General features: G+C 36.1%; 1 protein-coding gene across 4 annotated transcripts; it reads left to right on the top strand.

Annotated features, from left to right (window-relative positions):
* The first annotated feature begins 13,180 nt into the window (after window positions 1–13,180).
* On the top strand, window positions 13,181–53,091 carry GPR174 (G protein-coupled receptor 174). 4 transcript variants are annotated; one of them, XM_066357302.1, is made up of 6 exons: window positions 13,181–13,555; window positions 25,362–25,401; window positions 26,312–26,404; window positions 33,052–33,091; window positions 43,572–43,625; window positions 49,920–53,091. In XM_066357302.1, the coding sequence occupies exon 6, from the start codon at window positions 50,445–50,447 to the stop codon at window positions 51,444–51,446; it is 1,002 nt and encodes a 333-aa protein (XP_066213399.1). In that variant the 5' UTR covers window positions 13,181–13,555; window positions 25,362–25,401; window positions 26,312–26,404; window positions 33,052–33,091; window positions 43,572–43,625; window positions 49,920–50,444; the 3' UTR covers window positions 51,447–53,091. The 4 variants fall into 4 exon arrangements, with proteins under 4 accessions (XP_066213399.1, XP_066213398.1, XP_066213396.1 ...); XM_066357301.1 differs by lacking the exon at window positions 33,052–33,091 and having other exon boundaries at window positions 49,894–53,091; XM_066357299.1 differs by lacking the exon at window positions 33,052–33,091.
* The last annotated feature ends 18,998 nt before the right edge of the window (window positions 53,092–72,089 follow it).

A 72,089-nucleotide genomic window follows, 5' to 3' on the forward strand; every position in this document is an offset into this window, starting at 1 on the left:
TATTGCATTGGTGGTAGTAATTATCACTCACTGTTACTAACCCTGAGATGTCACCTGAAATTTCTCAGTATTTTCTGTATGTCATTCTACTTAGCCACCTTGCTCCTGTTCTTTAAGAAGCCAATTGCTTTGTCTTTTGACTATAAGAGCAAAGGAAGGTATTTTTCATATTTAAAAACCATTGTATTAGAACTGATCCTGTTGGATCTAAAATGATAAACATTTTCAAATCTCTGCACAGTTCCAAATTTGTCATTAGGGATATCATGCAACACAGAGAAATCCTGAGCCAAAAATAAGAGATACATATGGGGTGGTTGAGGCATGATGTGGTCAGATTATATCTGCCTAAAGCCAGTTGCTTCAACAACAATTAAAATAAAATAAATGTCTGAAAAGAACAGTGTGGGGATTGCAAGAGGGAAAGGGGGTGAGGAAAAGTGGAGAAGAGTGGAGAGGAATAGATAGTGATGGAGGGCGACTTGACTTGGAGTGGAAAACATTTAATGCAATATACAAATGATGTATTGGAGAATTGTGCACCTGAAGCCTATAATTTCATTAACCATTGTCATTCCAATAATTTCAATGAAAACTTCTTTTAAAAAGTATGTGAAGTGTCCAACACCATCACAATCCAAATCAGCTATGTGCCCTTGAGCAATTCTTTCATTTAAATCTCCTGTCCACTTTCTTCATTTATAAAAAGAGTATAATAATATCTACTCTGCTTATCTTGCAAGACTATTAGGAATACAGTTTATCACCACTTGTGGAAAGCATACCTAAGAATGAAGTCAAACCAGAGGAAATGAGAGATAAGGTATGACAAGAAACAGATTTCTGCTTCCACTGTCTGAGAACCTAGCAATTTCAGGTACTTGAGCTAACATGTGTTTGTTTGTTTGTTTGTTTGTTTTCTTAAATTTAGCTTGAACTAGGTTTCAGTCACTTGTCTGTGAAAGAGACTAGACTAAAACATCTGGGGTAGAGTGGGAGATGGTTTGGTTAATGTGATGATAGTCCCTGAGAGTCAAAATATCTATACTTATTTCCTTTACTGAAGGAATGTGGAAGACAAAGAAAAAGAAACAGTAATGAGACACATGGAGAGGTTCTAAAATGGAGCTTGGACCTCATCTATTGGATGTTTGATTAATTACTGGGAGAATGGCCTTCTGGGATGGGAGACCAGAAACTCAGCTACTGCATTCATAACTGCAAGTGGAGCAACTTAGACATGACTACATCACTTGAGTCTTGCTTGGGTAACAGAGAACTAGGTTGATGTTATCCTTGTTAACATTTCAGTTGATGCTTATGACAAGCTAAAGATGAGACCTTTAAATAAGTGATGGCTAGGAGATTTTTTAAGGCAGTGAAATTTCTGTATGATACTCTAATGGTGCATTCATAATTCTATACATTTGTCAAAACCCATAAGACTTTACAGCACAAAGCGTGAACCTTAACATATACAAATTTTAAAAAAATCATTAGGTCCTCTGGAGAAGTGTCTATTCATGTCTTTTGCCTTTTGTGACAACATGCGTGGACTTGGAGACTATTATGCTAAGTGAATTAAGCCAGACAGAGAAAGAAAAGTACCATATAACCCCACTCATTTGAGGAATCTAATGAACAATGTGAACTGAGGAGCAGAATAGAGGCAGAGGCAGGATCAAAGGGACCATAGGGAAAGCAGTCAGGGGAAAAGGAGGAGATATGGGATCAGAGAAGGGAAAGAAATTAGTCAAATTATATATATTTACACACACACAGCATTATAGATAGCAGCTCAGAAAAGCCTGGGAAAGGGGGGAAGACTTTGGGGGGAGGAGGCAAGTGTAGTATCTAGGGGAACACTAGGGTGGAGGGATGTATTCAGTCGGACACTTGAATCTATGTAAACACAATAAATTAAAATCAATAAAATTTTTTAAAAAAGAAAGAAAAAATCATTAGGAAGATTGAGGAATTTCTGGATGGAATGCAGTGGCAAATGAATGTTACTGTATTACAAATATATAGTAAAATTATTTCTCTCACTGAATAAAAATATAAAAGAACTTTAAGCAAAAAAAGTGGTGGCAAGCAAAAATGAAAAGGCAATTGTTGTTAAATGCTTTCAAGTTCCTTTGATCTAGCACAAATCAGAAAGCAGGTCAACATTAAAGAGTTTGTTCATTTGTTGCAAAGTATAATTTCCAAAGCAAAATAATTGGGAAAATGGACTCAAATCATATAGACACATTCTTGATTGGAGCTAGGTAGTGTGGCACATAAAACCTTCTCAGCCTAATTAAGAAAAAATATTGATAGCTCATGTGGGTGTGAATATTCTGCTCAGATGAATTTTTTTCAAATTGATTTTCTCTTCTTCAATAAAAAGGAATTTCCCTATTGATCATTCTGATTTTCTACAGTATATGAATAACCTATGGAGACTATACCTATAAAAGACTTCTCCATATTTACCAAAGAAGAAAAGTATCTTCATAATCTTTAGCCTCTACTTTTTAAAAGTCATATTTGGGGTACAGGGCAGGAAAATAAATATACCATGGTCTCCAAGCTGGTCCCATTTTTTGGCCCCCCTAGACTATCATCTTTTCCTAGACCAGCACAAACACAGAAAATGTTGCCTATGGATTTCTCATACTTCACTCTGGCTGAAATATGTTTCCTTACCACTTTTACCTTTAATTCATCTTTCATTATTTATTTCTCCTCAACTATTATACTGTTTGTGTTTCTTTCTATACCTAGAATGCAATTGTCTACTTCCATTTCATTTACTATTGTTAATTTAGTTCTACTTCACTATGCTCTCAAACCAGCAAGAGACATAAGCTCACAGGGGCCCACCCTTTAGTTTCTTCCAACTCCTAGCATAGTTCTCTATGGGAACACGCAAAAGTAGGCACAGACAATTCCTAAAGGAGGTATTTCTCTTTGTCTGGTATTACAGACATGACTTTAGTGTATTTTACCTTTTAGTATATTTACCTTCTTAATACTATTTGGCTTAAAGTGAATTTTCAAATATCACATAATTCATGGTGAAGTTAAATAGTTTAAGAGTGTCCTAAGAAGTCTCATCATGTCAATTTTGGTTTTAAATTATCCCCTGAGTGACTCTTATTGTCCAACCAGTCCTAGTCCCATTTGCATACAGTGGCATAAATAATTGACCAGTTTTTCCTCCCTTTGGAAGATATTCTACATTGGGTCAACTAATACACATTCTAGCTATTTCTAGTTTGGCTTCCTGTACTATTAAGTCTGGAAAACTGAAATATAATTAAAAATAATTATTATATGACAGCTGTTGTACATGCCTGTGACCCAGGGTTGATTGAGCAAATGAAATATTTGATACTTGGAAGGAGAATAAAGTAATATGTGAAACTGTAGGTGTATTGAGGAGTAGACCTTCTGAAAATCATATGCTAGAGGCATCTGATTCTTTTAAGAATCTGGGCAAAGTGCTACATCCAGTCCATAGTATCATAGATATAGAATGATGGGTGGTGACCATACTGGTGGTTCTGCTAGAATATGCTCATGGTGTGAATGAGCATTGCTCTTGGTTAAATTGTTCTTGCTGTGTGGTATCTAGGCCTGATTCTTTCCCTCTCTTGGGTATGGGTGGAGCACAGAGCACATTCCTAGCAGCTGCAGCTGATGCAATGCTGTGAAAATATTCCAGCTCTCAGAAGCCTTCTGGGCGTACCCAGGAAGGAAGCTTGCCCGCTATAAGGAAGTGACTTAGCGCCATCCATGCAGCTCCCTGATCTTTTCAGCCATTGGCTTTGAGGAACATGCTGTAGCACCCTATAGGCTGAACCTGTGTATATAAGTTAGCTTACTTCCTGAATAAATCGGATCTGCGTCACTGAACCTGGTCCCCAGTGTCAGGTCTTTGCATCTCCATCGTCCTCACCCCCAGCAGGACTTGTCCACAACTGGCACCCAACGTGGGGGAGGGACCTAACTGGCATCCAAGGGACGGGTGAGTGACCCTCTGCAATGAGAAACCTTCTCCCCCACTCTTGAGCCCCGCAGGCTCGGGCCCTGCCCACCCTATTGCAGAATAGGTGAGTTAAAGTTTGTGAAAAGGATCTCTGTATTTACTGGAAGAATCTCTGGTCTTAATCCCTGGATTGAGGATGCGCCTCTCTGGGACCCGGATATTTGGGCCTGAGCTGAGGTGCATGGGGGGGCAAACCTTCCTTCTTGGCCTCATTCCTGCCCTGCTAGTGATACATGCCTGCCTGACAAGTGCTCCTGCTGGGGACCCTCCACCAGTCCCTAAGATCCTACAGGATACTCCTCTTTCAGAAGAACCCCAATCTTTCTATTTGCCCTGCTCCACTGAGAAGGAAAGTAGTTTAGCCTCTGAGTTTGACAAAATCATGGCTGAGCGTGCAGAAACAAAACCAACAAAATTGCTAACTGCGCCATCAGCTCTGCCGCCTGAAAAAGCAGAAGTCACTACTTCCGCATTCCCTGCAGGGGCTCAATGCCCCACCCCAGCCTCTCAGATGCCATTTTCTCCAACACGTGTTCCTGCTGCAGACCCATGAGCCAGCCTATATGCCCCTATGTGTCAGCAAAGAGATATTTCCCATAAATCATGTCCTTCCAGCTCAAAGGTTAAAACCTTTTGTTCCAAATGGCAAATCACACACCACCTTGGCATTCCTTATAATCCCCAAGGACAAGCTGTTGTAGAATGGCAACACAGAAACATTAAGCTTCAAATTCAAAAAGAAAGGGTGTATATGCCCTGGGCCTCACCCAGAGAAATGCTCCTTAGTGCTGTATTCACTCTCAATTATTTAACTTTTGATTTTGAAGGAGTAACTCCTGCTTATAAACATTGGGGAGGCCTTCGTAGCCAACCAACGCTGTTGCCATCAGTACGCTGGAAGTACCCAGCCACAGCTCAGTGGCAGGGACCACACCCCCTTCTAATGCAAGGGAGAGGTTATGCTTGTGTTTTTCCAGAAAATAGCCCGCATACAATTTGGATCCTAGGAAGGAACGTACAGCCACTCCCGGTGTCCCAAGATGACCCCATCAATGATGCCTCCAATACCTGTGAACCCTCCAGTTTCGGAAGCTGAGAGACAAAATGCAACCATATGCAGTACACAGCCCATAGCAAACCATCCATTCCGTGTTTGGATGATGAGACCTTTGTGGGTAGGGGTCATGCATGGACCTACATCCATTTTCTACAATCAAAATGGAACTGTGTTTAATGGCACCTAGAATCACTCTGTAACACAATGGGAGGGAAGTGACATCCCGACCCCTAGGAGGAATCCCCTGTTTAAGAACCCCGTTCTATTTCCTAACTAGTCAAACATTACAGAAGCTTGCCTCATTGTTTAATCCAGCTAATCTATTAGCATATAGTATAATAAGTATTATAGGTGTTTTAGTTCTACTAGGGTTCCATTGCATAATGCCTAGCATTCAGAAGCTACAACAGCAAGCTATCATTCATCAAGTCCAATTGGCCTTAGTTAAAAGAGAAGGGGGAGATGTGGGTGGAGCGCAGAGCACATTCCTAGCAGCTGCGGCTGATGCAATGCTGTGAGAATACTTCAGCTCCCAGAAGCCTCCTGGGTGTACCCAGGAAGGAAGCTTGCCTGTTATAAGGAAGTGACTTAGCGCCAACCATGCAGCTCCCTGATCTTTTCATCCATTGGCTTTGAGGAACACACTGTAACACCCTATAGGCTGAACCCATGTATATAAGCTAGCTTACTTCCTGAATAAAGTGCATCTGCATCACTGAACCTGGTCCCCGGAGTTGGGTCGTAGCATCTCCGTTGTCCTCATCCCCAGCAGGACTTGTCCACACTTGGGGATCCAATTATTTATTTAATAATTTTTAATATTTTTTCTATTCAAATTAAGTAGAGTTAATTTTAGAGTGTGTATAACTAAAAACCTAAGCTGTGTAGCTTAAACTTCTTACCCCAACCACAATAACTAGATCCATTTTTAAATGCATTAGTTGAATGATTCAGGGCTCAGAAGACTTCCATGCACTCATTTGAAAGACCCTTTCTTTACTGATTCTACACTGTCCTTGGTGTTGATTACATCTGACTAGGCTTTCCCACAGATCTTAAATAGAGAAAAGGTAAAAAAAATTAATTTTATTTAGAAAGATAAGATAATGTAAAAAGAGACTGTATGGTGTAGTGTTTATAACACTGAACCAAAGTTGAGAGATTGTGTTATAGTTTTGACTTTTCTACATACTAGCTATGAAAGCATGCCCAAGTCCCTTACCTTCTCTGGGCCTTAGTTTCCTTCACTGAAAAAGTAAAATCAGTCATATTTTAACTTTTTGGGGAGCTGTGGTCCCTTAAGGAGGTTATGAAACCTTTTCCAAGTAAAATGCATCCCCAGACTCACACACACATACAATTAGTATAATTTCAGAGATTCTTTAAGCAGAAGAAACTGTGCTTCATAATTTTATCAAATATCATGGCAGAAACCCTGTTATTCAACATTTCCTCCCCTTTTTACCACTTCTACTTTTCTGCCATTACTGAAAATACCAGAATAAGCCTGCATCCAAAACTCTGAACACTTTTTCTCAGCTGCAGTGAAACACCAAGGAAAATAGAAAGAAGATAAGGGAGGACAAGAGAGAGAATCTCTCCTTAGATTCAAAATAATTTCTATGAGCTCATCCTGATTATATTATATTGTATAAGATTTGAAACTCTGACCTTCAATTTCATCACCTGTAAAATGAAGAAGTTGGACAGATCAGTAGTTTGTTGCCACTTGGGTAATCACTATCTGAAAACCCTCCCTTGCTGTACCCTTCCTGCCAGATTTCACTTCCTGATAGCAGACAGTCTGAAGCAGCAATGTTCTTTAGTCCAGTAGTTCTTAACAGCTTTTGGTCCCAGTCCCTTCAATAATCAAATTAAATGGTAGACTTACTCCTCCCAAAGTTCACACAGAAAATACCATAAATGTTTCAGAGATTCCAGGACCTTCTGAAGTCCATGCATAGCTCACCAGTCAAAAATAATGCAGAAGAAGATGCCTAAGAATCCTTTTACTTAAAAACTCTGTGAATCTCTTATGTGGTCAACATATTTAGCCCAAGGCAATATTGTGTATTGGATACTTCCCTATACTGTTCTCATTCCTCTTCAAGATTCTTTTCCTGTTGATTGTCTTGAAACTTCCAAGATCTCTACTGAAAGTAGATTTACCTGATAAACTTACATTAAGTAAAAAATTTGAGGCTGTATATATTACCCTTCTTTTTAATTTATTCATTTTAGAGAGGGGGAGAGAGAGAGAACAAGAAAGGGGATGCAAACAGATAGCATCAACTCCCATATGTGCCCTGACCAGACAAGACAAGGGTTTCAAACCAGAGACCTCAGCATTCCTGGTCGACACTTTGCTGCCACAGGTCAGGCTATATTACCCTTCTAAACAGAGTTTGATTTTGCAAAAAGGACACAGAAGGGGAAGAATAAAAATAAATGCACCTGAAGTAGTGACTTTTCTGACCTGGTGTCAGGTATGTGAGTGGACTTTTGCAGGATATTAACACTTACATTGAATACCATATTGCATGGGATAAGTGACTCTCTAGTTTGTGTTTGGAAAAGGGTATTTATTTTTCTGTAGGGCTTTGTCCACATTTGTATATCTGAATAAGCTGTATAAAGTGACTTTTGTAGGTTCCAGCTGAATTCCCTATCATCAAGAGTCTAATAAAGTATATACCTTCAGTACACTAAATGTTGACTGCTAATTCTGGCTTAAAATCAGTAACAATAAAACCGCTCTAGCTTGGATTCTGATTTGAGCATCTAGATCCAAATAGTATCCATTTTATCTCTTCCTTTGAATCCTATTTTTTTTATCTTTTTTTAAATTTAGAAATTAAATTTAATGGAGTGACATTGATCAATAAGAGCACATAGGTTTCAGGTGAGTTCTATTTTTTATTGGGAAAGCTAGTGCTCATTTACACTTACACTGTGACTTTTATATAATATTCTGTGGACATTTTCAAAATAAATTAGGTTCCCTTTGGGACTTAAACTTGTCCCAATACATAACAACACAAACATATATTATTTTTTACCGTATTCTGAATCATTTAATTATTTTATTTTCTAGATAAAGAATAAAAATTCAACAAATAAATTAAACTTCACTACATAGGTTTTGCAAATGAGCATGGTTTTGAGTAAATTGGCTTTTTGTATTTTACCACTGGTTTATTTGTCTAGGATAGAAAAACAACTTTCTAACAAATTTCCTCTATTTTCTTTCTGGTTTCAGTGAATTTCTGCAAAGTGAATTTGGTCATTCTACTTTCTTCCATGATCAAGTCGGAGGCTTACTTTCAAGGAAAGACAAAATATACATATTCCAGATAGAACAACATTTTGTCAAAGAAAAAAGGTGTGAAGCAAGTTATTTACCTTGGGACAGGTTGAAATTTCAGCACTGAGAAAGATTTTATAGTCTATGTGAGAGTTCCCTGAATATGGAATATCTCTTATGCCATAGTCTTATAATTCCAAAGCTGTGAGAAATTTTCTCTTGACCCTGTGTATATCTTGAATTTATATTTACAATTTCTTATTTTATTGTCTGCTATATATATAATGATTAATATAATTTGGTTGCAATATTATACTTTATGAATAGATAGCACTAGGGCCTCAGAATCGACAATGATATTCTCTTTCTTGGAAACTTAATTTTAAAACTTCAAATCATGCCCTGGATGGGTAGCTCAGTTGGTCAGAGTGTTATTCTGATATGGCAAGGTTTTGGGTTTGATTCCAGCCAGGGCACATACAAGCATCAACCAATGAATGAATAAATGAGTGGAACAACAAAACTGATGTCCTCTCTCTCTCTCTCTCTCTCTCTCTCTCTCTCTCTCTCTCTCAAATCAATCAATAAATAAAATTTTTAAAAAACTCCAAATTATTTCTCAGCATTTCTTGACAGTCAAAGCTGTATAACTTGGGAAAAGTTACTTAACCATTCTGAGCATTGTTTTTCAACTATAAAATGGGGACAAAAAGTACCTAAAACACAGGGCTGTTCTGATGAATAAGTAAGATAAAGAATATAAAACTGGTAGTACAATACCTAGCATATTACAAACTCACAGGCCATAAAATTCTTTCCCCTCCATGAAAAAGAAATTTACTTAAACAAAGGATGAATATAATTAGTGTACTAAGTAGTAAATCCCACAAAGAAAATAATGTAGATAACCTGTTTTTAAAAATGTTCATAATCTGTTAACTGCAACACTCTGATGTCTTATTGATTATTGAGTGTTTGTTAATTCTGTATAATTACATAATGAGGCATAAAGCATTTTTTATATTATAGAATGCTAAACAAATGCTAAACATGTTAAATAACCACCAATAAAAGTGAAAACTATAGAAAATGATTAGAAACAGTGAACTCATGACATTTATTTATTTATTTATAATTTTTTTCATGTTTACTTAAATTTCATATCTTCAAAGTTGTGAAAGTATTTATATCAGTCTATGATTTCAGATTCACACATACTTAATTATAAATTAAAATGAGTTTACTTATATTTTTTCCAAAAATGTAATTTTAAATGATTTTACTGAATACCAGAACAGCCTAAATTAGACAAAGTTGAATATTGGTATAACATAAGAAATAAAAGTTTTTTTCAGCATTGCCTTTAAAGGTCTTTTCATATTATTTAATTTTTTATGTATCTTATTTAGACAAATGAACTCTTTCTTTGACTGTTAGTAACTTGTGAATCTTGTGGGTTAAATTATAAGTCTGATGGTGTGAATATGTTTACAAAAACTATATTAATAATAACCTATATTGCACCATGTTATATTTTATGTACAACACAAAGAAGGAGCTAAATTGGAAAAGTAATTTTAGAATTGTGAGATAAACAGTAAGTGATAGTGAAACATTTATTAAAAATAAATGCTCTCCTCAAACCAATACTAGAAGCTCAAACCTTTCCTTTATTTCCATGTTAATATTTTTTTACGTTTTAGAATTATACTACTGAGAATTAATAAAGGAATTATCTTGGTCTGTATCCTTATTTTGAGTAGACTTGACTTTTTTTAAAGTCAATCTAAGTGAGACAAAAATGTGCATCCCGTTTATGTGTAAAAACAGACCCACAGAGCTTAGCTTTTGAGTCTGTTTGTATTTGACCTTTCTTCTGCAACTAACAAGATAAAGTCTTGCCACAGATGATATAGAAATCACCCATTTTATAGATGTCATGAGACTAGTCAGAAGGAAATGACTTTGGTGAACATATTGTCTTAAAGAAACCTGGGTTGAGATCCCAGCTTTATCATTAATTCACACTGACACATGATCCAGTTCCCTCTCTCTTACTTTCTTAATCTTTAAAATGAAAACTTAGACTAAATAATCATTCATATCCGCTTCAGCCCCGATATAACATTATTATTTAGTCTATTTGTAGTAGAATTTAACAGTGTTGCTATAGGGCTATTCCATTGATTTTAATCAGGCTAAAGTTTTTTACCTTAAAAAGAAAGGTAAGTGCAGTGTAGCTCAGGAAATTTCACCACTGGCTGTTTTATTTCAAAATGCATCATGATTCTGTTCTAAAGTTATTTGGTGGAAGCAGACAGAAAGAAAATGATAATACTAAAAGATGAACTTGTACAAACAGCAACCTTTATGAAATTTTAGAAATCTGTATCTTAAGTATTGAAACACTGTTATTCGTTTTTTTTTTTCTTTTTCATTGAATTTATTGGGGTGTTACCAATTAACAAAATTATGCACATTTTATTGCAGTGTTATTTACAATTGTCAAGATTTGGAAGCAGCCCAAGTGTCCGTCAGTAGATGAGCGGTTAAAAAAATTGTGATATATTTACACAGTAGAATACTACGTGGTGTAAAAAAGAAGGAAATCATACCTTTTGCAACACCATGGATTAACCTGGAGAGTATTGAACTAAATGAAATAAACCAGTCAGAGAGGAAGACAAGTACCATATGATTTTACTCATCTGTGAAATCTAAAGAACAAAATCAACTAACAAATCAAATAGAGACATTCTTGTAGATAGAAATTCTGCTATTAATAGATCCAGCCCAAACACTCTTCCTGGAAGATTTTCCTGACTTCCATCTGGAAATTCACTCTATCCCAGTCCTTCAAGATCTGACTTACTCTGTGAAATGTTGCAATACTAGATATAATATTATTAGGCATTTATTACAGATGTGTTGCCTTATATTTGAGACAACTGCATAATATCTTATCTGCTTATCTAGATTCTAAAAAGCTGTTGAGAGGTGACACTCTTTCTTTTACTATCAGCTCCTTCCCACAGTTTTTCCCGCATTCTCTCCTACCCAGCTGTATTTGATTCATTGGTCTGCCTTTACAGTTATTCAATAGATATTTTTATAATTGTAATTAAAAGATTAAATTTAATGGAGTGACATTGATCAATAAGGGTACATAGGTTTCAGGTAAACATTTCTATAGCATTTGAACTGTTGATTATGTTGTATACCATCACCCAAAGTCAAATCATTTTCTACAGCCTATATTTGTCCCTCTTTACTCTCCTCTCCCCATTCCCTGTCCCCACCCTCTCCACCCTAACCTCTGCTAACCACTTCACTTTATCTATGAATAGATGTTTGTTGAATGAAGCTAAGTTCGTGTGAGAGAAATGAATATAACAATAAACTCTAGACAAACGAAAAACAAGTAGGAAAGAAAACACTGTAAATAGTATCACCTGGATAATCTGCCAGAATCTGGAGTGTAGAATAAAAAGACAAAACATGGACAATATATTTTAGTTTATTATCAATATATGGACAATATATTTTAGTTTATTATCAATATATCTGACCTAATGCAAATTAAGCTTAATTTAATTTTCCCCCTTATATTTTACCCTTCTTGCTCAGGATTGTTCTCACCCTAAATAGCCTGGTACAAAATTATTAGAGATTTTGACAGTTCAGTTTTCCTATCCTGGAATCTATTCATTTTTCTTTTATAGGTTGCTTCCACCATCTACTGCCATCTTTCCAATACAAATAAATTCATTCACACCGAGTTTTTCAAGTAAGTATATTTCTAGGAGCATCCAAGTTTGAAAATTAAGTCTTCAGGAAGAAGGGAATGCTTATTTCCAAATGACTGATGTTTCAGGTATTACTGAAAGAAGTGTTTTGAGGGAGAGAGCCTCACAGATGCTCTCTCTAATGTACCACACAGGTGTGTCCTGGCATGAAGCTGTACCTGTGCTAACAGACTTCGTTCTCCCATGGCTTATTTGAACAATTCTCTTGCTCTGATCTAGAAATAGTACACAGGTCTTGAAAGTCTGGAGAATTTTTTTAGCGGTGGTGAGTTGTTAGATGCCTAATATAGTGTGGCAATGGGTTCAGGGGCTCTGAGGCTCCTTGTAACACCATCTTCGAGAAGCTGTAGCTATGAGTCTAGGTTACAGGAAACCAGCTTCTTTTCACTCAATCCTCCCTAACCACAGAGAGGAAATGGGAGCTCACTGCACTTCCTTGTCACAAGGACACTGAAGGGAAGGCAGAGTGGGTCAACAGGAAGTAGGTGGTGAGTTTATTATCTCCAAATTCCTCTTAAAAATGAGTGTATTTATTTCAATGTCAGGAATTTGGAGGTTTGTACATACAAGAATACTGTAGGCAGAAGTCTGTCCCATCTTGAATTCTTGTATTGGGAGCTACCTAATAGACATCCTTAAATGAGAAATGTCCACTTTGCTACCTAAACACAACAAATGAGGAGCCGTGAGAAAGGATCGCAGTGAAAACTGCAGTGGTCCACTGACTATGGAAGGAGCCAGAGGGCAACTAGCTTAGACAAAGGATTCCATAAATAAACAGGCTGCTTATTATCACAAACACAATGCTGAGTGCAACCGCAGGATTGAGAGACAATGCATCGTAGTCCTATAAATAGAAACAAAGTTATTTGCTAACTGTGAAGCTTTTCAGGCTCAATGTTCAGCCCATAATATAGCCCTGCACCGTGCATTACTAATGAGAGAGAAGCGAAGAGAAGAGAGACAGAAGCGAAGAGAAGAGAGACAGAAAGATCTGCCTCCTGGAAAACGGAAATGTTCAGTGTGCACAGAGCAGCTTTCATATTTCACTCTGACATCTCACTGCCATGTTTAACATGGTAGTGGTCAGATAATGCTGAGACTTTTATTTCTTTTGGTTTCTTTATTTTTCTTTTGGATTTCTTTTGTTTTATTTTACTATTTCCTTGCTCTGTATTTCTCTCCTTTAATTCCTTCTTCTTTTCTCTCTCCCTTCTTTTCTTTCTGTTTTTTTTTCTGGTAATGAAGGGGAATTGCTGGAATTGATGCACAGGTCAGTAGTGTCCTTGTTGCAGTGGCTTTCGCTGGAATTCTTTGGAGACCTATGGAGAAAACAAAAAGAAACTGAAATGGTAGGTTCCAGAGCTTTAATGCACAATTACCATGTAGCTGTGCCTTTCACCTATGATATCTGGAATTGGCTTCTTCACACCAGGTTCTGGATAACCTGTCAGACCCAAGGGTGGTACGAAATTAATGAATCTGGACGTCTTCATAGGTCATTTCCTTAGTATTTGCACAAACAAAAATAATGATATGGTTGGCTGCCTGAGGTTGGAGAAGGGAAGTAACTTTGAATTTGAAGAAATTATATTGCGAGGTTTTTAAATAATGTTTTGTTCAATTGATAATAAATAAAATAACCTTGTGAACATTTATAATTCAACCAACTCTTTCAAGTAGAGTGACTTGGATGAATGTTTTTTATCTTTTCCTGTCTATAATACCTTAAAGACAATATTTTTTATTTACTTGGTGATTAAAATGGTTAAATTTATGTTGTGTTATTTTCGAAACGATCTCTGATTAAAAAGTAAGAGAGCTGTAATGTCTCAGAACCTTTACCAACATGAATGCATGTTCTTATCAGCTTGTATAAGTTACATATTTTTACTGTAAAAGTGAAATGTAATTAATGTTAGCAATACAGATTTTCAAAAAAAAAAAAAACAATCCAGAAAAAAAATTTAAATGAGAGAGGGGGGAAATAAGAAAAACAATAAGCACTGTAGCTCTGTTTCTCATAGATAAACTATGTCAGAATAAATAATCAGTACATTAAAATCAACAATAGATAAAATGATGTTGGGTTAAATTTAAATTTTTATATACTTATAATCAACAGCTTATTTTAACAAAATGCATATGAAATTATTTTTTGGTTTCCATGTTGTTTCTCTTTTGTGCTCAAGGAGAAAATATTAAGAAATATGCCTTCTAACTTTAAACCAAATGATAAGGCTATCAATGGCATGTAACTGATAAGAACTATATTTAGAGGTTATAAGGAAGTAAAGGATGGATTTCTATGATTTTCTTGCCCCTTTCTCTTCTGTCAACAGTATGCATATATACTTCATTTTATACTGCTCTAATCATTTGAGAGAAGAAAAGAAGCTCTAGTTTTATTCAATTAGCAGAACTACTATTTGTTAGAGAGTTTTGGGTCATTCACCAAGAAGTATTTCTCTGCAGCTACTTTAAATCTCAATTATGGTGGCAAGGGCATCAATCTTATAGATAGGATTCAAGTTTTTCAATCCAGGGAAATATTCCATGAGCCATGCTAGCAAATATTTGGATCACATAAAAGCCATCTTTCAAAAATTGTGTCAGAGGGGTGATTTTTTTTATGACATAAAATGATCTTTGTGCTCATGAACACAGGCATTGTTCTACCTTGCTAAATGTTTGCAGTATTATAGCTGTGAGACAGACAGGAATAATCTACTGTATTTATTCTTTTGGAGTAAGGGTAACTTGGTCTTGAATATTGTCAAGGTGAATAAACACAGAGTAGGACATTGATTCCTCTAAAAACTTCACTGAAATTCCCTAGAGTCCCTTAGGAATGAATTAACTCAATTATCATACTTTGTATTAGGTAATTAAAATGCTTCTCACCTTACTCTCATGTACACTTTTAGCACTACCCAGATGCCCTGGACCAGAAAGGGAATTTAACTCCTGACCAAGGAGCGACCATTAATGTTACCTCTCAAAAGTCTTTCTCTTGTGCCATAGGTCTCAAGAATCGGTCTCTAGACCCTTAATCAGAGAATAAAAAAATGGTCAGACACGGAATTCAAATCCTGTCACTCACAAGAGCAATGGCAAAAGGAATCTAAAACTCCTTTATGCTTTGGCAAGTGACATAGATTGACAGTTCTCATTTTACAGTTGGAAAAACTGAGTCTCAAAGAACTATAGTGACTGGGCCAGATAGCTCTGTGAATCTGTGGTAGACAAAAAGCTAAAAGTTAAGTTTCTTGATGCCTTATCCAGTGTTTCTTTCATTTTTCCTTATTGCATAACAGTACTTGAGGATTAAGAGAGATGTACATTATTTATTCATAGGGAAATGTTAAAACATATCATTTTGAAATCACTCAAGAACATCACAATACCAGAAGCACACTTCAGGCTGTTCTTAAGGACCGGGATAATGTAGCAAACTTTGAGTTGAGGGTTTTAACACTATTTTCTTGCAAAAAAATAGGAGAGAATTATCTTCACTGTGGCCACATAAAATATCTCTAAATGCAAATTGATATATACAAAGTGCTGTCATACAATAGTGATACAGACTTGGCCATATACTGGATGCTTAGGTGGTATATTGAGAGCCAGGGCAACAACTTGATCAAGCAATAAGACAAGAGAGAATATTATGGAAGTCCTGAGGTGTAGGAGACTTCAGTCTTGAGAAGGTAGTCAGGTTCACAGGGTATGTGCTTGCAAAAACAGGGATTTGGGGCTTAAGATAAAGTGTGAGGAAGCTCAATATTATAATAATCGGTGGTATGTGAATCCTGAGAAAAATGAAGCAGTTAGTGGCTTGACTATTGTCAATTTTTATATGACAGGGTAGTATCTGGAATTAGATAATTAAAATGGGTTCTCTTGGTATAGTCACTGGATGACAACTGGGAATGGCGAGTGGGCTTCAGAGACATAGCTTTGATTTGTAGCGATGGCTGCATTAGCATCCGTCAGAAATCAAGATGAAGACAAAGTTCTTCAGAAATAATTAAAAATGCAAGATATTAACCAAAATTGAGTATAAATAGCCTCTGTAGACTTAGATATGGGCCAGAAAAATCACTGACTTTAATTACCTAGTGAGGAAACTAAAATTTAAACTATTGGCCATAATCAGTATGTAGGCCACATAGAAGTGTAACTTGTGCCCAGAGCATAAACTAAAGCTGACCATTCAAGATCACTTGTATCTCAAACATAATTACTACCTCACTAAGTATCTAAAATACATGCAATTATTTGCCATCAAGTCTATAGCCCCTCAGCTCTTTCTTTACTTCTTGACAATGTATTTTTTTCTTCCAAAACAATTTTGCTCAATCTCATACTATATATGGCAGACAATGGCAAGACTGTCTCCACATTCTCAGCAACAAAATAAAGGCTTTAGTATTGTTTTAATTATAATTACTTAGCTAAAAATTTATTTGGCTTTACTTAGCAGATCAGAGTGCATACTTTATTAAGTTAAACATGTTATCAATATTTTTTATATGTTGATGACTTGTTTTTCTATAATAAAATAATTTTACAAGTTATTGATAGTAATGATACTTAATGTTTGGACTGGTTAATATTTTTAGGTGACATAAGGTAACCTATGAATTGGTCAGTTAAAACTAAAGATGTGCTATCTTGAGTGGCTACTGTATTTTAATTTTTAAATATTTTAATTTTTTACATTTGTTACTATTTTTATTATTTTTAGGTATACAGCATAGCGGTTAGACAACTGTATACATTGTACACTGCTCCCCCTGATATTTCCAAGAGCTACTCTGCTTCGAAGTGTCAGATTAAATGGTGTGCTGAAAAATAAATGACACATATAAGATAGACTGATTTTTTATCAGATATATTTTCTTAAAACCATTTAATTACAAAACTGCAAAAGGAAATGTTTTCTTATTTTTTGTGATTAATCTTGTCACATCAATAGATATAATAAAGCCACCCTAATTAGCAGCAAATAAAGTAGTAAGACAGTGGCTCTAAACTACGAAAATAATGTTTGTCCTAAATTAACTATAACAAGTTGAAGAGCTATTTCTCTGTTTTCTAGGGAAATTGAAATTGTTGAGAATAATCACGTTTGCTAATTTCACATATAGTATGCATATAAAAAAATCAAGGATATGTACTAGACATACTTGTAAAGAGTCTTGGGCACAACATTGGTGTTATCTTTAAACACAATGATATAACAAAGCTAGATGTGCTTTATAAAGTAATTCTATCAGAATTGTTCTAAGACATGAAATCATATTTATACATTTCACTCTCAAAGGTAAGTTAAATTATTATCCAAACAGTTAGTTCAGTTAATATAGATAGAGGAGGAGTATAATCCTGGTCCAATAAACAAACTTTTCTTCAGTAGACATAGTGTTGTTTTGTCACTGTTTTACCTAACTTGTCTGAATAGTTTAAATGTGTAGGTTTAGATTTTTTTTTTTTTTTGTCTTGGGTGATAAGGACCTACAAAGGTGATTTTTAAATCTATATTTTCCTGGCCTTTATTAAGTTTTATACCAAAAATTTCTCTTTTTTAATAGTCTAAAGATATAATTCTTTGCCTTTTCTCCCAACATTCTCATAATAATAACAGTATCCTACTTTTATCTCCTTGAGTCTGTTTTTGATTAAGATTTGTTTATTTTGTTTTATTTTAAAATATTTTAAAAACTCATTTCCCCTTCATCTCAATTTTTAATTATGAAAGTACTAGCAGACTTGTGAGCATTAAAACTTAAGTGTTACTGATTTTTAATGCTTCATAACACTAATTTGATATAATAAAGAAGAGTTTAGTCACTTGAACTAGCATAAGTCTCTCTGAAGAAGAATTGTTAGTAATAGAAATATTTGTTTTTTTATCAAGAGCAGGCCCAGTCCATATCAAAACATCTGGTATACTAATGTATTTCCCTCTGAAAGTCTGTAATCTCCAAAAGCTTATCAGAACTAAAAAAAAAGGGGGGGAGGACGTGATTAGTTTCTCATCAATGGATATAATAAAGCTACCTTGATGACGTTCTACCTAGCTGAAGCAGAGTTTGAATATGACGTATTGTGTAGTGGCCATTCTTGATAACCAATCTAGATTAATTAGGGAAAGATTTAGGAACTGAGTTATCCTGAGTAAAGGGTTATCCATTGCATTTTGGGTTACTCCACTTAGCTCTGGCCACTTCCAGAAAGGTCTTTCTGGTCATGGAGGATACAATAAACGTCCCTCAATTTTGGAACATGAAACTTTATTAAACAAAGCACTCTGAAGACATTTTTCAGTGTTCAAGGAGAACAGTGCTGTTTCTCAAAATTCACAGACTATGGTCTGGGTCGTATTTGACATAGAAGTACTTGTTAATAACCATTTTGGTTGTAAGTTAGAGGTACAAAAATTAAACACTGAAGAATAACATCTGTGTGCCTGATTATTTCTTAGGGAGAAAACAATCACTCAGGAAATTTAAAACTGTTTGACCTCTAGGAATCAGTAAGTTTGAAAATCCCTCTGGCATAGTCCAATAGGGAAAAATATATTAAAGTTGATTATTCTGGCCTGACCAAGTGGTGGCGCAGTAGATAGAGCATTGGACTGGGATGCGGAGGACCCAGGTTCAAGACTTCGAGGTCGCCAGCTTGAGTGCGAGCTCATCTGGTTTGAGCAAAGCTCACTAGCTTGGACCCAGGGTCGCTGGCTCGAGCAAGGGGTTGCTCCGTCTGCTATAGCCCCACGGTCAAGGCACATACGAAAAAGCAATCAATGAACAACTAAGGTGCCGCAATGAAAAACTGGTGACTGATGCTTCTCATTTCTCTCTGTTTCTGTCTGTCTGTCCTTATGTATCCCTCTCTCTGACTCTCTCTCTGTCTCTGAAAAAAAAAAAGAAACTTTTTAAAGTTGATTATTCTGGGTTGTAAGCTACTCCCTTCCTGGGACTTGGGCCAAATGTATAATCAGAGTAAAAACCTAGATTAAACCGATATCTGGAGAATACTGGCATGATGATTAATCACACTAACTACCCCCCAAATGTTGTGAGATCTTTAGTATTGCTTTAATATAATGGTTATAGATGCAGTCTTTTCACCTTCTTTTCCATGTAGTGTTACATGTGAGAAATTGTTGGAAATATTTTGAATATATTTAAAATGAAAACTGATGGTGAACCACCCTTATGCACTCTCTTCTAAAGGCTGTGTGATGATTTTGTTTTGGACATTTTAAGTCCTAATGTAACAATAGTTTCATACATTAACCTACTTGTTATATTGGGCCAAGAGTATGAAGTAATTCTAAGAAGTGAACATCAGTTTATTACCTTTCTTCTATAAAATTTCAGTTCATTTATTAAAAAGATGAAATAGCCTGACCAGGCAGTGGCAGAGTGGATAGAGTGTCGGACTGGAATGTGGAGGACCCAGGTTTGAAACCCTGTGGTCGCGGCTTGAGTGCAGGCTCATGCAGCTTGAGAACAGGGTTGCTGGCTTCAGTGTGGAATCAAAGGCTTGCCCCCATGCTTGCTGGCTTGAGCCCAAAGATAGCTGGCTTGAAGCCTAAGGTCACTGGCTTGAGCCCAAGGTCGCTATCTTGAGCAAGGGGTCTCTAGGTTTACTGTAGTCCCCCAGTCAAGACACATATGAAAAAGCAATCAATGAACAACTAAGGTGCCACAATGAAGAATTGATGATTCTCATCTCTCTCCCTTCCTGTCTGTCTGTCCCTATATGTCCCTTTCTCTGACTCTCTGTCAAAAAAAAAATGAAATAGATTTATTTTCATATTTAAAAATGTGTTTTCAAACTAAAGTTTTATTTCTCAAATCGTTTTGTAGTTAAGGGATTATTTTTAGGTTTTAAAATTATATTTTGGACTTTAGTTTTGATTTGCTCAGTTTCACTCCTAACTAAGCATGCTGACTTCATTTTCTGCATAGAGAATTCAGACCCATTGACTGTGTTCTATTCTCATAGCTCTGGGAGGCCAGTTTGGTTTTTGTAACACAGGGAAAATAATCAGGATTCTCTATTGTGATTCTGGGGGTAAATGTAGGTTGAGTGATTTCCAAATCCTCCTTAAAGCTCAAGGTGTGAACTTTAAGCCAGGGAAAAATTCTTCAACATAGACTGGGGGTTAACATGAGATTTGGGCTATCCCTGAGCTGTTGATTTTTTCCCTCAAAGAGCTAATGCCTTATTCTAAATTGAGTCTCTTCCTAGTAATGAATCCAGAGAAAACTTTTATTTTTTTTAGAATTTTTATTGAATTTATTGGGCTGGCATTAGTTAATAAAATTATGCAGATTTCAGGTGCACAATTTTTAAATATCTAATAAGTTAGAGAGAGTTTAGTATTCACTAGGTTATCAGAACTTATCTAATAGTGGTTCTAACTTTGATTTTGGATTTCTTAATATTCAAAGATAATGATTCTTATGTTTTGTGCACTGATGAAATACTAAGCATTTGACCAAATCTCTTATATTTTGACAAAACTCTATTTAATTTCCTCATTTTATAGATGATAGATGAGGAAACCAACATTAAGGAAATTAACAACTTACTGCCTTCATTGGCTTTCAAATCCAGTTCTCTGGTTGCTAACACTTTCTCCATTGTGCTATGCTGTCTCAATATGATCAAACTAGATTTCACTAATTTTTTCTTTTTCATTTGAGAATAAGTAGAGTTTATAACAAAGGGAGTCCAGATACACTAATTTAAATATAGGTTTGTTTTTATTAAAATAGATTTAGGCCGGGTAACCTAGGAAATGAAGGAGTGATAAAACACATAAAATACAAAATAAAATGGATAAAAACAGGGATCATAGAAAGCATAGATGAAACTTTTTAATTTTCTATAACCAGTATTAATAGTATGCTTATATTTTTCTAGTATAGTATGGGTAATATAGGAGTTATATAAGATATAGCCCTAGCTCTCATGGGGCTTATTTACTTGGGATGAATAAAGTAGAACATATTAAATTTGAGTATAAAATAGGGATTTAGAAGATGTATGTAACTTAATAACATATTTTGCCTTAAACAGAGAGTCATCATCCATCCCCATTTACATTAAGTTGATGTGATGCAAAAACAATATCATATTAGAGATTTTGCAAAAATAGTATGTTTGCTTATTCCTAACCTAATCTATGTTATGCTAATAGTAGATCAAATGCTCTGAATTCTATACATAAGGGTATATTAAAAACTAGGGCAGAATATGTGAATTTAGACGCAAGATAAAATCAACACAAAGGCCCTGGATGGATAGTTTAGTTGGTTAGAACATAGTCCCAATATGTAAAGGCTGTGGGTTTGATCCCTGGTCAAGACACATATAGGAACAGATTGATGTTTCTGTCTCTCACTCTCTCTTCTTCCCTTCCTCTCTCTCTCTCTCTAAAATCAATCAATACATTTTAAAAATAAAATAAAAGAACAAAAAGGATATGGCTCAGAAAAATATGTGTATATAGAGACTTTCCTAAGCAGATCTGGGAAGATAATTTTGATTTAGGTGAATATTTGTCAACTTGCCTCCTACTGCACTCTATATTAGCCATAACGCATCTGAGAGGAAATTATGAGAGCCTTCATATACAAAATTAATGTTACACACCAAACATAAGAATAGAGCTATATTTATATTTGTGAGTAATTTTTTCCCTCAGCACCAAGGAATTGGTGACAGAGGATGCTTGTTCTAGGTTCAGAATGCGATCTGTGGCTATATTACAGAGAGAATCAACTGAGATCTAATTCATATATTTAAGTTTAGGAGCTCAGTGTTATGACCATCTAACCTAAGCAAGCTACAGAAATCTGGGTTAAAAACTAAAACAAGTACAGGAACAAGGATTTAGGATACTTTATCTCCTGATAATGTTGGTTATTCCCTACATCCTCCTGCTCTCTGCAATCTCCTTATCTCATGTCTATGCTTCCTTGTCCAGGAGAAAATACAAAGGGATTTAGGACATCAATTTTGAAACTGCTTTTAATCATACTTTCCTCAGGTACCAGTCACAATCTTGAACTTCAATTTGTGCTTCTCTGGGACTGACTAGTGTTATAAACCTGAACAAGGCAGTAAGCCTCCTCATTTTCCAGTTTCTCTAGCAGTGAAAATCGTGTGACTAAGGTCATCTCTCTATCAAAGGTAGAGATCACCATGTTAATGCTAATAGTTACTTTGTATTTCTTTGGTCAGAGTTCCTCTCTACAACTTCCAAAATGCCTTGTGCAATTGGATTTAAATGACTGTGGGGAAATTAATTTGAACCTGACTTACACCTGTAAGATTTCTTACAGCACATGGGAGCATTATTATTGATCAAGCTAGCAGCTTAAATGTGTATAAGGAGCAGAATATTTATAAGGCTTGCAGCTGAATAAATAAGAAATAAAAGTATGAGTTTTATGAACTAATGAAATCACTACTTTTAAAAATATCACATGGGATGTCTCAGCCACATTAAGGTTTATATCTTAAATCTATGGCATCTTTTATTTATTTATTTATTTATTTATTTATTTATTTATTTATTTATTTATTTATTTATTTATTTTTCTGAAGTTGGAAACGGGGAGGCAGTCAGACAGACTCCCGCATGCACCCGACCAGGATCCACCCGGCACGCCCACCAGGGGGTGATGTTCTGCCCATCTGGGGCGTTGCTCTATTGCAACCAGGGCCATTCTAGCACCTGAGGCAGAGGCCACAGAACCATCCTCAGTGCGCTCGGGCCAACTTTGCTCCAATGGAGCCTTGGTTGTGGGAGGGGAAGAGAGAGACAGAGAGGAAGGAGAGGGGGAGGGATGGAGAAGCAGATGGGCACTTCTCCTGTGTACCCTGGCTGGGAATTGAACCCAGGACTCCTGCACGCCAGGCCAACGCTCTACCACTGAGCAAACTGGCCAGGGCTATGGAATCTTTTTATAGAATTAACCATTTTACTTAATTTAGCAATTTATTTCACTTGCTTCTCTCTTGCTTTGTATGTTGTGTCACTGCTGCTAATCTACAAGTTTTCAAGAAGAGAAGCACTGTCTCTTTTCTTTTCTAACTTCAGGGACATCCAGGAGAGTGACTTGATTTACAACAAAGTATTGCTTACCTCATCACTTGTTTCTTTTTACAATATTGATAATTTATAAAATTGTATTACCAGGAAAGGGACCTGAGAAGAAAAAGAACATTTGTCATATTTTGGTTATTTTCTCCATCTTGTATGCCAGCAAAAATAGATGTCCATGTGTCTCTGCTTCTGTGTATAAGAAAGGGTGGTTAGGGAGAAAGATTGGGAAGAGGCAAGAATAGGTGTATATTTTTTTCTGCACATAATAAACAACACTGACTTCCATGCCATTGCAGAAAGAAAACGAGTGACACAATTCCAAGGACTTGTACATTGATTATGATTTAGAAATTTGATAGCACTTATTTACATAAATAAAGCTTACATCCAAATGGTATGACTATAGGTGGGGAAGAAAAGCATCCACACACATATTCGACATTGTGTAGTTGGGAGGAAGTGTGATGTGAATAAAGGAACATATGGCATTTAAATTAAAACTAATTTGTAATCCTTTCTCTACCATTAAATTGCTACGGAAACCAGGGTGAATCTCTTACTTTCTCTAGTTTTTAGTTACCATGCTTGTAAATATTAAAGCATCAAAAATAATTAAGAGATTATTAATAACTATTTAAAAACTATCAATAAAGTATAATATTTGTTTAAAATGCTTAGTTTCATTAGCAATTGAAACATTATAAAAAGCTTCATTGAATCATTTATATGTCAACTTTGGGGTCATCATTGAAAACAGTGTTTTGCCTCAGGTAATCAATAAGTAAGCTCTACCTGAACTTGTCCTTGCATAAGCTGCTGAGCAGGCTTCAGTGTATAATGTGAGGAAACCAACCTGTTTAAAAGATCTCCCCTGGTCTTCTCTGATACTATTGTGATCCTTTTAGTTTGAGTCTGCAATGGTTCTCATGAAAATTTTTTAAATTTATTTTTATTTTTATTCATTTTAGAGAGGAGAGGGAGAGACAGAGGGAGAGAGAGAGAGGAGAGACAGAGAGAGAGAGAAGGGGGGAGGAGCTGGAAGCATCAACTCCCATATGTGCCTTGACCAGGCAAGCCCAGGGTTTCGAACCGGCGACCTCAGCATTTCCAGGTTGACGCTTTATCCACTGCACCACCACAAGTCAGGCAGCTCATGAATTTTTAAAATAAGTCTGCTGGGTAAATGCCTGAACACTCTCTTTGAAAGTCCTAGATAACATCTTCTACCTCTCTGTCAGTAATGCGTTAGTCTTAATGCGTTAGTCTAAGTCCACTTATTAAATCTTAGTATTTTAATATAAAAAAGAGACAAATTGGCCCTAAAAAATATTTTGATGGATACATGACAAGAACAAATCAGTACCAACCAGGAAAGGTTGCCTGACCCTGTGGGTCTTAGATTAGATATGAAGACTAGGCAGTTTGGGTTGTGGTGTAAGAACTCTTGTCAGATCTAAAGTGATAAAGCATTGGAAAAGAAATATACAGGATTTCTTTATAGCTTTTCCAATTTTTATTTAAAAATGGGCTTATCTACCAGTTCAAACTTTCTACTAGACATAGACTATTACAACTCAAAATAACCTGAAGGATAACTTAGTTCAACATCATTTTGCAGATGAAAGACTGAGGCCCAGAGATAGAAGGGGACATTCCTGAGGTAATGGCACTAATTAGTGATAAGGCTAAGACTAGAAGCTTATGTCTCTGACCAATGCTCTTTCTCCTGTATCCCACTTTCTATCAGTGGTCTACCAAGTAGCTTGTCTTGGGAACTGAAACAAAAAGCAAGTAAAACATAATGACTTTAGTGTATATAGCTTTCTAGAAGAAATTAATGAAGTGACCTTTAAACAAAAATCTATTTTTAGATATCCTATCTGACTCCTCTCCATAAAATATATTAAATAAAATTAATTATAGACTGTTAAATGAACTAGCTTGAAGCACATTCGTTTAGATGACAACTATTATGTTTATTGGCTGCCTTCTATTTACTTGTCCTCTCCTTATTTTTGTAGAATTTCCTGCCAATGCTTATGACAAAATCTGGCTTTTCAGGTAATTCTACTATGTTAACCTCTGAAAAATGTTCTCCTCAAGGTTTCTTTACTTCTCTTTTTCTACCAAATAAAAGGTATCTCTTGTTGTATTTTAGCCAGCCCAATATTTATGATGAAAAATAGTTTATGTAGTTGATTACAGTCAATTTGTTGATGTAAAAATCCTCTTTGTAGTATTACCATTTAATTAGATAATTGGAGACAAAGTACCTTAAAGGCAAGATGGCAAGCCTGGCAAGAGATCATGGTTTGAGTGGAGCCAAGAGATGTAGGGTGTAGTTTTGGATGCCCCTAAGTCACCTCACATAGAAAGTCATATATAAACATTGCAAGGGTACCCACAAGGCAGTATTGTGTAGAAATTAATTTACCTTTTAACACCAACTTTGTTGACAGCCTGGGGCTAACTGGGTCTCCCTCTATGTATATTCACTGTCCAATGAAACAATTATGGTCATAAGAACTCAGAAAGGTCCTCAACTGAGAAAAAGTGAATTTCTGCTCTCCAACTGTACTTTGACTACAAGCTATGGGATTTTTCTAAGACATCTCATCATACGTAAGATCTCTTTATGACCAGGAAGTGACTTTTGAACCCTACCACTGGCATTCTTACCTCTTCTCACCTTTTCCAATTGTGGTCAAGTCAAAAATGTCAGTTTGGCTCAAATAAACTCATAAGAATTCTTAAAAAAAATTAAAATAATAAAAACAAGAAAGTGTGAAATGGTAAAGAATTTCTCACTCTATGTTGCTACTACTAAAAGTTAAGGGTAACTCTCTTCATATTCTCTTTTTCCATGCTAATACATTTTGAGGGTCTCAGGTTCAACTAGATGTAATTTATCAGCCCTCTGTGAAAATCTCCTTCAAGTTGCAAGTGGTCACTTTCCTCTATGTCCTTTCAGGTATGAATAAATTAATCCATCCAGAATTCCCATGGCTTCCTCAGAAGGCCCTATTACTTTGATTAAGGAACTGTACCAGCACTGGAGAAAACAGTAAGTACTCAAATATGGTTGGTCCTGACTTCCATTTTGGTATTATCCCTGAAAAAGTGTTTTTTTCACTCTGTGGGTCCTGGGCACTTTCAATAACCCTCAATAGTTACCTGTCAAACATTTGTTTGTCCACTGGATAGATTACTGGGTAATGGACAGGTGTTCACATTTTAAGAATAGAATCCTAAAACATCAAAGTATGTGGTTTCTGGAGTATTTGGTAGAATGTGATATATTTTAATTTGCATCCTGTGAGTCTTATTGGAACTGGAGGGAAAAGTAAAAACCAGTCATACGAATCTTGTCTTTATTTACTATTTTGAAACTATGTCCATCACGACTGTGCATTAATTTTGATTTTTTAAAAAAATATTGCACTGAAATGTTTGTACCTTTATTACTGAGTTCTTTGAAAACTCCTTAAGTTTTGTGTCACTCACTTAACCCTAATTTTTTATTTCCATTTTTAAAATAAGTTTATGTACAAATTACACAAATGATTTCAATGTTAAACTTTTAAGAGAATGAATATATATATATATCAGCATATATTGATTATATCAATATATATCAGCATATATTGACTACTCTAATCATATAGTAGAGAATAATGTGAATAATGTGTGTGTTCAAAGAGGAGATGCTGAGGAAGAAGATGACAGTAGTTGTAGGTGAATCATATGAATCATATGAATAATCTGAATTTTAGTCATTAGTTAACTAAAAAGTCAATGAGTCTTAGGTTAAATGCAAATTTGATAGATGTAGATTTCAGAGAAGGGGAATTCTTATGTTTGCTTTCACTCTTTTGTATGGGTTCCTATTCTTTTTTTGTATGTGTGTGTGTGTGACAGGGACAGAGAGAGGGACTGATAGGGACAGACAGACAGGAAGGGAGAGAGATGAGAAGCATCCGCTCTTTGTCGTGGCACCTTAGTTGTTCATTGATTGTTTCCTTATATGTGCTTTGACTGGGCGGGGGGCTACAGCAGATTGAGTGACCCCTTGCTCAAGTCAGTGACCTTGGGCTCAAGCTGGTGACCTCGGGGTTTCAAATCTGGGTCCTCCGTGTCCCAGTCTGACGCTCTATCCAATGAGCCACTACCTAGTCAGGCTATGTATGAGTTCTTATTCTTAGGAGAATTTTATTGCTATAAGACCAACCTAGATATCTAAGCATGACAAGGGGACATGTCTAATAAGTAAGCTCATTAAAAAAATGATGAGCAAAATAACTGCATGGATTACTTAAACATGAAGAAAATAGCTATATTCAGTTATGTCCATAATCAAGAGGTCAGGGTTTTAATAATTAATATAACTTCTTATATTGCAATAATCTCTGTATGTGAATACAGTGTATACATGTTTAACTTAAGTACTTAGTATAAAGCAGTGGTAGTCAACCTGGTCTCTAACACCCACTAGTGGGCGTTCCAGTTTTCATGGTGGGCGGTAGCAGAGCAACCAAAGTATAAGTAAAAAGATAGATTTAACTACAGTATGTTGTTTTATAAAGATTTATTCTGCCAAACTTAGTGGAAATCTGACATAAAGTACTTGGTAAGTAATTATTATTATATGCTTTAACTTGCTGTAACTCTGCTTTATAAATTTTATAAAGTAAAGTTACTTCCCTACTTTATAAATCACCATTACTGTGGAACTGGTAGGCAGTTCGAAAATTTTACTACTAACAGAGATACAAAAGTGGGCGGTAGGTATAAAAAGGTTGACTACTCCTGGAAAGGTTTATGTATATCTGGATGCTAGATTGAAACCACTCAGTTCTTTCTTTCTACTTGCATTTTCTTATAAAAATGAAAAAAGCCTCTGTTCAAGACCACTTAAGATATTTTTCTCCTGATGTAATCAGAATGAGTATGGTTGGAGAGCTCAGTGATGCAAGGATAAAAAAAAACCAGGCACCTGTTCTAAGCATAACTTACAATGCTTATAAATTAGAGATTAATAATTGGTGGAGGAACCTACAGAGCTAATAACATACATAGTTCTATTTTCAAAAGTAGTTATGGGTTGCTGCAAGTAAAATACTGAATCTCCTTTGGCGGTATGATTAAATAAAAGTTCTGGTTAAGCAGGAATTTCTGTTGTGATATGAAATTCAAATTAATAAGAAGAAATTCAAATGCACTGAAATTTATTAATAGTCATGAAAGTCTTTAATCAAGATACAACTTCAGGCTTAAGAGGGAGAGAAATAGTTAATCACTATTACTAGCAAACAAAAAGTAAGACTAAATAAATAACAACAATAAAAACATTTTATTAATAAGCATGTAAATATACCTCTGTAATTTGTTTAAATTATTTCCTTCAAAAAACATTAGCTGACTATCTTTTTATGGCCACATAATTTATTTTTGCATATAATTATTTACAGTGTTTAAAATGCTAATAATTTATTAATTTTAGTTAATATATTAATGTAACACTTATTAGGGAGTCTCAGAATATTAATTTATTAAATACTCAGAAGTAAGTACTGTTATCATCTCATTTTGCGAATGAGACAGTTGAGATATAGAAATGCTTATTTTATTTTATTGCTTAACTACAATTGACATTCAATATTATTTTATATTAGTTTCAGGTATACAATATAGTGGTTAGACAATCATATACTTTATAATTTATTACCCCCCCATTTATTTCCAGTACAAACATGGCACAATACATAGTTATTGCAATATTGTTAACTATATTCCGTATACTGAACTTTATTTACATTCCCATGACTATTTTGTAACTCCCAATTTGTACCAAGTACCTTGCTCAAAGTCACACAGATAGTCAGTGGCAGAGCCTGAACTTGAATCCAGAAAGACTGGTTCCAGAGTCCATGCTATTGCCAACTACAAAGGAAGAGGCCTTCTTATTTATAAAATATTTGCATATTATACAATAATTATATATGTATGTAAATGAAAGCATATATATATATATATACATATATTGCATGAAATAACCAGAGTTATTAAAATTCAAAGAAAAATGACAAAATATTAGAGCTAAGAGAGCCTTTAAAGGTTATTTAGTTTAACTTACACATTTCAAAGAAGAAATGTGATCCAGGGACATATATTTGTCAAAGGTTACAAGACAGCCAATGGAAAAGGTAGAACAAGATCTCAAGACTTACTTTTAATTTCATATTTTCATTACACTAAGTTGCCTTTGCTATGATTAATTTAAATAAATATATCAAAATTTATATTTTAACTCAATTTTACCTTCAAATGGCCACTTTCCAAAGATATATGCTTATGCTAGTGATGCTGTGTTTCACCAGATGTTCTCATAACTTATTCCTTGACGTTATCATTAAGACCAGTTTGAGCTTATCAAGAAAAATTAGTCTTAACACAGAATGGTCATACCCTAACATATCTTGCTCTTGACCAAAAAAGATATTTTTATATTGATTCTTAGCTTCATTGTTCAGAGTTGGTTCCCAATGGCATTTTATATTTCCCAAAATTCAACTATCCTTAAAACAAAAAGATTTGTCACTGTGGAGCTTATTGTGAAGTATGTGATTCCAGCTCTCAGTAGAATTTTATTTTATTTTAGTATTTTTATTTTTTTATTTTTTTATTTTTATTTTTTTCATTTTTCTGAAGCTGGAAACAGGGAGAGACAGTCAGACAGACTCCCGCATGCGCCCGACCGGGATCCACCCGCACGCCCACCAGGGGCGATGCTCTGCCCACCAGGGGGCGATGCTCTGCCCATCCTGGGCGTCGCCATGTTGCGACCAGAGCCACTCTAGCGCCTGAGGCAGAGGCCACAGAGCCATCCCCAGCGCCCGGGCCATCTTTGCTCCAATGGAGCCTCGGCTACAGGAGGGGAAGGGAGAGACAGAGAGGAAAGCGCGGCGGAGGGGTGGAGAAGCAAATGAGCGCTTCTCCTGTGTGCCCTGGCCGGGAATCGAACCCGGGTCCTCCGCACGCTAGGCCGACGCTCTACCGCTAAGCCAACCGGCCAGGGCTATTTTTGTATTTTTTTGAAGTGAGAAGCGGGGAGGCAGAGAGAGAGAGACTCTCATATATGCGGGACTGGGATCCACCCGGCATGCCCACCAGGGGGTGATGCTCTGCCCATGTAAGGCATTGCTCTGTTGCAACCGGAGCCATTCTAGCCCCTGAGGCGATGATCATGGAGCCATTCAGAGCACCCAGGCCAACATTGCTCCAATAGAGCCTTGGCTGAGGGAGGGGAAAAGAGAGATAGAGAAAAAAAAGAGGGGAGGAGTGGAGAAGCAGATGGGCATTTCTTCTATGTGCCCTGACTGGGAATCAAATCTAGGACATCCACACAACGGGCCAATGCTCTACCACTGAGGCAACAGGCCAGAGCTCTTGGTAAAATTTTAAATGAGAAATCTGTAATTTTTTGCTCTGGCCGGATAGTTTGGTTGGTTAGAGCATCATCCCGAATCAGAGAGGTTACTGGTTCTGTCTGTGGCCAGGGCACATAGAAGAACAGCTTGATGTTCTTCTCTCTCTCTCCCCCCCTTCCTCTCTCACTAAAATGAATAAATAAAAATAAAATAAAATTTTCTTGAATAGGAGTATAAATCAAATAAGTATGTAATCTTTCAAAGTAACAACTTAGGGAAGCATAACCATTTGAATGTTTGTTTTCTAATAAGTTTATTTAAAATATTATTATTATTATTATTATTATTATTATTATTATAAATCCCATGCTCTAAAATTTCAACCCATTGATGGATTCCAGGAAAATAATATGTTTGTGTGTATGTGTGTATTATGTTCTGTTGTATTTCTGGGGTGACTTTTTCCAGATGTAGAGGTTCCAAATAAAGAATACCATTCATTCTCCCAGAAAAAGGAGGGTTGTGTATGTGCATGTGTATGATGAATACCTTGGTGTGGTATGTAGGATATGCTGATGGTATAGTTGGAGATGTTGTACGAGTCATTAAGTAACTCAGAAAGAGTTAGGACTGAAGCAAAAATAATGTATATCAGAATAAAGTTACAGGGAAGGTCAGATGAAACAAGTAGTATAAAGAGGCAGAGAAGAAAAGCTGGAGCAGGAGAATTAAGGAAGATTTTAAATTTGAAACTTTAAGTTATTAGTGATATCAGTGATAATCCCAATATTGGGAAGGCACGGAAAGAGAATAGTCTCAGTTTTAGATAAATTTACCCTTAAGATTGCTAGTCATTTGTTTTAACCTTCTTATAATTCCATCTGTAAATGACTGATGGAGATGGATAGATAGATAGATAGATAGATAGATAGATAGATAGATAGATAGATAAATAGATAATGATAGATGATAGATAGATAGATAGATAGATAGATAGATAGATAGATAGATAGATAGATAGATAGATAGATGATAGTTACAGAGGTCAATCACAGAACAAATAATAGAAAGTCATTAACATTGATGGTCATCTTAAAATAAAAATAACCAGACTTTACATATTTTCAATTACTCTGTCACTGTTGTCAGTCACTGAAACACACAATAGGCCCTACAAAACTGTCAAAGAGTTATTTATCCAATTTCTTTGTACCTTATATATGCTTGAGTTGGTAAGTATTGAAAGATCACCTGAATTTGAGGCATTTGTCAACTTTTAGAGTTAAATGACATTGTTCTAACACTTGATAAAATGTTACAAATGTAACAAGAGGAAAATGCAATGAACTAAATCAAAATGAATTTTGAGAAGTTGCTAGTCATTTTGTTATTCCAGTGAAATAAAGAGCCATCAAAAACTAAGCAAATATTGAAAATATTTCCCATTTTTGTCCAGATGTGGAATAGCCATGGGAGTGTTACTTAAGCATAAAAAAGAATGAATACTTGACATTTGTGACAAGATGGGTGGACCTTGAGGGTATTATGATAAGTGAAATAAAGAAAGAGAAATGCCATATGATACCACTTATATGTGGAATCTACAAAACAAAATAAATGAAAAAAAATAGAAACAAACTCATAGTTACAGAGAAGAAATTGAAGGTCACCAGGTGGGAGAGGAGTTGGAGGGGTTGGAAATGGAGAAAAAGTGAAAAAGATTGAGAAGTATGCATAGTCAATTATTAAAATAGCCATAAGTATATAAGGTACAACATAAGAAATAGAGTAAAAAAATATTGTAGTAATTCTGTATAGTTCTATATAGGTACTGTATTTATCAGCATAATCTCTTTGAAAAATACATCAATATCTAACCACTATGTTGTTACACCCGAAACAATTACAATATTGTATGTCAAGTATAATTTAAAAATAAATGAAAAAATAATAGTGCCATTCACTAAAAAAAAAAAAAAGAAAAAATCCTTTAACTTATTTTCACCAGTGTGGGATTAGAAACACCTTTTTTCTTTAACTTTTCACAGGATGCATTTATAGGAATTTATAGGAATTTATTATAAATAAATAAATAGCAAATTTATGCTTAAATTATGTCTAAACTAACCCTAGGCTAAATTAATTCCCTAGGCCTAAAGGTGTCCAGCTTTGCTCTCTGTGTAGATAATAACATAGAGGGTAAACTCTTGGTCTATGTCATAAATAAAAGTGAACGAGCCATCAGGTAAATTTAATAAGAAAAATATATATTCTCTTTTCACAGCTATAGGTTTGGAGGACCAGTGCCTGTTTAATATATTCAGGTACTTGTTAAGTTCCCTGGCTATGGTGGGGGAGGGAGTTGTCATTTCCTGTCATAAAAAGGCAGGAGGTTGTGGTAGAGAAAGTAAAAATAGCACCACATTACCACAAAGAAGTGTGCTGTACTCCATTTTGGTGTGTGTGTGTGTGTGTGTTGAAGAGGTGATACTTTACTTTTTAAAACTGACTTTTATTTGTACTTCTTTTGATCATAATACATTGTGGCTGCTTAAATATATATTCTGTTCTCAAGAGTTTAGATTTTTAAAAAGGGTAATGAACATGTTTTGAGTCTAATACTATGTCTTACATCATAGATTGCAGATAAATATGGGGAATTTGTAGTTGAATAATTTTTGAAATGTCAAATAGACATTAAGCTTGTGGGGACCACTGCTACTGTGAAGGTTGTTACTTCTTTTTGTTTCTGAAGTTACTTAAGTTTTATTCCCAAACATTTAAGTATATACACTGTGATTATTTTAAGAAACCATGGAGGAAATCATTTAGTTTAATAGTATGGCATTCAGTCCTCATTTTATTCATTGGCAGATTACCGATAAGGATGAACAAATTTTCCTGTTATGAAAAAAAACAGTTCTACAAAGAGAGAGAGAGAGCGAGAGAGAGAGAAAGAGAGAAATAGATGTAATTTTCAGTAAATAATACAGTGAAGTTCTGGCTTGACCTGTGGTGGCACAGTGCATAAAGCATCAACCTGGAACACTGAGGTCGCTGGTTCGAAACCCCTAGCTTGCCTGGTAAAAGCACATATGGAAGTTGATGCTTCCTGCTCGTCCCCCTTCTCTCTCTCTCAATCTCTCTCTCTCTCTCTCTCTCTCTCTCTCTGTCTCTTTCTCTCTCCTCCTCTCCTCTAAAAAAAAACAATACAGGAAAATTCTTTAAAAAGTGGCCTCTGTAATCCCCAAATGTTTTGCAGTGACCAATAGCAAGACATTTTGATGAAAAAAAATAGCTAGAAATTACTAAATATGTATTTAGATTTTATAATTTGAAGATCCTTTAAATGACATCCTGAATTACACAAATCTGAATAACTTAAAAAATGGTTCTGAAAACATGTTAGAACATTTGTACTATCTATTTAACAGATGTTTCCTAGTGTCTGCTAATGGACATTTATTTAGTACAGGTCTTTTCTAAGTGTTGTGAGAGATGAACAGATAATTAAGACAGAATCCCTACTGTCAAGGAGCTTATAATTTAGTAGATATATAGGTACTATGCCATCAGACAGGATGAAACACATCAGTCTATAATAAAGTTACAAACAATATGCTGCGGGAAGTCAAATGGGAGAGAGATAATTCCTATTTGAATGACTCAAGGAAGTCTTGGAGGAAGATATGAACTAATCAAAAATTTCCGTTCTATCAAGGATTTTCCTATCAAAGTGAGAAGGTGGAGAAGAACATTAAAAAACATTCAGGCAAAATTAAAAGACAGAGACATCAAGGTACATGATATAGTCAAAGATAGCCTGCCATTGTGAAAGCCTAGAGAATTTGGAAGAGTATAATAAGAGATCTGGCTGGAAAGAGAAAATATAGCTTTGAATGTCAGATTTTCAGGCCATCACATTGTGGACATTTGGAGGATTTTGCACAAGTGCACGATATACTTAAACCTCTATCTGATAAAGACAGCTGCAGAAATTTGTTAGTCTAAAATAAGAATGTTATGCTACTTAACATAATAAAATAGGAAGTAGGGCTATTACTCATGTCAAAATGTTGTGAACAGAGATAAAATATGAATGTTTTTGTTCTTCCTTCTGAAATACCACGGGGTGCTACTGATACTGTGCTAGAAAGGTATATAAAGTTTGCATTTGTTGGATGAGATTTCTTTTTTCTTTGCCTATTTATTCCAGCTAAAAGATACCACTCTATCCTTTGAGTCTACCCAAAGTAGAAGTTATTAGTATTTCTGTAAGAACATCTGCAAAAGAGTTTAGAGAAAAGGGATTTTCTGCATACTTTTCAACTCAAACCATGGACTGAGAAAATGGATATATTTTCTACTTTTAAATCTAAAGAACAAGATCACACAACATTAGCCTGTCCACTCCTCTTTCATTATATCCTAATTTTGAATTGTATTGCTATCTCCTTCAGTGAAATAATGAATCATCAAAAATGAATCAAATATTGTAAATAAAGTCACTCACTAAAAAATTACTTTCTGCCTGACCTGTGGCGGTTCAGTGGATAAAGCGTCGCCCTTGAATGCTGAGGTCACCAGTTCAAAGTCCTGGACTTGACTGGTCAAGGCACATATGGGAGTTAATGTTTTATGTCCCCCCCTCTCTACTCTTTAAAATGAAAAAAGAAAAATTACTTTATTTAGTAACATAGTATTATGAAATGAACTCAAGTATGTAAAATTCTAGTTAAATATTGCCCATGCACAATGCTTCAGGGACTGACATGATCTCACATTTGATTTGAGATTGGGTCTATAATCCTTTAGTATATTTCAACTTTGTTCTATAGGAGAGTAAAATTTTGGGGTCTTTGCAAATCTAGCACCTAAAAGATTAGTGTGGAAAGAAGAAAAATTGTCATATAAAAGTCTTATTAGACTCAATTTTCACTACCTTTTTCAGTCAATATATTTGATGTCACCTCATAGAAATGTGACAACAGTTCTTATGAGAACCTACAATATAATTTGATGCTTTATGTTTCATACTGGAGACATTCTTATTCCAGTCTTGGGTTATAAAGATGTCCAAGTAAATATACCATAACCTGAGTTCTTGGATCATGTGTACAGTATATGTGACACTATGGTCTTTGAGGTTAATCTAAGAATCTCCCCATTTGATTCCTGTAATCATCCTTTGGGAGAAAGACTCAGGACAACAGACACTTATCCCTTTAACATTTTACAGTTGTAACTTTTTTCTTAAATATAGTGGCTTACCAAAAAAAAAAAAATTATGTACTAAAAGTGATGTACTATCTTATTTGCTTCCACCTCAATCAGGAGGCATGTACTTATCATAAAGTCTTCATCACTGGTGGAACATTAGTAAAAAAATCCATCCAATCATCTGATTTTTATGACGCTTTAGTGTCAGTAATGAAGGATGATGCCTCTAAGAGTCAAGAGTTTTCAATAGACTCAGTTTGTTTCTACTAATCAGTAGGGTTGTACAGCTATAAGGAGAACTGTAGAACCACAGTAATTTCACTCTCTGAGCAGTGACTCAAGGACTTGTCAGGATTATATTTTGAAGTGAGAGACAAAGTAAATTCTGATTAATTTATAAGATCACTTTAGAAGCACAGAACACATGGTAAAAGATTAAGAAGTAACTGACCAGAATTCTGTTTGGTTAGAGTACCAGATAAGCCAAGTTACAGAGAAACAGAAAAAAAGACAGGTCCAACACAGACAAAACTGCCACTTGGGGAGGATTATACAGGTATTCAATCACTTGGGATAGCAGTGTTCAGTGTCTGGTACCCTTCTCTCATGCCTGATGCAAAGTCTGATCTAAGGACAGAATTCATTTTCTGTCATATAAAATCCAAGAATGAACTTCTTATATTTTAGATTAATTGCCTTGCTTTTAAGATTCTAAATGTTCTATGGGCATTTTTAGAATAATTATTGTATTAAGAGTTTAATAGGTAGTTTTTACAGTAATCACTAAGGACTAAAAATTCCACTTACATTTTAGTATTTAAAATCTTAAATTTTCAATCATTTCCCATCAGGATTGTTTATGCAGTTTTTGAAGATCCCAGTGTCTGCTGAGAGGTTTCCATGATACTTTTTTTGTTATATAAAACAAAATGCTATAGATTTTGGGTAGTATAGTGTGGAAAAATGACTCCAAAGTATAAGTAAAATACAAGTAACTATGGCAGGTGGACTATTAAATACCAAGACTAGAGAAAGTTGTTATGCTGAGCTGAAGGGCAAAGTATATAGAAGCTCTGGAATCTATTGCACATGTTCTAGAAATTCTGAGTTTGTGGGGAGTTTGGCATTACCCAGAAAAAGTGGGCAAGATTTAGTTCTTGTACTTCAGAAGCTTTAAAGGCAGGCGTCTGGAGTTCCTACCCTAAATTTTCTCCGTACAGCAAAAGTCTCATACATAAGAAAAATGAGTTTCAGTCTCCACCAATAAATGAAAAGGAATTTGTCCTTTCTTTGTTCTTTTCTTAGAATTTATTTTATTGGGGTAACACTTGTTAACATAATTATACAGGTTTCAGATGCCCAACTGTACAACACATCTCTGTACACCGTATCGAGTGTTCAGCCCCCCAAGTCAAGTCTCCTCTCATCACCATTTATCCCCCCTTTACCCTTCTCCACCTCCCATCCCTGGCATCACCAAACTGTTGCCCATATGTGATTTCACTCATATGTGGAATCTAATGAACAAAGTGAACTAACCAGAAAAATAGAGACAGACTCATACACAGAAAGAAGATTGACAGTTTTGGGGGGTAGATGACTGGGTGATGGGGGTGGAGAGACTGAGAAAAAAAGGGAAAACTCCTTTCTTTTTTCTTGAAGGAGGGCTTTTTTCACAATCCTTGCAATCACACCATGTTAAGTAGCTACCTACACCCCAAATCAAGAACAACATTGAGGTAAGGCCCCAGATACTGATTTAATTTTCCAATATACTCTTAATGCTTTTACCAGAATCTATAAGGTTGGTTTATATCTTCACTTTTGTAGCCTATTAACCCTATGCAATAGTGTATAAGTCACACTCTCAAAGCAAAAATAAAAACTACAAGAGAAAGACTGCAAAAATAGTAAAAAGGGTCAGTAGGACCTGATTATCTCAGATCTTAGTTTATTTAATGTAACTTGGAAGCTTATAAGTTTCCAGCAAGGGGGGGGCAGTTTTCTTTTCCAAATGCTCATGTCTGGTCTGAAACACAAGGTGGACATTCAGAAAAACTGAGGAAAATTCCCACAGCCATGTCAGCACTGAGAAGAAATATTATGTGCATTTTTCTTACTGTAACATAACTTATAATCTTTTCATCACTTTTACAAAATGAAAATGCTTGAAATTTAATGTGTAAAATAGAACTTTGTAATATGGTGACTTTTATTTTCGATAAAATGTTAGGATACACATCCAAAGTGGTAAAGACAGGACACACTGACAGCCAGATATTTGGCTACAGGTAATTCTAAACCATGTGCTATTAAAAGCGATTTACTACTTTCTCTTGCATGTTAACTATGTATAAATAAAGATTTGAGATTCACTATGGATCATAAGTTAAACAACAGTCAACAAAATGGAGAAATATTTAAATTGTTTACAAAAGGATAACATATATGAGATTATCTCATTAGATTGAGTTCTACTTGAAATGTTCAAAAAACTTATTTGAATCTACTTGAGTTTCTACTATATGCAAAACCGCTGGACGTTTCAGGGTGGAAGGTTATATAAGTCAGTAGAACAGAAAAGGCAGTCTTATCAGATAAGGAGTTCAAATTGTGTTAGATGTATAAGAAAGAAACATATTTCTAATACAAAGTACTATTGAAAACAATGAGGGACAGGCAAATTAATCAACAAATTATCTTGAACAAATGGTTAACTTTAGAAAAATATCAATTAAGATTATTTTTATAATTAAATTTTATTATTTTTTTTTATTTTTTTTTTAGGTGGGAGGAGGGAAGATAGTGAGGCAGACTCTCACATGCACCTCAACTGGGACCCACTGGCTAACCCTACAGAGGGCTGATGCTCAAGTACAAAGCGATTTTTAGCACCTGAAGCTGATGCACTCCAGTGAGCTATCCTCAGCTTCCAGGGCCACACAGAAACTAATTAAGACACTGGATATGGGATGGGAAAATGGAGAGAAGGGGGAGTGGGAAGTGGAGTGGAAGGGGGAGAGAAGCAGATGATTGCTTCTCCTGTGTATCCTGACCGGGAATTGAACCCAGGATGTCCATATGTTGGCTGATGCTCTATCCACTGAGTCACTGGCCAGGGCCAGATTTTATCTCTCAATCAGAGTTTATATTCAACACTATTTTGTATTAGTTTGAGATGTACAGCATAGTAACCAGGAAATCTTATACTTACACAGTAATCTTTCTGATATTTCAAGTACCCACTTGGCATCATACAAAGTTATCACAATATTATTGACCATACTCCCCATGCTGTACTCCACATCCTTATGATTGTTTTGTAAGTATAAATTAGTTCTTTTTTTTTTTTTACTTTAAAACCTTTATTTTTAGTACAAAGAAAAATAATCCTTGTGGTATACTTTGTAAACCGCGGTGGGACTGTGATGTCAGATATAGTGACCTACCTGCATAACCGACTTATCCCAAATGCTGCTCTAATGCTCTCAATGTGAACAAAAATACATCTGGACAGTTTCATCTTCCTCCACGAGTTAAAAATATTGTTGCCAGCTGTACTTGGCTGGTTTGGATGCTTCAGGCAGAGCTGCGAGAACTTTTTGGAAGACGTTTACCTCTTTCTGGGTGACATGACAAAACAGCCAGTGACCTGAGTAATCCGCTGGTGGAAAAAAGAAAGGCTGCATGGTGTCAAACCGAACAAACCTGAACTGTAACCCAGGAGTTGTCCGTCACTGCCGCCCGTGCCAAGGGCCACACTGTCCCATGTTCAGGAAGCTGAAGCAGCACACAGTGTCAGCACCAGCCCAACTGCGTGCTCCGTGGACGCAGGATTCCCCGGAAGACCCAGCTTCTCCCCAGAAAACCCTCTATAGGTCGCTGACCACCCCAGGGCCTCGGTGCGGCGGTCGAACATACCTTTCCCCACTGTGACTGTGTGAACGAAGGCAGCTCTCAGATGTCCCCTGAGCCCATATGCAGAGCAGCTATCCCACAGCTCTGTGTCCCATCATGAACACATAAAGCCATCAATGTACCCCATTTACACAGGGATCATCTCTTCTTACGCTCATATTTTGGCTAAAATTCAACAAAATCTTCATGGAGCACTGATTCACCCTGTAGTGACATCAGTCTGGGTACATCTATATTCCCGGAAATCAAATTACTCTGTATTTCATAATTTCTCCCAAATACTCTGCTTCCTTCAGTCACCACTGATTGGATACCTACCACATGCCAGGCATTCCCAAGACTGTATTTTTGTCTGGAGCTAGACACATGGGCAGTACGTGAAGAACACTGTATGACCATCGCCATGGGAGGCCCCACTGCCACCAGAGGATGGCACCAGGAAGAGGCAGAACCCGAAGCCCCTCACCCCCAACCCCGTGCTCTTAGTACCTGGATCGTCCAAGACACTTACAAAGTAACACTTTTACACAACAATGTGAATGTACTTAATGCTACGGAACTGCACATTTAAAAATGGTTAAGATAGTAAATTTTATGTCATGTGTATCACGCTACAATTTTAAAAATCAACAACCTGAATTGCGTCAAGAGCAAACATCAGACAAATGCAAACTGAGGGACATTCTACACGACGGGCCTAAGCCTTCAAGTGTACAGGTTATGAAAGACCAGGAAGGGCAGGGTCGAGAAGTTGTTTCTAGCCTAAAGGGGCCTCAAGGTTGGCCACGCCAGCCTCGACTGGACCCTTTTGCTACAGGGGACGTCACTGGGACAAACGGGGACTTTTTTTTTTTTTTTTGTATTTTTCTGAAGCTGGAAACGGGGAGAGACAGTCAGACAGACTCCCGCATGCGCCCAACCAGGATCCACCCGGCACGCCCAACCGGGGGCTACGCTCTGCCCACCAGGGGGCGATGCTCTGCCCCTCCAGGGCGTCACTCCGTTGCGACCAGAGCCACTTCAGCGCCTGGGGCAGAGGCCAAGGAGCCATCCCCAGCGCCCGGGCCATCTTTGCTCCAATGGAGCCTCGGCTGCGGGAGGGGAAGAGAGAGACAGAGAGGAAGGAGAGGGCGAGGGGTGGAGAAGCAGATGGGCGCCTCTCCTGTGTGCCCTGGCCGGGAATGGAACCTGGGACTCCTGCAAGCCAGGCCGATGCTCTACCACTGAGCCAACTGGCCAGGGCCTAATTAGTACTTCTTAATCCCTTCATCTTTTTCATTCAGCCCTCCAAACCCATTCTCTTTTGCAATCATCGATTTGTTTTCTGTATCTCCCATGCTTTTTTTTGTTATATATTTCTTTACATAAACTAATTCCTTTATGTAAATTTCCTGAAAGTTCTTTGATTTCGATTGGTTTATAAATATTATAGTTATCTTTGAAATTAAGAAAAGATCTCTTTAGAGGTTTTATTACAATTATACTACAAGATAAAAATAGTTTTGATTTTCAAACCTGTATATTTTGTATTCTTATCCAAAAATAGTGCATGGCTTTTTAAATTAATTAATTTATTTATTCATTTTAGAGAAGAGAGTCAGAGAGACAGAGAGAGAGAGACAGAGAGAGAGAGAGAGAGAGAGAAGGGGAGGAGCAGGAAGCATTAACTCCCATATGTGCCTTGACTGGGCAAGCCCAGGGTTTTGAACTAGAAACCTCAGCATTCCAGGTCAGTGATTGATCCTCTACACCACCACAGGTCAGGCTCATGACTTTTAATTTATTGAAATATTCTTCATGGATTTCAGGAAGTTTGTCGTTTATTTAATATAGATCTTATATATTTTTGTTCATTTTATTAATAAGTACTTTATATTTTATACATTTATATATGTGTTTTAAAATTATACTTTAATTATTTAATTATTCAATACTAGTACACAGGAAAGTTATGTCACTTTATTTTGTTTATAACTACCTTATTGAATTTTCTTGTTAATTTTAGTAATGTTTCTCTTCATTTTTTTGAATTTTCCAGCTATGTAATCATATTATTTATAAATATAATATATTTTTCTTTCCCTATATCTTTGCTTTTACTCTTTAACTTTTATTTTTGATTAAATTGTATTGGTCAGAATTAAAAAAAAATACTATGGTAATTCCCAGGTAAGTATGATCAAGACTAGGCAGAGGATAATGAAAGCCTTTATTAAGAAGGTAATTTTTTGGCCCTGGCCAGTTGGCTCAGTGGTAGAGTGTCGGCCTGGCGTGTGGGAGTCCCAGGTTCAATTCCTGGCCAGGGCATACAGGAGAGGCGCCCATCTGCTTCTCCACCCCTCCCCCTCTCCTTCCTCTCTGTCTCTCTCTTCCCCTCCTGCAGCGAGGCTCCGTTGGAGCAAAGATGGCCCGGGCGCTGGGGATGGCTCCTTGGCCTCTGCCCCAGGCGCTAGAGTCTCTGTTCGCAACAGAGTGACGCCCCGGAGGGGCAGAGCATCGCCCCCTGGTGGGCAGAGCGTCGCCCCCTGGTGGGCGTGCTGGGTGCATCCCAGTCGGGCGCATGCGGGAGTCTGTCTGACTATCTCTCCCTGTTTCCAGCTTCAGAAAAATACAAAAAATAAAAATAAAAAAATAAAAAAAAGAAGGTAATTTTTTGTAGTGGCCTTGAAGGATAAGAAGGAATTCAATAGGTAAAGATTGGAAGAACATTTTAAGCAAAAGGAAAATCAAGAACACAGGCAATGGAGATAGGAAGGCACATGGAATGTCTGCAAGGATCTAGTTTGACTATGAAGCTTAAGAAAATGATTGAATTGTTATTGATTTTGCCCTTTAAAACTCAAGGAAGACTCTCGGGTTTGAAGCCTCTCTGATTTGATTCTCTGGGAACATTTTCAAAATGTAGAAACTGGCTTCACATTTTGGTAATTAAAAATCAGTTCATCTTGTAATATTCGTTTTAACATGCACTGCAACTAGCCCAGGGAACACATTTTGAGAAACCTTCCTTAAGAAAAAGGGAAAGAAAAAAAAAGGTAAAGGGAAAGAATAAAAATAGAAACCTATAAATCATGTGGGTTAGATCAAGAGATGGGAACTATGAAAAAAAAGTTACTAAAATATCTATATCTATCATCTATCTATCTATCTATCTATCTCTATCTCTATCTCTATCTCTCTCTCTCTCTCTCTCTCTCTCTCTCTCTCTCTATATATATATATATATATATATATATATATATATATATATATATATTTAATAAGTGGTAAGAGCAAGAATGTGGATAGCTACCAAAGTACAGATTTCAATAGCCTCTGGAGTTACTCACCCTTAATTTCCATTTGTGTGCCCTGGTCTCTGGGATGTGAAATGATGAAATGATTGTAAACTAAGATATCTGAGTAAACTAAAAGAAAAAACAAACAAGAACTAAAATCAGTGTGACTGGGTATTATTCATTGGTGATGTCAAGTTGAGTGATGACCATCTTGGGTTCTCCAAGTAATTGAAAGAGTACTACTCAGATCAGAGAACCAAGATGCTCTGTCTACTGTAAAGGAAATGGGCTTCAGATCTCAGCAGAGATATTTAGACTCAGCTAAGTGAAAAAATATTCTGGAACAATGACACTGCTTACAATAACTGCATTGCTTGTCCTCACACAGGTATTTTCTCCCTTCATAAAGTTGGCCTGTGGGAAATCATAGAAGGTGTCAAAGGTAAGACAAGTTGGAAGTCTGACTGAATGTGGTATCCAGGTAGAACAACACCCCCCATTTAAAAAAAAACAACACAACATTTCAATGAAACACTAGAACACAGTAGTGGAACATACTAATGGAGCTAACTAGGCAAAGACTTTCTAAAGCAGCAGTTCTCAACCTGTGGGTCGTGAACCTGGCGGTGTCGAACGACCAAAACATAGGGGTCGCCTAAAGCCATCGGAAAATACATTGTATATAAAGGTTGAGAACCACTGTTCTAAAGTGCTTTATTATTGTGTTGTAGTCAGCTCTTTACGTTGGACAGGCAGTCACTTGAAGCAATAGGTCTACTTTTTATCGGCTCATTAAGGAGTTTACATAACCAGAATTCTAAAATAAAGTTGGTTTTTGAGCAAGTGGTTGCTTATGACCTATGAATGGATGGTTACTCAGCAGGGCTCCATATCCAAAAATATCATCTCTACTTGCCACTAATATGTCTGAAAGACCACCATTATAAAATAGGCTATTTGATGATTTAACATTTTTAATAATTAAATTTTCTTCATTTTGATGGAAGAAATTCTAACATCTTCATAGATAATAACATTTTTCTCAGAGTAAATCTCAATAAAATAACAGAAAGCTGTATCTAATTTTTATTTGAGCCAAGTTTTTCCTAGAGAAGCAACCAAATGCATAATATTGCTGAAAAATACTCTGGAACCATATGGAAAGTAAAATTTAGTGAAGCTTTAGATTTGGATAACCAGATAAATATTTATAAGTAAAAACAATATATTCCTGTGAGAACTCCAAATAAAATGGTTTCTGAACTGTGGGTTGCTGGAAATCAGGGTAAATTCAGGCCCTCGGTTTTATTTTTTCTCTTATTATTTCCTCCTTTGAAGGAAGTAAGTAAAATTAAGGAAGGATAAGATTTTGAAAGAAGAAAAATATTGCTCAAGGAGTCTGTCATGTTTCTTCAAATGAATATCTTATTCAATACTGGAGTCTGTTCCAGTCTCTTTTATAATATGGGTTCTTTGTAAAAATAGAAAATCTCAAAATATACTAGTATCCTATAAAAAAATGACTCCTTCATTTTTTGTTTTTTTTTTCACTCTTAGATAAAGGCATATTTATTTTTATTACAGCACAACTGAATATGTTTTTTTTTCATTTTTGAAGAACTTTCCTATCACCTCAAGCAACTTTTTCTACTAGAAAATGGTGTATAAACAAAGGGAAATTATCCTCAGATCTCCCAGGAGGAAGACAGAGGAATCTTAAGGGAGATGCTGTATTCAGGAGCATTTTAAAGTTACATGCCACTGTATACTAATGAAAATGCATTGAAATGTTGCTGGTAAGGGAATGGCCAACAGCAAAAGTACAGTCTTCAGAAGGGAAGTCTTGAGTTTAAATTTACTACATTTAAACAAAAATTTTCTTAACATTTTAGATGGTTACCCTCTTTTGTGCTTATAAAGTATACTGTACATTACCTATGATCAAATTTATTATATTAGTGGAAATTATCATTTTCTCTCACTGGGTTATAAGGTCTAGGAAGACAGAGATCATATGCCTTTTGCCACTGTCTATATCCCTAGTACCATGTATGGTACCTAACAAATAGTAGATGCTGAATAAATGTTTGATAAATAAATACTGGATGAACTCATTACATTCTAAACATGGCTCTAGGTACTCTAGGGAATAGAAAAGTGTATAAGACCCAGTCCCTGAGTTCAAGAACTTTCTGGCTTATTTTTTGTAGAGTAGAGTGGGCAGGGAAACAGGGGGCATAAATACATAGACACAAATTACTAACAAAAAGAAAAAGGTAGATGCTTTTAGAGAGGTATAAATGGGAATTTTAAAAAAGGAGTTAACATAAAAGTGTTGAGTCAACCACAAAAGAACAGGAAATTTGAGTAATTGGTATGGCTGATATGCAAAATTATAGATATATATTCCAGGCTGTGGCAGCAGAATGAGCAAATTCTGTTTGTGGAAGAAAAAATTCATTTACCACTAAGAAGTTCAGTTTGGCTGGATTTCTGGGCATGTGCAGAGAGTATTAGGAAACAAAGCTCTAAAGGTAGATGACGCTGTATTTAAGTAAGCCATTGACTGCCAGATTATGTACTTTGTGATTTGTTGGGCAATAGGGAGTCATTGATGCTTTTTTAGAGCTCATTTTAAAAGAAAATATATTTAACAGTGTTATATAGATTGAAGTAAAAAAACAAAGCTAAAAGACAGACAAATTTAATAATAAGGGCCTGAACTAGAGTATAAACAGTAAAACTTGTAAAAAAGGGAGATGATTATGAAAATAATGCAATTTCAGAAAATTTCAATAATTATTATAATAACTAATGTTTATTGAGCACTTATTATATATACTGTTATAAAGATTACACAAAGAAAACCAGATAGAAGGTGATGGAAGACAATTTGACTTTGGGTGAGGAGTATGCAACATAATCAAAAGTCAAAATAATATGGAGATGTTTTCTCTGAACATATGTAGCCTGATTTATCAATGTCACTGCATTAAAATTAATTTAAAAAAAAGAAAAAAGATTACAACTCAATTAGTTCTCACATTGACTATAAATTAGATACTATGATTAGTCTCAATTTATCAGTGAGAAAATTAGGGATCAGAGAGGTTTATTGATATACCCAGTGTCACACAAGTATTAATTGAAAGAGTAAGAATTTAAACCCGGATTATTCTGATTTCTAAACATACATCCCCCTCCTTAGAATGCTGTCACTGCATAGAAACTTGTTTGGAAGTGAAGAATAAGTGACAAAGAATCAATGCCTCCAAGACTTTGACACAACCTAGGAAAATAGTAATTTAATAGCAATCGGGAAGTTTAGAGTAGAATTTGGCTTGAACTTTTGAGAGATGATGATTTTTGTTTGAAATATGTTGATTTTTATAACCAAGTATTTATATGTACTGAAATTATATTACTTAAGATATTGATCACTTACTTTATGTCTTGAACAGTCTTTGGTTCTGGTATACAGCAAGTAAACAAAATACAGAATAATCCCTGTTTGTATGAATTTAGCAGTCTACTAGTGAAACTATATAAAAACAAAATAAGCAAAAGGCATAGAGTATGTTAGTTATTATTGATAACAGGTAAAACCAATAGTGAATGGTGATGGGGAATGCTGGAGGAGTGGTGCAGTTTTATAAATGGAAAGATCAAGGAAAGGCTTGAGAAAAGGTAACATTGGATAAAGGTCTGAAGGAGGTGAGAAAGTAAAACAGGACAATAACTTGGTTAAAGCATTTTAGGCATAAGGAGCTGCCAATTCAAAACTTTTGAGGCAGATGTGTGCCTGGCTCACTCATCTAACAGCAAGAATACAAAGTAGCTGCAGCAGAGTGCAAGGGGGAGAGTCTTAATAGGTAAGGTTGGAGGAGTAATGGGGACCAGATTATGTAGGATGATGTAGCCCACTATAATTTTCCTCTTAGTGTGATAAAAAGTGATTAGGAAATTTTAATCAGAGGTAACATGATTTGACAAGATAAGGCATTTTAAATAAATGTAAAAGATAAATTCATTTTTTTTTCTGAAGTGAAAAGCAGGGAGGCAGACAGACAGACTCCTGCATGCTCCTGACAGGAATCCACCCAGCATGCCCACCAGGGGGCGATGCTCTGCCCATATGGGGCATTGCTCCTTTGTGGCTGGAGCCATTCTAGCGCCTGAGGTGGAGGCCATGGAGCCATTTTCAGCGCCTGGGTCAACTTTGCTCCAATGGAGCCTTGGCTGTGGGAGAGGAAGAGAGAGACAGAGAAAAGAGAGGGTGGAGGGTGGAGAAGCAGATGAGTGCTTCTCATGTCTTCCCTGGAAGGGAATCGAACCCGGGACTTCCACACGCCTGGCTGACACTCTACCACTGAGCCAACTAGCCAGGGCCAAAGATAAATTCACTTTAATAGTTATAGTGAATTTGAGATGTTGATGAAATATCAAGAGAAGAGTTCTTATATATAATTGGAAGGACATACATCTCAGATGAGATGATATAGATTTAAGAGTCATTGGCTGTAACAGGAGAAGTGAATGAATGTTCAGTAGAGGTTGACTGGATGCATATTCGCAACTTCTAATATCAAATCAGTGACATTATGGATGGACCTAGAGAACATTATACTGAGTGAAATAAGTAAATCAAAAAAAGTTAAGAACTGTATGATTTCACACATAAGTGGAAGATAAAACTGAGACTCATGGACATAAATAAAAGTGAAGTAGTTACCAGAGGGAGGGAAACATTAGGGAGGGGCATCTAAGACAGGGGTGGGGGAAAGGTGTAAAGAGGGACAAATATAAGGTGACGGAAAATGGTTTGACTTTGGATGATGGGTATACAATATAATCAATAGTTCAAATGCTATAGAAACATTTACTTGAAACCTATGTACTCTTATTGATCAGTGTTACCCTGTTAAATTTAATTTTCTAAATAAAACTTAAAAAAATCAGTGACATTAGTTGGGAAGGCCTTTTATATAGTTAGAAGGAAGTTCAAAATCCAGGGCTTTTCAATTTTTGGTATACCACCTAATTTTTCTTTGTCACCTAATCATAATCACTACCTGCGAAAGTATTTCAAAGATGAATTTCAGTTTATCAACTGAAGGACCTCTCATTTTAACCACACATTTAATATTGATGTTCTTGACAGTTTTACTTCCCTGTACTTTATAACACCATTTCTCTACTTTCACTTTCTTATCTGAGAAATTTTAAGTATTTAACTTCTTTAACCTGAGTGCATAGTTCATGTCACTCTTCTGGACTTTTAATTAAAATGAGCAACATATCTTTGAACAAAAAGTGCTCTTTTAATCAAGAGAAAAATGACACAAAATAACAACAGTAACAATTCCCTCAGAGTCTGAATCAAACACACTTTAAACCATATGGATTTGATAATCCAAAGTAGGATATTTCATAATTCCTATTTTATTTTTTCTTCCCATATATCTTTAAAGTCAGTTAAGTCTTCCTGGATTTCAGAAGGCTTGAGGCAACTACCCAAGTCCCTAAACTAAAGTTTGTTTATTTCAGAACAAAGGTCATTGGCAGAGCTTAATCAAATTTCTGAGAATTTTAGTTCTCTTACTGATGCTATGGCTTGTTTCCTTGGATAATTGAGAGGTGGCAAAATGACCAATGTAAATGGAAGTATTTAAAGTAAGGCTGGTCACTTCTCAGACATCTGGGAAGGATTTGGATCAATTTAGTGGCCCTTAAATAATGGTTTAAGGACAAATGCTGGATAGGCTCTATCTGAAACACCTGGGGGATCTTTAAAACAATACAAATTTATAGCCGTGCATATTGAATCAGAAACTCTGGAGGAGACACCAAGAAAGCTATGGAAAGCTTTATTTATTGATTTATTTATTTTAATTTCCTCAGATGAGTCTGATGAATAGTGAGTTTTGTGAAGCAATTGTCAAAATCAGAACGTCTCAAATGCTATTATCCAAAACAATATATACTTACTGTTAAAGTGCAGATCATAATTCAGTAGGTATCAGGTGAATCAGGAGATTCTTCTTATTTTCTTTTATTTTTTTGACAGAGACAGACAGAGAGTCAGAGAAAGGGACACACAGACAAGAAGGGAGAGAAATGAGAAGCATCAATTCTTCCTTGTAGCACCTTTGTTGTTTGTTGATTGCTTTCTCATATGTGCCTTGATGGGAGGCTACAGCAGAGTGAGTGACCCCTTGCTCAAGCCAGCAACCTTGTGCTCAAACCAGCTATCTTGACCTTCAAGCCAGCGACCTTTGGGCTCAAGCCAGCAACCATGGAGTCATGTCTATGATCCCATGCTCAAGCCAGTAACCCCGTGCTCAAGCTGGTGAGCCCGCACTCAAGCTGGAGACCTCAGGGTTTCGAACCTGGGTCCTCTACATCCCACTCCAATGCTCTGTCCACTGCACCACCACCTAGTCAGGCTCTTCTGTATTTATAACAAGTTCTCAAGTAATGTTGGTTCATAATCACATTTTGAGTAGCAAGGGGCCAGATTACCTTTCAGAATCCTTCTATCTATACTTCTTTGTGATTCTGAAGTATCTTATAGAAAAAGTGGAATAATCACCCTCATTCACAGTAGAACTTCCTATTCAAACTGATAAATTTTTCTACACATAGTTGTTTCTTTTCTTTCTTTTTTATTTTTTGTAAAAATGCCAGACAATATTTTTTTTCACTTGCAGCTCTTCCATTTTTTCCTACCTTTTAGCTTTCAACACATAACAGAAAAAGTCCCAGAAATGCTGGTCTGTCCACATTGATCATCTCTGAAGAGTTGCAGACCCACTGAATACTAAAGCAAACCTTTCTTCTATGTGAGCCATGAAAAGAAAAACAGCTTCCCAAACAACTGTAAAGTGACAGCTTTCATCATATGGGAATTAGAAGAACTGCTATATGGCATATTTGTGACCCAACTGGGAAAGAATCAACTGTCATGATGTCCCAGAAGGTTGTATAACAGAATAAACAAAGGGGGAAGATTATAATGGCTTGTCGTCTGCACTTATACACTAGACCTCCATGTAATTACTGTAGACAAATGCAAGGAAAACATGCAGATAGTTCCTTGAAAATCATGTGTAGAGACTCAGACCTCTATGGTAAGAAAGAGGTTGTTTTATAGTCAGTCTCTTCAACCATCAATGATATATCTTTAAGAACAAGCAGTTGTTGATTGTGAATTTAAGTTTTGAACCATCATTTGGCAAAGACAGTTTCTTTGGGAAGAAAAATGCCTGCTAATGATACATGTACTGGGTCAGATGGAGACAATCCAGATTTTCGATACTTCATCTATGCAGTGACATACACTGTCATTCTTGTGCCAGGTCTCATAGGGAACATATTAGCCTTGTGGGTATTTTATGGCTATATGAAAGAAACCAAACGGGCTGTGATATTTATGATAAATTTAGCCATTGCTGACTTACTACAAGTTCTTTCCCTGCCACTGAGGATATTTTACTACTTGAATCATGACTGGCCATTTGGGCCTGGCCTCTGCATGTTCTGTTTCTACCTGAAGTATGTCAACATGTACGCAAGTATCTATTTCTTAGTCTGCATCAGTGTGCGGCGATTTTGGTTTCTTATGTACCCCTTTCGTTTCTATGACTGTAAACAGAAATATGACATATACATCAGCATTGCTGGTTGGCTGATCATTTGCCTCGCCTGTCTGATCTTCCCTCTCCTGAGAATCAGTGATGACACCTCAGGCAACAGAAGTAAGTGCTTTGTTGATCTTCCTACCAGAAATGTCAATCTGGCCCAGTCTGTTGCCATGATCACCATTGGCGAGTTGGTTGGGTTTGTCACTCCTCTTCTAATTGTCCTATATTGCACCTGGAAGGCTGTTTTATCTCTGCAAAATAAATATCCTGTGGCCCAAGACCTTGGAGAGAAAAAGAAAGCCTTGAAGATGATTCTAACCTGTGCAGGAGTATTCTTAATTTGCTTTGCACCTTATCACTTCAGTTTTCCTTTAGATTTCCTTGTCAAGTCCAACAAAATTAAGAGCTGTCTAGCTAGAAGGGTGATTCTGATATTTCATTCTGTTGCCCTTTGTCTTGCTAGTCTGAATTCTTGCCTTGACCCAGTTATATATTACTTCACCACTAATGAATTCAGAAGACGCTTTTCAAGACAAGATTTGCATGATAGCATCCAACTCCATGTAAAACCTTTTGTGAACAACCATACTACTTCTACTCTGACAACTGAATTATGCTAAATAAAAAACTGAATGTGGCCTGAAATGAAAATATACCACAACACATTTGTAATACTCCAAGATACTGAGAATTAATCACAGGAACCACTCATAGCTTTTTAGTTATGTTCTATCTTATCTATAGGAGGAATCCACATCTTTATAACAGAACCTATTTAGAGTATTATGCTCTAACATTATTGCTGTTGACATGTCCATGTAATAATTTGTCATCAAGTCTTCAAGACTTGAACTGTAAAATTTCAGTTACATCTTATATACATATGCTCTCAACTAGAGTCAGCAATTTTATCTGTGAACTTAAAACATAAAGAGACAATTACCTTGGTGTCATCATAAGCACTTAGTTTTGTTTCTATGGACACTGACTAATTAGAGGCAATGTAGTTATCTATTTGTACTGGTTATTACAGTTTATATTCTAATATCATATTTTGGTTATATATTAAGTAAGGTAGACAATATATTATTCCATGAAAATAAAGTGTTATAAACATGGGATCATTTTTATTTCCCATGTGGGACTACACTCTAGGGTTTGAAGGGTCAAATAGCTATTCCTTTATTTTAGTGTCAATATGAAACATTATCTGCCACACATATTCATAAAATGAAAATCTGAACTTAAGCTTTTGGTATATTAAAAGTAAAGACAAGAAATATATTCACATAAAATAACTTTCTATGATTGTATAAGCTGCCATATTGAATCTAACCAGGACATATAGCTTGTCAAGTCTACAAAATGTGACCCATACTGTCTCTGTAAATCCAGGAGACAGAAGATAGATGTTTTTCACATTATGGTTCTCTGAAAATATTTCCAAAGATCACCTTTGGAGATGCATGTACCTGCCTAATAAAGGGACATTCCACCATGCTTCCAGATTGATGTTTAGGTATCTCTGACAGGCTACTGCATTTTCTGAACCTATGGAAAAAGTGGTGCCATAATTAATCACTAAGTTTAGGCCACAGCAAAAAGATAAAGTAGATTAAAGTAAATATCTTAAAAGCCTCACCACATTTTATTTCTAACTTTAAGTTAGTTGGTAACTCTTTAGCCACATTCACAAGCCAAGAAAGGTTTGGAAGCAGCTAGGAATATGGACCCTAGTCTTCAGTAGGTTGTCTGCTCCAGCTTGGCCTAAGTCATATCATTCTGAGGTCAGTACAGCCTACCTCCGTAAAGCTGAAGAAGTCAATTATTTCACCTTTTTTTAAAAAGTGCATTATATTAATTGTAGCCATACTGGCATCCCTTAGAATGTCTTGTCTGCTACCTGTTTGGTACTAGTATTTAGGAAACAGACCTAGAATATGAATAGTAATTAAACCTGAGAACTTAAATATTATACTATTTTAAAATATGTTTTAGCAAAAAGCTCTAACCTAATAAAAATGCTCCACACAAAATATGTATATGAAGAAACATGCTACTTTTCATTTGAAAGGAATGTGGAAATGAACCAAAAGTTCCATCATATTTGAAAGGAAGGAGTTGTTTTAAGCACACAGTTATGATACTAATATGTTTGGGAAAAAATTGGTGGGATCAAAATGAATTTGAATATCTAAAATGAATAAAAAATTTTCTAATGTTTTTTTCTGGACAAGTATTAATTTTGTTTGTATTTTGTTATTAAAATCATACCCTATTAAAAACTGACTTTGTGCTGCTGGTAACAGTATGTCTATTTATATCCTAATTATTAATTGTATGGTACACATTTTCATATGTTAAATAAGTGGTAAATTAGAGTCTTGTCTCTATTATATGTTTATTATTTTCTATATAAATATTAATTATACTTCTTATCTTCATTTAGTGACACCAGTGATCCAATTTTATTAACATATTAATTTCACTTTAAACATATCTTTTTTAAAGAGGAAAGAAAATATTTCCTGGAGAATATTAAACTTTCAGAGAAATGGTTGAGGTTAGAGCCTACTTATTAGGCATCTCAGAAGCCCTGGCATATCCTTTATATCAGGGGTCCCCAAACTACCGCCCGCAGGCCGCATGCAGCCCCCTGAGGCCATTTATCCAGCCCCCACCGCACACCTGGAAGGGGCACCTCTTTCATCGGTGGTCAGTGAGAGGAGCATAGTTCCCATTGAAATACTGGTCAATTTACTTGTTCTCTATTTTAAACATTGTATTCGTTCCCATTTTGTTTTTTTACTTTAAAATAAGATATGTGTAGTGTGCATAGGGATTTGTTCATAGTTTTTTTATAGTCCGGCCCTCCAACGGTCTGAGGGACAGTGAACTGGCCCCCCCTGTGTAAAAAGTTTGGGGACCCCTGCTTTATATCATTCGAAGAAAGAAGAAGTATCCAGTATTCTTATCAGGCTTAGCTAGGACCACCTCTTCTCCCCAGACCTGTCCATCTAAGTTTTATTCAGTGTTGTGATTTACTTTATCACAGCACCTTTCTTCTCACAAATACGTATATTTTTTCTTCTGCCTTGTTTTTTAAGTCACTAATCTGGTCAATTTATTCACATTAAGATGCTAATGACTAATGTTAACTTAATATTAATTTGCCCAGGGATATCTAAATGTTAGGCTTTAAGAATAAGCCTTAACTCTACTTGTTAATTCCTAACTTTTATAGAGGGAATTAAATACACCGAAACAAACTGGATGAAGAGATATTTTGAAGAAGTGGGTTACATATTTACAAGCATGGCTATCAGTTTCTCTGATCCTTCCTCACTTTCTTTTCGACTTTTCCCCTTCCAACTCTAGACTTGATTTTCAAGGAAAAATCTAAACTAGGGGAATAGTGTTGCCGCTGCTATCCAGACAACAACTTCTCCGAATTCTTTCTTTCCCTGGGGAATTTTTTATCCAAACCTCCCATTTATTACTCTCTGGGCTCAATAAGTCTAGGCTGCAAAAATTAAACATCTTTAACTAAAGTTATATACAATTTAAGATAAATAAGATTACACTTTCTATAGTATATTATTTGTATTTTGATATCAAAATATATACAAAATTAATCCCAAAAGACAAATTTTGAATATGGAGGGATTTTCATTTTATTATTATTCTCATTATTGTCATTATTATCTTATTCAAATGTTTTATGTCTTCATCTTCACTCAATTAAGCAGCTAATTCTATTGACCTGTAATTCCACAAAAAAGTCATCTTCCATAGAAAAAATAAATCAAGCTACCTTGATCTCAAAAGATGCATGAGTAGACCTTTTTTGCAACTTCATTTTTATTTTCTTTTTGTTTTTACTCCCAAAACACTGTGAAAATGTTGCACTTGAAATTAATTTAAGTCTATAATTTATAATATACATGTTAATAATAAAGATGGTCTCTCTAATTACACAGAACTTTTTTGCCTCCATAAGTCAATGTATATTTACTCACTTTTTAAGCAAACTGATATATGGTAGGATCTTTGTCAGTGTTCTCACACACATGAATAACAATACCATGAGCTCTACTCTCCTTTTCTCTTCCTGAAGATGTGTATGCTTTTCTCCAATGGAAAGATGAGCCATTTTCCTCATTCTAACTCATTCTTTATCTACTCCTCTTATAGATAATTTTTTTACCATCTCTATCCTACTAAGATTATTCCCCACCATCACATTTTCACAAAATTTATTTGAATGACTTAAAGCCCTTATTTACTAGAGTATATAAACTGTGGGCAGAAAAGAGATGTGATAACAGAGGAAATGTGTTGTTGTTGTTTTTTTTCTTTAATCTTAAAGGTTTTTAAGAACTGATTGTTGGATTTTTCTTGTGCATTGGCAGGAGAAAAAAAAAATCCATCCTTGGCCCTGGCGGTTTGCTCAGTGGTAGAGCGTCGGCCTGGCGTGCAGAGGTCCGGGTTCGATTCCCAGCCAGGGCACACAGGAGAAGCGCCCATTTGTTTCTCCACCCCTCCCCCTCTCCTTCCTCTCTGTCTCTCTCTTCCCCTCCCGCAGCCAAAGCTCCATTGGAGCAAAGATGGCCCGGGCACTGGGGATGGCTCCTTGGCCTCTGCCCCAGGCGCTAGAGTGGCTCTGGTCGTGACAGAGCAACGCCCCGGAGGGGCAGAGCATCGCCCCCTGGTGGGCAGAGCGTCGCCCCCTGGTGGGCGTGCCGGGTGGATCCCGGTCGGGCACATGCGGGAGTCTATCTGACTATCTCTCCCCGTTTCAAGCTTCAGAAAAATACAAAAAAAAAAAAAAAAAAATCCATCCTTCACTATTTCCTTCTGTTCTCAAAACAGATCTACTTTAAAAAAAAAATTAAGTCAGAACAATTTTCTCTGAGCCTCCTTTCATCTTCGTTGTCTTTTTATAAACTTTAGCACATTTTCCTTATTTCATTTATATCCTCAGTCCTTTCAGGACGCCCAGGTATCTTCTGTAATAACCAGTATATTAGAAATATTTTGGCTGTTGCAGAAAGATTTTTCTAGGAAGTGGTAAAAACTTTCTAAGGAGAAATTTCTAACGTTTTGCCAGACCTGAAAAACAACAATGGGATATAAATATGGGATCTACTCCATGTTTCACATGTCCTCAAATCATATATATGCCTCTTCTGTGCCTTCCAAAAGTCAGCCCAAAAGTAACTTCACAGTATTCACTACCATATTTGGGGGTGAGGGGGGAGGAGTGAGAAATAAACTGTCAAGTATCAATAAATGTGGCCATTTTAACTCACTTATTCTTGAGTTATTAAAGGGATGTGTGTTTTGGGGAGGCAGGCAGTGAGTTATAACTTTCTTGAACTTGACAGACGATTTCCTCTGCAGAATTTCCTCAGCCTTAACCTCTTACTTGATTTAAAATCTTATTTGATTTTTCCAAGAGCATATTTCTTCTATTTGTTGACTAAATTTTCCTCATCTAACCCTTTCCTGCATATCTGCTAATTCATTTATAAGGCACAACCCTTATTTAAGGCCTTCCGTTTTTCTTCTTGGATCTCTTCAAAGAATAATAGAGCTACTGCTCCTTGGAGAGTGATGTCTGTCATTGGGCTTATTTCCCTGACCCCAGTGTCTTCTTTCTTTGCAGAAGCTTCAGAAGCAAAGCTGAGAGGCAGACCTAGGATATCTGTTCTACAAGTTTGAGTCTGGCCGATAATGGAGAGAATTTTTTCAGCCCTTTCTAAATAATGTTGAATATCTACAACTTGCCAAAAAATAATATATTCTATACCTTTGAAATATTACTCTAATCATAAGGAAAATATTACCGTCAACAACTTGAAACAATAATGGTCCAAGTTTCAAGCTTGGGGAATGAAAGCATGGAATAATTGATCTTTTTTTTTTTTTTTTTTGAAGGTTTCTCTAAATTTTATTTTTCAATTGCAGTTTCCATTTAATATTAATTTGTGTTAATTACAGGTATACAGCATAGGGTTATACAATCATATAATTTACAAAATATACATCTGATATTTCCTGCACCCACCAGGCACTATATATAGTTATCACAATATTACTGACTATATATGTATTCAATACTTTACATCTCCATGACTATTTTGTAACTACCAATTTGTACTTTTCATCCCTTCAACTTTCTCCTTTCTCACACAGTTCTCCAACCCTTCCTCCCCTCTAGCAATCATCAATCTGTTCTCCGTATCTATGAATATGTTTCAAATTTGTTTGTTTATTTTGTTCTTTAAATTTGATATATAAAGAAATAATATGGTATTTATCTTATTTAAATGACTTATTTCACTTAACATAATATGCTCTATCTCCATCCATGATAAGATTTCATTTGTTTTTATGGCTGAGAATTATTTCATTGTATATATGTATCACCACGTTTTTTATCCACTCATCTATTGATAGGCATTTGGGTTGCCTCCTTATCTTGCTTATTGTAAATAATTTTGCAATGAACATAGGAGTGCATATATTCTTTCAAATTAGTATTTTATGTTTCTTCAAATATATACCTGGAAGCGGAATCACTGGGTCATAGGACATTTCTATTTTTAAATTTTTGAGAACCCTCCATAATATTTCAATAGTGGCTACAGCAATTTGCATTTTCACCAACAGTACAAAAAGATTCCCTTTTCTCCACATCCTCACCAATGCTTGCTGTTTGTTGATTTATTCTGATAGCCATTCTGACAGGTATGAGGTGATTATTCACTGTGGTTTTAACTTGCCTTCTCTGATGATTAGTGATGTTGAACACCTTTTCATATGTCTGTTGGCCATCTGTATATCCTCTTTGGTGTCTATTCAGGTTTTCTGCTCATTTCTAATTGGACTTTTGGGGGGATGGGGTGTTGAGTTATATGAGTTTATAAAATAAATTTTGAATATAAACCACTTATAAGCTTATCATTGATGAATATCTTCTTCCATTCAGTTGGTTGTCTATTCATTATATCAGTGGTTTCCTTGTTGAGCAAAACCTTTTTAGTTTGATGTAGTCTCATTTCTTTATTTTTCATTTGGTTTCTTTGCTCAAAGAGATTTAATAGAGAAAAAAGCTATGAGAAATGTCAGAGATTTTACAGTCTAAGTTTTCTCTTAGGGATTATTTGGTTTTGAGATAATCCATTTTACATATATGATATAAAAAGGCAGTCTAGCCTGACCTGTGGTGGCGCAGTGGGTAAAAGCATCGACCTGGAATGCTGAGGTGGCCGGTTCGAAACCCCAGGCTTGCCTGGCCAAGGCACATATGGGAGTTGATGCTTCCTGCTCCTCCCTCTGTTCTTTCTATCTCTTTCCTCTCTCTGTCTCTTTCTCTCTCTGTGTCTCCTCTCTCTCTAAAAAAATGAATAAATAAAATGTAAAAAATAAATAAAATTTTTTTTAAAAAAAAGGCAGTCTAGGCCCTGGCCGGTTGGCTCAGTGGTAGAGCGTCGGCCTGGCGTGCAGAAGTCCCGGGTTTGATTCCCGGCCAGGGCACACAGGAGAAGCGCCCATCTGCTTCTCCACCCCCCATCCTTCCTCTCTGTCTCTCTCTTCTCCTCCCGCAGTGAGGCTCCATTAGAGCAAAGATGGCCCGGGTGCTGGGGATGGCTCCTTGGCCTCTGCCCCAGGCGCTAGAGTGGCTCTGGTCACGACAGAGCGACGTCCCGGAGGGGCAGAGCATCGCCCCCTGGTGGGCGTGCCAGGTGGATCCCGGTCGGACACATGCGGGAGTCTGTCTGACTGTCTATCCCCATTTCCAGCTTCAGAAAAATACAAAAAAATAAATAAATAAAAATAAAAAAGGCAGTCTAGTTTCACTTTTTTCATGTATCTGTCCAATTTTTCCAACACAAGTTTTTGAATAACTAGTTCTTATTGCATTTTATGTTCATGGTTCTTTTATCAAATATTAATTGTCCATATAGGTGGGGTATTCCTTCTGGGCTCTCTCTTCTGTTTTATTGATATATGTCTGTTTTATGCTAGTACCATACTATTTTTAATACTATAAGCTTGTAGCATAGTTTGTCACCAGGTAATGTGATACCTTCACCTTTGTTTTTCTTTCTCAAGATGAATATTACTATTCAGGGTTTTTGTAGTTTTATATAAGATTTTGGATTGTTTTTTAGTTCTGTGAAATATGCCATTAATATATTTTTAATATGATCTTAAATTTATAGATTGCTCTGGGTGGCTAAATACATATGCTAATTTTTCCTATTCATGAGCATGATATAGGTTTTTATTTATTTGTTATCTTTCTTCAGTTTCTTTGTTTGGTAATTTATAATTTTTTTGAGTGCAAGTTTTTACCTCTTAGATTAAATTGATTGCTAAGTATTTATTTATTTATTTATTTATTTATTTATTTATTTATTTATTTTTGATGCAGTTGAATACAGGACTGCTTTGCTAAATTCTCTCTTTAATATTTCATTATTGGTGTATAAAAATGTAACTAAATTCTTGCCTGATGAGTCTGTGACGCAGTAGTAGAGTGTAGATCTGGGATGTGGAGGACATAGTTCCAAAAGCCCAAGGTCACCAACTTGAGCACAGGCTCATCCAGCTTGAGCATTGAGTGTGGGATCATAGACATGACCCCGTGGTCGCTGGATGGAAGCTCAAGGTCGCTGGCTTGAGCCCAAGGTCACTGGCTTGAACAAGGGGTCACTAGCTCAGCTGGAACCCCCCTGTCAATGCATGCACGAGAAAGCAATCAATGAACAACTAAAAGTGATGCAACAAGTTTTTGCTTCTCATCTTTCTCCCTTCCTGTCTATCATCCCTCTCTCTCTATAAAAAAAACTATAAAAAAGTTACCAATTTCTGAATATTAATTATATCCTGCTACTCTATTTATTTTTTAAATCACTTTTGTAGTTTTTTGTGGAATCTTTAGAGTTCCCTATAGACAGTATCATGTCATCTGCAAATAATGACAGTTTTACTTTATTTCTAATTTGCATGCCTTTTATTTCTTCTTCTTGTCCTATTGTTTCTAGTACTTCCAAAACTATGTTCAATTATAGTGGTAAAAGTAGACATCCCTGGTTTGTTCCTGATTTTAAGGGAAACACTTTTAATTTTTCCTAATTGAGTATGATGTTAGTTGTAGGTTTTTCATATATGGCCTATATTAATGGTGAGGTATGTTCCCTCTATTCCTACTTTGCTGAGAGTTTTTATTATGCATGGGGGCTGAATTTTGTGAATGGCTTTCTCTGCAACTATTGAGATAGGCATCTGATTTTTATCTCTTATTTTGTTTATGGTTGCATATTATTATGTTAATAGATTTACAGATATTGTATCAACCTTGCATCCAGGAATAAATCCCACTCAATCATAATGTATGATATTTTTAATGTATTGCAGAATTCTGTTTGATAATATTTTGGGAGAGATTTTTGCATCTACATTAATCAAAGAAATTGAACTATCATTTTTTTTTGTAGTGTCTTTATCTTGTTTTGGAATTAGGATGAAGTTGGTATTATAAAATGCACATGGAAGTCTTTCTTCCTCTTGAATTATTTTGTAATGATTTCAGAAGTTTGGTTGTTACTTCATCTTTGAATATTTGGTGAATTTCACCTGTGAAGCCATCCAGTCCAAAACTTTTGTTTGTTGGGGTTCTATTGCTTACTGCTTTGATTTAATTAGTTGTAGTATGTTCAGATATCTTGAATAATTGTATGTTTCTAAGAATTTATTTATTTCTTCTAGACTGTCCAATTTGTTGGTTTATAATTGTTTGTAACATAATATTGTAATCCTTTGGATTTCTTTGGTGTCAGTTGTTACTTCTTTTTCACTTATTTTATTACTGATTTAATTTACTGGGGTATTCTTTGTTTCTTTTCTTAATATGTCTGGTTAAAGTCTCATCAGCCTTGTTTATATTTACAAAGAAACTGCTCTTGGCTTCATTGATGCTTTGTACTATTTTTATAGTCTCTATTTGGATTATTCTACCATAATCTTTATTGATTCCTTCCTTCTACTCCTTTGGGCTTTGTTTGTTGTTCTTTTTGTAGTCCCTATGGATGTAACTTTAGATTGTTTACTTGATATTTTTCTTGTTTCTTGAAGTAGGTCTGGAATGCTACAAATTTCCTTCTTAATCTGATTTTACTGTGTCCTGTAGATTTTGGGGTTTTGAGTCCTCAATTTCATTTGTTTCAAGGGAATTTTTTTATTCCTTAATCTCACTGGTAACATATTCATTGTTTAGTAACCTGGCCTGGTATTTAGCCTTCATGTCTTTATGCGTTTTTCAGTTCTTTTCTTGAAATTATTATTATTATTTTAATTTTCACACCATTATTTTAGAAGATGCTTGTTATGATTCAATTTCTTTAAATTTGTTGAGACTTGTTTTGTGATCTAACATGTAATATATCCTAGAAACAGATCCATATGTACTTGAGACTGATGCATATTGTCTTGCTTTGTGGTAAAATGTTATGAAAATATCAATTAAATTAACAGTGTCTGGTCTTAAAGTTGTTCTTTCCTTGTTGATTTTTTTCTGCAAAATTTATCCATTGATGACAGTAGAATGTTAAAACCCATAACAATGACAGTAATACAATTGATCTTTCCTTTAATTTCCATCAAGATTTGCTTTATATATGTAGATGCTCCAATTTTGGGTGTATAAATGTTTACAAGGGTTATATCTTCTTGTTGCATTGAATCTTTTAGCACTGTGTAATGTCTTTCTTTGTCTCTTATTATAACCTTTGTTTTGAAGTCTATATTGTCTGCCTGACCAGGCAGTGCTGCCATGGATAGAATGTCAGAATGGGATGCAGAGGACTCAAGTTCAAAACCCCAGGTCACCAGCTTGAAAGCGAGCTCATCGAGCTTGCACACAGGCTCACCAGCTTGAGTGTGGGGTCGCTGGCTTGAGCATGAGATCATAGCTGGCTTGAACCCAAAGGTCACTGGCTTGAACCCAAAGGCTGCTGGCTTGAGCCCAAGGTTGCCGGCTTGAGCAAGGGGTCACTTGCTTTGCTGTAGTACCCTGATCAAGGCACATGTGAGAAGGCAATCAAGGAACAACAAAGGAGCCATAACGAAGAATTGATGCTTCTCATCTCTGTTCCTTCCTACTTGTTTGTCCCTATATCTTCCTCTCTCTGTCTGTCTCTTTCTGACTCTGTCAAAAAAAAGAATAAAGTATATATGTTTGATAAAATTATAGCTACCGCAAAATTTTTATTACCAATTCTATGAAATATCTTTTTTCAGGTTTCTAATTTTAGTCTATGTGTATATTTCATTCTGAGGTGGGTCTCTTTTAGAAAGTATATATATGGGTCTTTTTCCCCCCTATTCAGCTACCCTATATCTTTTGATTGGAGCATTTAAGCCATTTACACTTAAAGTCATTATTGATGGTTACATATTTATTTCCATTTTAGTCTTTATAGCTATGTTCCTCAATTTTTTTGTTATTGTTTTTAAGATAGTCTCCACAACATTATTTTTTGTGACAGAGACAGATAAAGACAGAGAGAGGGACAGATAGGGACAGACAGACTGGAAGGAAGAGAGATGAGAAGCATCAGTTCTTTGTTGTGGCACCTTAGCATCTCATTGGTTGCTTTCTCATATGCTCCTTGACCTAGGGGGGCTACAGCAGAGCAAGTGACCCTTTGCTCAAGCCAGCAACCCTGAGCTAAAGCTGGTGAGCCTTGCTCAAACCAGATGAGCCCACACTCAAGCTGGCAACTTTGGGGTCTCAAACCTGGGTCCTCTGCATCCCAGTCTGATGCACTCTCCACTGCACCACCACCTGGTCAGGCCCTACAACATGTTTTGTAATACTAGTTTGGTAGTAATGAATCCTTTTAGCTTATTTTTATTTGGGAAGCTCTTTATTATTCAATTTTAAATGATAACCTTGCTGAGTAAAATAGTCTTAGTTGTAAGTCTTTGCTTTTCAAGACTTTGAATATTTCATTCCAATCCCTTCTGTGCTAAGACCAGTTCAACCATGGGCATAGCATGAAAAGAAGGCACTGCAGGAATTAGGAAAAAACATACACAAGACACACCATAGAGAGAACAATGGGTACAGGGGACTCCCAGCCTCTAGGACTGAGAGCACAGTTCACTGCAGCCTCATTGAATTTACTGGTCTCTTTGCTCATTAGGTAAATTAAAAGAGCCTAGGTTCAGGGGCATAGAAGAGTAATTAACTAATGTATTTCAGGTATTTAAGGAAAAATCCATAGGGATCAACTGTTTTCCTTTAAACAATCTTTCCAGTGCTTGCAAGGGCAGCATTCTGCCCCTGCAGGACCTGGCATTCCAAAGTCCACACAAAAGTCTTGTCTCAAAACAACAGTCTAATTCTCAGCCATTTTCCCACATTTCTGGCCTGAAATACTTTTGCTGAGAAATTGGGGAGATGACATCAGAGTATTAGCAGTGTGAGAGATACTCTTGATCTCTTCCCTTGAAATTTCAATAAATTGAACAACTATAACACAGGAACTCCATCTGGGCTTACAGCCATGCCTGAAAAATCTGAGCAGTGAATGGACTAAAGGTGAGAAGGTTTGAAAAAATGGCCAGATGATAAAATACACTTGTGGTGGGCACCAGAGAGAATCCTGGAGTGACTGTGTTTTCTTTTGTTTTTCTCTGCTGGGACTATGAAGAGGAAGGAAGGTCAGGATGTTTGGGTTTTGTCTGCCAAGGATATGGATAGGGAAGCCTGAAGTGACTGGGTCTCCTTTTGCTGGGAGGAGCAGTGAGATTGAAGGGCAAAGAAGGTGAGATTAAACCAAAACAGTGGCTGAACAAGGGGTCATGGCCAGTGTTCCTGTGGTCTGCCTGAAACTCACAGTCAGTGTAGAGACAGAGAAAACTAAAGAGTGGCCTTTTAACCTCCCAGATGCCACCTCCCTCACCTTGCAGGTTATAGAGAGTAGCAATGACAGACCCCATGGGTAACTCTCCAGAGACACTCTCTCTCCTGAAGAACAGAGGTATTCCATGTCTGGTCCCCTGGTCTGTTGAGATGCAGGGAGGAGTGTCTGGAGGTCTGAGATCACCATTTCTAAAGCCATAAAGTCATGAAACCATAAAGCCTTCACAACATGCCCCACCAACCAACGTGATTGCAACCCTACCTATATCATTGTGATAGCAACATCTCAGTAGAGGTAAGCCCAGGAATTTCACAGAGCTAAAACTTGTAATACGGTAACACATACCGGAAGAAAATAGTAACCTCTCAAAACTAAAATTTTTCCCTTTTTTCATTTTTTTTCTCTTTCGAATTTCATTTTATTTAATGTTTATATTTTTATGCTTATATTTCCTTAGGAATTTTATTTGTTTTTGACATTTTTTTTTTTGTTTTCATTCTTTGTTTTTTGTGGGGCTTTTTTACTTGTCATTCTTTTCTAAATTTTTATATTTTTTCATTGTATATTTTCAATATTTATTTTTCATTTTTAGTTATTTTTTTAACAGAGACAGAGAGAGAGACAGATAGGGACAGACAGACAGGAAGGGAGATGAGTAGCATCAATTCTTCGTTGTAGAACCTTAGTTTTTCATTGATTGCTTTCTCACATGTGCCTTGACTGAGGGGCTATAGCAGAGTGAGTGACTCCTTGCTCAAGCCAGTGACCTTGGGTTAAAGCTAGTGACCCCAGGTTTAAGCCAGCCACCCTGGGCTCAAGGTGGCTGAAGACCATATGGTCATGTTTATGATCCCATGTTCAAGCCAGTGACCCTGCACTCAAGCCAGATGAGCCCGCAGTCAAGCCACTGGCCTCGGGGTTTCGAAACTCAGTCCTCCTCATTTTAGTTTGATGCTCTATTCACTGCACCACCACCTGCTCAGGCTAAACCACTAGATCTTAATTGTTTCTACTACAAGAAAAAATGCTGATGATGTGATGAAGTAGAAGTGTTAGCTAATGTTATAATGGCAATCATATTACAATACAAATAAATCAATACCTTGTACAACTTAAATTCACACAATTTTGTATGTCAAATATATATCAATAAATAATATATATTAAATGGAAAAATATATAAAGAAGGTAAATAAGTTGAACTCTTATTTTCTAGCACTCTACTCTTTGGAATTCTATATCCACTAAAAATTTTTTATTTATAGCAGCATACCATAACAGCTCATTTATGATGTTTGACATAAAGGCCTTAAAGAATTTCCAGGTGCCATCAAAATCATCAAAGAAATACATTCAACTTATTTTCTGTGTTATGTGCACCCACTTCTGTTGATGTAGTATAATAAAAAAATGTATCTCATTCTTGCCATTTATTCCTTCTTCAGAACTTCAAATACCTTTAGAATTTCTCTAGTGATAGGAGTGTTTTTATTATACTGATTAGGTAACTCTGGAAGTGTCTCTAAATAGCTTCAGAATGGATCTGGTCATCAGAAAGACCAACCATGTAATTAGAAGTTTAAAACTGTGGGCCAGCCTGAAATCCAGCAAAGGGAGAAGGGCTGGAGATTGAATTTAATCACATGACCAACAATTTAAATAGCCATGCCTACACAATAAAATCTGGAAAAAAATCTCTGGACTTTGATGTTAAAAAGAGCTTCTTGGTGAGTGAACAAATAGATGTATTCAGAGGCTGGCACTCCCTAACACCACTGAAACAGAATCTCCTGCAATCAGGACCCTCCCAGACTTTTCCTTATGTATCTCTTCACTTGGGTATGTACATGTATCTTTTATAATAAAATAGCAATTGTAAGCACAGCACTTTCCTGAGTTCTATGAGTCATTCTAGTAAATTACCTACCCTGTAGCATTGTGGGAAGCCCCAAATTTGAAGAAAATTAGACAGAAATAAGAATGGTTTGGGCACATTTGAAACTTATGGATACCTTCTGAAGTGGTGACAGTCATATGAAACATCTGTTATTGTGGTGTCTTTGTTAACTCCTGGTAGTGTTAGAATTGAATTGAATTGTAGGACACCCTGTTGTTAGATAATTGGTGTCAAATCAATATTGAAAAAAATTTTAAAGTATTTTTGTTTTGTTTTGTAATTACTTTTTATTGGGGTTACTTTGGTTAATAAAATTATATAGGTTCCAAGTGTACAGTTCTGATATTATCTGTATATTGTATTGTACACTTACCACACAAAGTCAAGTTGTGTTCAGTCACCATATATTTGACTCCCTTTATGTTTACTAACCTCCCACTCCCCTTTCCTCTGGTAAACAACATGCTGTTGTCTGTGTCTATATGTTATTATTGTTTGGTATTTTTGTTTGTTCTTTTGTTGCTTTTATTTTATACTGCATATCTAAGTAAATTCATACAGTTTTTGGCTTTTGCTGTCTGATTTATTTTGCTTAGCATAATATTCTCAACATTCATCCACGTTGAAACAAATGACAGTACTTAATCTTCTCTTATGACTGAGAAGCATTTCATTGTATATATTATCACATCTTTGTTTACTGAAAGACAATTTGGTCGTTTCCTTGTCTTGTCCACTGTGAATACTACTGCAATGAACATAAGGATGCATATATCTTTGTGACTAAATGTTTTCAATTTTGGGGGGTAGATACCCATAGAATGGTTTCTGGGTCATATGGTAAATATCTTCTCATTTTGTTAAACTGTCATACTTATTTTCCATAGTGGCTGAGTGGCTGTACCAGTTTGCATTCTCACCAACAGTGAAGGTTGGTTCCTGTTTCTCCACAACCTCTCCAAAACTTATTACTTATATTGACAATAACCATTCTAGCAGGTGTAAGGTGAGATGGTAGCTCATTGTAGTTTTTGTTAACATTCCCTGATAGTTAAGTTGAGCATTTTTTCATATAACTATTGGCAATTTGTATGTCTTCTTGGGAGAAGTGTCTGTTCAGATCCTCTCCCCATTTTTTAATTGGATTCTTTGCTTGTTTCTTGCTGAGCTATGTGAGTTCTTTACATATTTTGGATAGTAATACCTTATCGGAGCTGTTGTCTGTAAATATAAAGTCTACCGGAAAGTTCTGTCCATTTCTCTCACAACAAGTTTCGACATGTAAGCACATATTTATTTGGCGCATGTGTGCCTCTCTATTTTTATCACTTAATGTATACATACTGATGTAGCAAATTAACTAAAGCAAAGTTCATTCACGTTAGTCTTATGTGTGAATCCATAGTGTACCCATGGCTACTGATAAAGTTCATTTACGCCACTATAATTTTTACGAATTTCAACAAGGAAGAAATGCTACAGAAGCACATCTATCGCATCCACCATATTCCCCGGACTTAGCACCGTCCTACTATCACTTGTTTTTGTCCTCACAAAATTTTTTGAAGGGCAAAAAATTGAAAAATGAAGAAGATATCAAACAAGCACTGGTTGAATTTTTCGCATCAAAAGATAAAATATTTTTCAAAAATGGGATATATAAATTGCCCTCACGCTGGCAAGAAATCATTAATAATAATGGCAATTATATTACTTAGTAAAGTTTATTGACAGTAAGAAAAATTTGTATTTTGTTTTATTCCAAAAATGGACAGAACTTTCCGGTAGACCTTATATTATCTCCCATTTAGTTGGCTGCCTATTTGTTTTGTTGTCAGTTTCTTTTGCTGTGCAGAAGTTTTTTAGTTTCATATAGTCGCATTCATTTATTGTTGCCTTTACTTCCTTTGTGTTTTTTTTTCTTACAGAGACAGAGAGAGAGTCAGAGAGAGATAGATAGGGACAGACAGATGGGAACGGAGAGAGATGAGAAGCATCAATTATCAGTTTTTCATTGTTACACCTTAATTGTTCATTGATTGCTTTCTCATATGTGCCTTGACCGTGGGCCTTTGCTCAAGCCAGCAACCTTGGGTCCAAGCTAGTGAGCTTTGCTCAAACCAGAAAAGCCCGCGCTCAAGCTGGCGACCTCGGGGTCTCAAACCTGGGTCCTCCGCATCCCAGTCCGATGCTCTATCCACTGCACCACTGCCCGGTCAGGCTACCTCCTTTGCTTTTGAAGTCAGATTCATAAATTGTTCTCTATGGCCAAGGTCCATGAGTTTAGTAACTATGTTTTCTTCTATGTAATTTGTTGTTGCAGGTCTTATATTTAGGTTTTCGATTCATTTTGTGTTAATTTTTGTATATGGAGACAAACAGTGTAGTTTCATTTTTTGCATGTTTCTTTTCAATTTTGCCAACAGCATTTAATAAAGAGGATTTTTTTTCTTCATTGCATTTTTTTGGCTCTTTATTGAACATTATTTGCCCATATACATGGTCTGTGTGCTGACTTTTTGTCAGTATCATGCTGCTTTGATTATTATTGTTTTGTAGTATACTTTGAAGTCAAGGATTGTGATACCTGTGGCTTCATACATTTTTCTCATGATTGCTTTGGTTATTCAAGGTCTTTTATGGCTTTGTATCAATTTAATTATTTTATTTTATTTCAAAATATTATTGGGATTTTGATGGGGATTGCATTAAATCGGTATATTGCTATAGATACCCCTCCATTGGGGGTCACATAGGCCTGCCGGAGAGGAGCAAGCAGCATGCCTTCCCTTAGCTCCACAGCCACACTGCCAGAGACCCAGACAAAGGTGTATTCCATTGTGAGATGTGTGGAAAAATTTGGCTCCCTTACCAAAGCCACATACTTTAATGACCATCTGAGTGCCTGCCTATAGTTTCTCCAAGAAAAGAGCATGTTTCAGGTCCATTTTGAGTGTAGCCAACAATCCTTCCTGCCAGACTTAAGCCTGGCAGGGTGGTGTGGCCAGTGTTTGGAGGGTTCTGTTTGCACAGTTCCCCAGTTGGTGCTTTAAAAATAGGAGTGTCCAACCCTGGAAGATAGTGCCTGAGGGTGTTGTGGGATTTTGACTCAGGACCAGGGTCTCAGTAGCTAGCCACCCAGATCTCCCTCAAAAGTCTGTCACCCAGCTTTTATTTTTATGGCTTCTGTATGCCCTGAGTCACCTTCCTTCTGCCAGAGCCCTGAGTGAGTGCCCAAGAACGAGTTCCTGTGCATCAGCCCTTTAGGTATTCTAGCAGACTCCTTCCTCTTCCTAGTGGACATAGTCCCCAATGATTTTTGCCACCTAATGCTCCTCTTTTCAGCCCAGATATGCTGGTTTGGGGTTCACAGTGTGGCTTTGAGATTTCACACCCTTTAGGAGAGCGTTTTGTAGTAAAGATTTCTTTCTGACTTTTCAGCTGCTGCACCTGGGTTCAGAGGCCACCCCTCTCTGCATCTCTGCCCTTCTTACCTGTATCTGTGTAGCTTCTTCTACAAATCTTTGAATGTAAAATTGTGTTCTACTGTCCTTCAGTTGGCCATTCAGGTTGACTGTTCTATATTTTAGCTGTAAATTTGTTTTGGCACTGGGAAGAGGTGTTTGTAGTGTAGTTTCCACCTACTCTACAGTCATTGTGGATCTTCTATCCTAGTTGGATTTTCTTTTAGAAATTGATAAGCTTATTCTGAAATTAATATGAAAAAATTAGGGTCTAAGAACATCTATAACAATCTTGAGAAAGTAGAACAAGGTAGAAAATCTCACAATTTCAAATTTTAAAACTTAATTGCTAAGTACTAAATTCAGTAATTAATTAAGTACTAAAGGTTTTGTGGTGCTGGCATAAGGACAGATATATAAATCAATAGAATAAAATGGAAAATAGAAATGATCTTGCACTCTTATAATCAGTTGATTTTCAAAATGTGTGCCAAGACAATTCACTAAAGGTAAAAATATAGTATTAAAAAATGTTACTAGGACAACTGAATGTCAACATGCAAAAAACCAAAGTCAAGATTATACCTTAAAGTAGGTATAAATAAATATAAATATAAAATAGATAATATATGGAAAATAAAAATAAATAGAAATTAAATGTAAAACCTAAAATTATAAAACTCATTAAAAAATCAGTAGGCCCTGGCTGGTTGGTTCAGTGGTAGAGCGTCGGCCTGGTGTGCAGGAGTTCTGGGTTCGATTCCCGGCCAGGGCATACAGGAGAAGCACCCATCTGCTTCTCCACCCCTCCCCCTCTCCTTCCTCTCTGTCTCTCTCTTCCCCTCCCGCAGTCAAGGCTCCATTGGAGCAAAGATGGCCCAGGTGCTGAGTATGGCTCTGTGGCCTCTGCCTCAGGCACTAGGATGGCTCTGGATGCAACAGAGTGACACCCCAGAGGGGCAGAGCATCGCCCCCTGGGGGGCATGCCGGGTGGATCCTGGTCGGGCACACGCGGGAGTCTGTCTGACTGCTTCCCTGTTTCCAACTTCGGAAAAATGCAAAAAAAAAAAAAAATCAGTAAAGCTTTTTGACCTTGTACTAGGCATTAGTTTCTTAAATATGATACTAAAATATAAAAATCAATAAGATAAACTGTACTTCCTAAAATTTTTTTTAAATTGTGCTTTGAAGATTAATAAGAAGTGAAAATACAATTTAAATAATATGAGAAAATATCTGCTAATAGTATATTTGAGAAAGTTTCAGTATTTAAATCATTTAAATAAATCTTACAACTGAACAATAAAACATTTAATAATCCACATAAAATAAACAAGTTATTTGAACAGACATTTCTCCAAAGAAGATATTCAAATAGGCAATAAGCACTTAAAATGTTCAATATCATTAGTCATTTAGAAATATAATCAAAATCACAGTGAGATTCTAATTTAGTACTTACTAAGACATATAGCAAGGAAGTGAAGGTCTCAAAACCATTATATTACTCTTGGAAAGGTGAAATGATGCATTCAGTTTGGAAACAATTTGACAATTCCATAAAAATGTTATACATAGTTTATCATACAACTGAGAAACACCAGTCTTAAATATCTACCAAAGAGAATTGAAAACCTATGTCAACTCAAAACCTTGTACATGAATGCTTATTTCAATGTTGTTTATAATAGTTGAATGTGAAAGTAACCCAAATGTCCATTAACTAATAAGGGAATAAAAAATGTGTATATTCATACAGTGAAATCCTTTTGTCCATAAAAAGTAATGAAATACTGATACATAATACAACATGAATGAACTTTGAAAGAGAGTATGCCTAGTGAAAGAAGCCAGACTAAAATATCACGTGCTGTATGAATCCATTTATATGAAATACCCCAAAGAGGAAAATTTGTTAAGACAAAAATAGATAAGTGGTTTCCAGGGCCAAAGTGTGAGGAAATTGGAAATGACTGCTAATAGATATACAGCTAGTACTCTATTACAACCACAATTCGTTCTCACAGACCGGCTGTAATATGATTTGGTCGTAAGTTGAGTAGGCTATATGTACAGTACTGTGAAATGATGTTACAAAAATCTTTAAGTCATATTTTATCATAATTTTCTTTCATTATTGTTATATATCATAATTTTCATCGTTCATTTTGTGCCATTTTTATCATCTCTACACAATTTTGTTTCTTATTTTTATATTCGTCAGGTTTAAGTAAAACACTGCATTACCAGTACAACTGGTTTAATATTTGCAAAGACAATTTCCTCTTGGTAGACATCTTGGGAGGGGTTTGATGAAAAATATCCAAGACACAAAACACAAATTGCTATACCAAGTCTGGGATAACAGTTGAAATGGTGCACGCGGAGATGGTAGTGCTGCTGGAAGCTGGTCTGCACTGTTGTATGCCCAGCTGGGCAACACTTGCATCGCCAGACGCGGAGCAGTTGTGGCTAGCGATTGTGGTCGTAAAGTCAAATGGTTGTAAGTTGCATAGGTCATAAGTTGATTGATATTTGTATAGGTTTTTGGGGGGAGGTGATTAAAATTTTCTAGATTTAGTGGTGATAGTTGCACAATTTGACAGTATACTAAGATCACTAAAGAATAAATGTGAAAGTTTAAACTGTTCTGTTATTTTAAAGTAATTGGTTTGTTATCAGAATCACTAAACAGTTGGGCCCTTCCTTTATTCATTCCCTGCATAAATATTTTGTAAATATCTATTAAATACCTAAAAATGTGCTAGACCTTGAAAATGCTGACTTTAGTTAGATTTGGGCATTCACAAAAATCCCTATAGTGCTCTGCAGTGTATGCTGCTTTTGACCCAGTGCATTAACACCTAGACTGATTTTTGGTTGGTTTCATCAATAACTGATTCACTAAGACACCTATAGAAAGAATTACTATTTGAGTGGCCTGTCCATCTAGAATTCAGA

The sequence above is a fragment of the Saccopteryx leptura genome, chromosome X (assembly GCF_036850995.1).
Source record: "Saccopteryx leptura isolate mSacLep1 chromosome X, mSacLep1_pri_phased_curated, whole genome shotgun sequence".
Taxonomy (NCBI): Eukaryota; Metazoa; Chordata; class Mammalia; order Chiroptera; family Emballonuridae; genus Saccopteryx; species Saccopteryx leptura.

Excerpts from the sequence above, each read along its gene's own strand:
- GPR174 (XM_066357302.1), top strand. The coding sequence starts at position 50,445 with ATGCCTGCTAATGATACATGTACTGGGTCAGATGGAGACAATCCAGAT.